Consider the following 72,089-nt stretch of genomic DNA (forward strand, 5'->3'; position numbering starts at 1 on the left):
CGGCTTCTGGCCTTCAGAACTGCAACTGCAACCTCCAGGACCCGACAACCTGCCTCCAAGAAGAAGACCTCTTCTACAACATTGTTTCCAGGGCTCCTGCCAGCAACTGCAACATGTCCACCGGCTATGCATCCACTGAGGGCAGCGTGTTTTCAGTTGCACAGGAACAAAAAAGGAATCTCCCTTGGAGTAAAGAAGTCACTCTCCTGCATCCGCAGGCACCTGTTGCAATGACAACCGGCTGCGTGGATCTCCTTTCCTCATGAGCTGCATGGATCCTGAATCACAGGTGGTGGTCCGGAGTAGTCCTCTTGGTCCTCTCTACTAGCTATCAACTTTGGTGGAGGTAAGTTCTTGCCTTCCCACGCAGGACAGTACTCCCTTTCAGTGAGTCTCTTACAGCTGCCACTGCTTCTTTGCATCTCCTCCAAGGGATCTTCAGGTGATATGTAGCTCTAGTCCCCAGCACTCCTTCCTGCTTCCCACAGCCCTCTGAGTGGTTCTCCTGCGGCGCAGCATCCCTTTCTGTAGTTCTGCGTGGGCTCCTTCTGCGACTTCTGTGTCCCCGTCCTGTGGGACTCCGGTGGGTGCTGCCTCTGCTCCTGTGGGCTCTCTCTGTCACTGAGGGCCCCCTCTGACTTCCCCTTCTGGGTTGAGTCCTCCTGGCCCTTGCTGTTCCGAGGGCAGCACCACTTTCCCACTAACCACAAATTTGCCTTCGCCAAAGCTTGTTGATGGAATTCCTCCACCGACATCTGTCTGCAATCTACACTACAGCGTGGGGTATCTTCTGCATCCATCAGTCTGGCCTGTCCTTCCTCACAGTTGACCAACTCCTGCAAGTACAGCTGGGTGGGTAGTAGCTCCTACTCCTCCTGGACTCCACTGTGACTTTTGGACTTGGTCCCCTTTCTCCACTGGTCTTCTTCTCCTGGAAACCACTGCTCGTTTCTTGCAGTCTTGTCTGGGTGACTTCTTTTCTTCTTTTCCTTCCTTTTGGGTGGTTTGGGGAAAATCCAGTGATTTACTCCTTCTTTCCTAGTCTCTTGGGGGTACTGTGTTACTTACCTCTGTGGTTTTATAGTACTCCCAGCTCCCCTCTACACATTCCACATACCTAGGTGGGCGTCCTGTGTTCACATTCCATTTTATTTGGTATATGGTTTGGGCTCCCCTTAGGGTCACTACTGGTTATCTACATTTGCACCGTTTTCTTACCTTTTCTATGCCTATTACTGTTTACTAGTGTATATAATTAGTGTATTACTTACCTCCTACTGGAGGGTTGCCCTTCTATTATTTTCCCCGATGGCCGTTTGTTAGCTAATATCTGCTCTGTTCTACGTTTTTTAACCCTGTCCAGCATGGACACCACGCCTCTCATTCCAGTGACGTACAAAGAAATGGTGAGGCATTCTGCGACAGTTAAGCGTTTGATTTGCTGGCGGCAGATCTTAGGTGTGGCGTGGCCACAGAACAAATATTTGCATATTTTCTCGCAGGGCCAACAACCTTTTTCCTTTGTTTCTATGTGTTAAATTGTCAATACTGTCTTTCGTTAGTACCCTCAGATCTCTGACTTCTTGCCATTCTACTAGAAGTGAATATGGTAAAAAAAATGGGGGCAAAAAACAAAAAAAAACAAGTCCTAATAGAAGTGGGTGTTACTTAACTACCCTTATGAATTTGAGCCCTTATATTCAAATCGCAGTTCTTTACTATTTGTCTAGAAGGTTTTTCTGAAAGAGAAGCCACCTATTTATATTTGAACAATAGTATTAAAGCATTTTTAAGGACCTATATTCTAGATTTTATTACTGCTGATCATAACGATTTTTTAATAGAAAGTGGGTTATAAATATGTTTTGTTGGTATTGTTATTGTTATCTATTGATATTATGCCAGCAGATGGTTTAGTAAAACACAATGGGGTACAGTGAAGCACATTCTTTGCTGAAGACTATACAATTTTGGCTTGGTTTGAAAGCCGAGAGGTTTTAGTCTAGGTTACTTTTATTCTAGATTTGCTGGCAACCAGTATTCTTTATGAGAAGTTGGCTTTCCAGGGATAAATACATGATTACAATGTGCTTAACATGTTCAGCAAAACAGACATGCATAGAGTGAGGTAGTGGACCCGAGACCCACATGCTAATGAAACAGACCACACATACGCAAGCAGTATGGACACTTAAGTGACCATGAACTCGCACACCCAGGGCCTTTTATTGACAGCGTCATCTGGCTGGTGACATCTGGGTTGGATGTTTGTTGAGTGGGTGTAGTCAATGCCCCTAGGAAGGGGCTGCTACATGACGAGTCCAGTAGGTTGGGCCCGACTGGAAACCCAAAGCAGTTCTGGCAGATTTTATCACACCAGTCCCCATATGCTGCATGTGAGCGAACCTCACCAATACAAGGGAAGACTAGGGAGGACCCTCCCTAAGAAAACTTGGAAAAATGGCATAAATGGTGCTTTCTACAACACTTTCTTCATAAAGATGAGTGCAAGTTTTTAAATTTTTACACAAAGCTCAAGGCAGCTTCTCCGTCTCATTAAGTGGTTTGATCTGGTCAAGTATGCAGAATGGTAAGTTGGCATTGAAGGAATAGCCAACAAATCCATGTTGGTTGTGGGAGTTGATGATATCATTAGCCTAAATCTTCCACCAAGGCAACAGAGCAAGCTTCTGATAAAAAATGCAAGGTTGAGATCTGCAGAGGAAGATCGAGAAGAGCTGGCCACAAAGGCTAATGCTGATTTGTGCATCTCTTTTGATCAGCCTCCTCCCAGTGACAGTGAAAGTACCTGTAGGAAAGTAGCCTCTTTCTAGCATGGTAACCCCCATTATTCTGCCTGTCATTAGTGTGTTTGACTGTGTTCATTGGGATCCTGCTAACCAGGATCCCAGTGATTATGCTCTCTCCCTTCTAACTTGGTAACTGTACATTTTTCCTCCCAAAGTTGGCATACTGGTCCCCCCATGTAAGTCTCTAGTATATGGTATAGGGCATTGGGGCAGCAGGGGATCACTATGGGCTACAGCAGTTATTCTGCCACCCACAGGGAACCCATGCAAAGGGTTCTGCAGGCCTGCCATTGCGGTCTGCTTGAAACAGGTGTATGCACCTGTTTTCACTACAGGTCAGTGCACCAGTTCGCTATAAGTCACCCCTATGGTAGGCCCTCTCAGCCCAGAGGGTAGAATGCAGGTACCTGTGTGTGACGCCACCCCTGCATTAGTAGAGATGCCCGCTCAACCTATAGGCCCATTTTCCTAGACTTTGGGAGTGCGGGGACGCCATTTTACGCATGTACTCGACATAGGTCACTACCTATGTCCAGCTACATAATAGTAACTCCAAACCTGGGCATGTTTGGTATCAAACATGTCAAAATCATACACCAATACTGTTGCAAGTATTGGAAGTATGATTCCATGCACTCTGGAGGCTCCTAAGAGGACCCCCCGAATTGCTACCACTAGTCTTACATGGTTTTCCGGGCAGTACAAGCTGCTGCTACCGCTCAGACTGGTTTCTGCTCTCCTGCTGCTTGATTTGGTCAAACCCAAGAAGGCAGAACAAAGGATTTCCTTTGGGAGAGGAAGGTAACACCCTCTCCATTTGTAAATAGGTTTTACTGGCTTGGGAGGGGTAGCCTCCCAAAGCCACTTGTATGCGTTTAAGGGCACATTTGGTGCCGTCTGTGCATAAACACGTGCCCACCAGTTCAGGGACCCCCAGTCCCTGCTCTGGCACTAATTTTTGGACGATGGAAAGAGGAGTGATCACTCCCCTGTCCATGCTCAGTTCTGCTCCAGAGGATCCCTGGGTTCTGCCATCTTGTTTCCAAGGTGGTCAGGGAACTCAGGAGCATCTGAGTGGCCAGGTCAGGCAGCTGACGTCAGAGCCCCCTACTGATAGGTGCTTACCTGGCTAGGTGACCAATCCCCCTTTCAGGGCTATGTAGGGTCTCTCTCTTGCGTGGGTCCTCAGCTTCGGCTTGCAAGATTCCAGTAGGACTCCTCTGCAACCTCCACTTCAGCTTCTGGCTTTCAGAACTGCAACTGCAACCTCCAGGACCCGACAACCTGCCTCCAAGAAGAAGGCCTCTTCTACAACATTGTTTCCAGGGCTCCTGCCAGCAACTGCAACATGTCCACCGGCTATGCATCCACTGAGGGCAGCGTGTTTTCAGTCTGCACTAGGACAAAAAAGGAATCTCCCTTGGAGTGAAGGAGTCACTCCCCTGCATCCGCAGGCACCTGTTGCAATGACAACCGGCTGCGTGGATCTCCTTTCCTCCTGAGCTGCATGGATCCTGCATCACAGGTGGTGGTCTGGAGTAGTCCTCTTGGTCCTCTCTACTAGCTATCCCACTTTGGTGGAGGTAAGTTCTTGCCTTCCCACGCAGGACAGTACTCCCTTTCACTGAGTCTCCTACAGCGGCCACTGCTTCTTTGCATCTCCTCCAAGGGATCTTCAGGTGATATGTAGCTCTAGTCCCCAGCACTCCTTCCTGCGATGCACAGCCCTCTGAGTGGTTCTCCTGCGGGGCGGAATCCCTTTCTGTAGTTCTGCGTGGGCTCCTTCTGCGACTTCTGTGTCCCCATCCTGTGGGATTCCGGTGGGTGCTGCCTCTGCTCCTGTGGGCTCTCTCTGTCACTGAGGGCCCCCTCTGACTTCCCCTTCTGGGTTGAGTCCTCCTGGCCCTTGCTGTTCCGAGGGCAGCACCACTTTCCACTAACCACAAATTTGCCTTCGCCAAAGCTTGTTGATGGAATTCCTCCACCGACATCTGTCTGCAATCTACGCTACAGCGTGGGGCATCTTCTGCATCCATCAGTCTGGCCTGTCCTTCCTCACAGTTGACCAACTCCTGCAAGTACAGCTGGGTGGGTAGTAGCTCCTACTCCTCCTGGACTCCACTGTGACTTTTGGACTTGGTCCCCTCTCTCCACAGGTCTTCTTCTCCTGGAAACCACCGCTGGTTTCTTGCAGTCTTGTCTGGGTGTCTTCTTTTCTTCTTTTCCTTCCTTTTGGGTGGTTTGGGGAAAATCCAGTGATTTACTCCTTCTTTCCTGGTCTCTTGGGGGTACTGTGTTACTTACCTCTGTGGTTTTCTAGTACTCCCAGCTCCCCTCTACACATTCCACATACCTAGTTGGGCGTCCTGTGTTCACATTCCATTTTATTTGGTATATGGTTTGGGCTCCCCTTAGGGTCACTACTGGTTATCTACATTTGCACCGTTTTCTTACCTTTTCTATGCCTATTACTGTTTACTAGTGTATATAATTAGTGTATTACTTACCTCCTACTGGAGGGTTGTCCTTCTATTATTTTCTGCGATGGCCGTTTGTTAGCTGATATCTGCTCTCTTCTACGTTTTTTAACCCTGTCAAGCATGGACACCACGCCTCTCATTCCAGTGACGTACAAAGACATGGTGAGGCATTCTGCGCCACTTAAGCGTTTGGTTTGCTGGCGGCAGATCTTAGGTGGGGCGTGGCCACAGAACAAATATTTGCATATTTTCTCGCTGGGTCAACAACCTTTTTCCTTTGTTTCTATGTGTTAAATTGTCAATACTGTCTTTCGTTAGTACCCTCATATCTCTGACTTTTTGCCATTCTACTAGAAGTGAATATGGTAAAGAAATAAAAAATTTAAAAAAAGAACAAGTCCTAATAGAAGTGGATGTTATTTAACTCTACCCTTATGAATTTGAGCCCTTATATACAAACCACAGTTCTTTACTATTTGTTTAGAAGGTTTTTCTGAAAGAGAAACCATCTATTTATGTATGAACAATAGTATTGAAGCATTTTTATGGACCTATATTCTAGTTTTTATTACTGCTGATCATAACTATTTTATAATAGAAAGTGGGTTATAAATATGTTTTGATGACATTGTTATTATTATCTATTGATAGTATGCCAGCAGATGGTTTAGTAAAACACAATGGGGTACAGTGAAGCACATTCTTTGCTGAAGACTATACAATTTTGGCTTGGTTTGAAAGCCGAGAGGTTTTAGTCTAGGTAACTTTTATTCTAGATTTGCTGGCAACCAGTATTCTTTATGAGAAGTTGGCTTTCCAGGGATAAATACATGATTACAATGTGCTTAACATGTTCAGCAAAACAGACATGCATAGAGTGAGGTTGTGGACCCGAGACCCACATGCTAATGAAACAGACCACACATACGCAAGCAGTATGGACACTTAAGTGACCATGAACTCGCACACCCAGGGCCTTTTATTGACAGGGTCATCTGCCTGGTGACATCTGGGTTGGATGTTTGTTGAGTGGATGTAGTCAATGCCCCTAGGAAGGGGCTGCTACATGATGAGTTCAGTAGGTTGGGCCCGACTGGAAACCCAAAGCAGTTCTGGCAGATTTTATCACACCAGTCCCCATATGCTGCATGTGAGCGAACCTCACCAATACAAGGGGAGACTAGGGAGGACCCTCCCTAAGAAAAGTTGGAAAAATGGCATAAATGGTGCTTTCTACAACACTTTCTTCATAAAGATGAGCCCAAGTTTTTACATTTTTACACAAAGCTCAAGGCAGCTTCTCCGTCTCATTAAGTGGTTTGATCTGGCCAAGTATGCAGAGTGGTAAGTTGGCATGGAAGGAATAGCCAACAAATCCATGTTGGTTGTGGGAGTTGATGATATCATTAGCCTAAAGTTTCCACCAAGGCAACAGAGCAAGCTGCTAATAAAAAATGCAAGGTTGAGATCTGCAGAGGAAGATCCAAACGAGCTGGCCACAAAGGCTCATGCTGATTTGTGCATCTCTTTTTATCAGCCTCCTCCCAGTGACAGGGAAAGTATCTGTAGGAAAGTAGCCTCTTTCTAGCATGGTAACCCCCATTATTCTGCCTGTTATTAGTGTGTTTGACTGTGTTCATTGGGATCCTGCTAACCAGGACCCCAGTGATTATGCTCTCTCCCTTCTAACTTGGTAACTATACATTTTTCCTCCCAAAGTTGGCATACTGGTCCCCCCATGTAAGTCTCTAGTATATGGTATAGGGCATTGGGGTGGCAGGGGATCACTATGGGCTACAGCAGTTATTCTGCCACCCACAGGGAACCCATGCAAAGGGTTCTGCAGGCCTGCCATTGCAGTCTGCTTGAAACAGGTGTATGCACCCATTTTCGCTACAGGTCAGTGCACCAGTTCGCTATCAGTCACCCCTATGGTAGGCCCTCTCAGCCCAGAGGGTAGAACGCAAGTACCTGTGTGTGACGGCACCCCTGAATTAGTAGAGATGCCCTCTCAACCTCCAGGCCCATTTCCCTGGACTTTGGGAGTGCGGGGACGCCATTTTACGAATGTACTCGACATAGGTCACTACCTATGTCCAGCTACATAATAGTAACTCCGAACCTGGGCATGTTTGGTATCAAACATGTCAAAATCATACACCAATACTGTTGCAAGTATTGGAAGTATGATTCCATGCACTCTGGAGGCTCCTAAGAGGACCCCCCGAATTGCTACCACTAGTCTTACATGGTTTTCCGGGCAGTACAAGCTGCTGCTACCGCTCAGACTGGTTCTGCTCTCCTGATGCTTGATTTGATCAAACCCAAGAAGGCAGAACAAAGGATTTCCTTTGGGAGAGGAAGGTAACACCCTCTACCTTTGTAAATAGGTTTTACTGGCTTGGGAGGGGTAGCCTCCCAAAGCCACTTGTATGCGTTGAAGGGCACATTTGGTGCCGTCCGTGCATAAACACGTGCCCACCAGTTCAGAGACCCCCAGTCCCTGGTCTGGCACGAAACTGGACAATGGAAAGAGGAGTGATCACTCCCCTATCCTTGCTCAGTGCTGCTCCAGAGGGTCCCTGGGTTCTGCCATCTTGTTTCCAAGGTTGTCAGGGAACTCGGGAGCATCTGAGTGGCCAGGTCCGGCAGCTGACGTCAGAGCCCCCTCCTGATAGGTGCTTACCTGGCTAGGTGACCAATCCCCCTTTCAGGGCTATGTAGGGTCTCTCTCTTGCGTGGGTCCTCAGCTTCGGCTTGCAAGATTCCAGTAGGACTCCTCTGCAACCTCCACTTCGGCTTCTGGCCTTCAGAACTGCAACTGCAACCTCCAGGACCCGACAACCTGCCTCCAAGAAGAAGACCTCTTCTACAACATTGTTTCCAGGGCTCCTGCCAGCAACTGCAACATGTCCACCGGCTATGCATCCACTGAGGGTAGCGTGTTTTCAGTTGCACAGGAACAATAAAGGAATCTCCCTTGGAGTAAAGGAGTCACTCCCCTGCATCCGCAGGCACCTGTTGCAATGACAACCGGCTGCGTGGATCTCCTTTCCTCCTGAGCTGCATGGATCCTGAATCACAGGTGGTGGTCCGGAGTAGTCCTCTTGGTCCTCTCTACTAGCTATCAACTTTGGTGGAGGTAAGTTCTTGCCTTCCCACGCAGGACAGTACTCCCTTTCAGTGAGTCTCTTACAGCTGCCACTGCTTCTTTGCATCTCCTCCAAGGGATCTTCAGGTGATATGTAGCTCTAGTCCCCAGCACTCCTTCCTGCGACGCACAGCCCTCTGAGTGGTTCTCCTGCGGCGCAGCATCCCTTTCTGTAGTTCTGCGTGGGCTCCTTCTGCGACTTCTGTGTCCCCGTCCTGTGGGACTCCGGTGGGTGCTGCCTCTGCTCCTGTGGGCTCTCTCTGTCACTGAGTGCCCCCTCTGACTTCCCCTTCTGGGTTGAGTCCTCCTGGCCCTTGCTGTTCCGAGGGCAGCACCACTTTCCCACTAACCACAAATTTGCCTTCGCCAAAGCTTGTTGATGGAATTCCTCCACCGACATCTGTCTGCAATCTACACTACAGCGTGGGGCATCTTCTGCATCCATCAGTCTGGCCTGTCCTTCCTCACAGTTGACCAACTCCTGCAAGTACAGCTGGGTGGGTAGTAGCTCCTACTCCTCCTGGACTCCACTGTGACTTTTGGACTTGGTCCTCTCTCTCCACAGGTCTTCTTCTCCTGGAAACCACTGCTGGGTTCTTGCAGTCTTGTCTGGGTGACTTCTTTTCTTCTTTTCCTTCCTTTTGGGTGGTTTGGAGAAAATCCAGTGATTTACTCCTTCTTTCCTAGTCTCTTGGGGGTACTGTGTTACTTACCTCTGTGGTTTTATAGTACTCCCAGCTCCCCTCTACACATTCCACATACCTAGGTGGGCGTCCTGTGTTCACATTCCATTTTATTTGGTATATGGTTTGGGCCCCCCTTAGGGTCACTACTGGTTATCTACATTTGCACCGTTTTCTTACCTTTTCTATGTCTATTACTGTTTACTAGTGTATATAATTAGTGTATTACTTACCTCCTACTGGAGGGTTGCCCTTCTATTATTTTCCGCGATGGCCGTTTGTTAGCTAATATCTGCTCTCTTCTACGTTTTTTAACCCTGTCCAGCATGGACACCACGCCTCTCATTCCAGTGACGTACAAAGAAATGGTGAGGCATTCTGCGACAGTTAAACGTTTGGTTTTCTGGCGGCAGATCTTAGGTGTGGCGTGGCCACCGAACAAATATTTGCATATTTTCTCGCAGGGCCAACAACCTTTTTCCTTTGTTTCTATGTGTTAAATTGTCAATACTGTCTTTCGTTAGTACCCTCAGATCTCTGACTTCTTGCCATTCTACTAGAAGTGAATATGGTAAATAAATTGGAGAAAAAAAACAAAAAAAAACAAGTCCTAATAGAAGTGGGTGTTACTTAACTCTACCCTTATGAATTTGAGCCCTTATATTCAAATCACAGTTCTTTACTATTTGTCTAGAAGGTTTTTTCTGAAAGAGAAGCCACCTAATTATGTATGAACAATAGTATTAAAGCATTTTTAAGGACCTATATTCTAGATTTTATTACTGCTCATCATAAAGATTTTTTAATAGAAAGTGGGTTATAAATATGTTTTGTTGGTATTGTTATTGTTAACTATTGATATTATGCTAGCAGATGGTTTAGTAAAACACAATGGGGTACAGTGAAGCACATTCTTTGCTGAAGACTATACAATTTTGGCTTGGTTTGAAAGCCCAGAGGTTTTAGTCTAGGTTACTTTTATTCTAGATTTGCTGGCAACCAGTATTCTTTATGAGAAGTTGGCTTTCCAGGGATAAATACATGATTACAATGTGCTTAACATGTTCAGCAAAACAGACATGCATAGAGTGAGGCAGTGGACCCGAGACCCACATGCTAATGAAACAGACCACACATACGCAAGCAGTATGGACACTTAAGTGACCATGAACTCGCACACCCAGGGCCTTTTATTGACAGCGTCATCTGGCTGGTGACATCTGGGTTGGAAGTTTGATGAGTGGGTGTAGTCAATGCCCCTAGGAAGGGGCTGCTACATGACGAGTCCAGTAGGTTGGGCCCGACTGGAAACCCAAAGCAGTCCTGGCAGATTTTATCACACCAGTCCCCATATGCTGCATGTGAGCGAACCTCACCAATACAAGGGGAGACTAGGGAGGACCCTCCCTAAGAAAACTTGGAAAAATGGCATAAATGGTGCTTTCTACAACACTTTCTTCATAAAGATGAGCCCAAGTTTTTACATTTTTACACAAAGCTCAAGGCAGCTTCTCCGTCTCATTAAGTGGTTTGAGCTGGTCAAGTATGCAGAATGGTAAGTTGGCATTGAAGGAATAGCCAACAAATCCATGTTGGTTGTGGGAGTTGATGATATCATTAGCCTAAATCTTCCACCAAGGCAACAGAGCAAGCTGCTAATAAAAAATGCAAGGTTGAGATCTGCAGAGGAAGAGCGACACGAGCTGGCCACAAAGGCTCAAGCTGATTTGTGCATCTCTTTTGATCAGCCTCCTCCCAGTGACAGTGAAAGTACCTGTAGGAAAGTAGCCTCTTTCTAGCATGGTAACCCACATTATTCTGCCTGTTATTAGTGTGTTTGACGGTGTTCATTGGGATCCTGCTAACGAGGACCCCAGTGATTATGCTCTCTCCCTTCTAACTTGGTAACTGTACATTTGTCCTCCCAAAGTTGGCATACTGGTCCCCCCATGTAAGTCTCTAGTATATGGTATAGGGCATTGGGGTAGCAGGGGATCACTATGGGCTACAGCAGTTATTCTGCCACCCACAGGGAACCCATGCAAAGGGTTCTGCAGGCCTGCCATTGCAGTCTGCTTGAAACAGATGTATGCACCCGTTTTCGCTACAGGTCAGTGCACCAGTTCGCTATAAGTCACCCCTATGGTAGGCCCTCTCAGCCCAGAGGGTAGAATGCAGGTACCTGTGTGTGACGGCACCCCGCATTAGTAGAGATGCCCCCTCAACCTCCAGGCCCATTTTGATGGACTTTGGGAGTGCGGGGACGCCATTTTACGCATGGACTCTACATAGGTCACTACCTATGTCCAGCTACATAATAGTAACTCCGAACCTGGGCATGTTTGGTATCAAACATGTCAAAATCATACACCAATACTGTTGCAAGTATTGGAAGTATGATTCCATGCACTCTGGAGGCTCCTAAGAGGACCCCCCGAAATGCTACCACTAGTCTTACATGGTTTTCCGGGCAGTACAAGCTGCTGCTACCGCTCAGACTGGTATCTGCTCTCCTGCTGCTTGATTTGATCAAACCCAAGAAGGCAGAACAAAGGATTTCCTTTGGGAGAGGAAGGTAACACCCTCTCCCTTTGTAAATAGGTTTTACTGGCTTTGGAGGGCTAGCCTTACCAAAGCCACTTGTATGCGTTGAAGGGCACATTTGGTGCCGTCCGGGCATAAACACGTGCCCACCAGTTCAGGGACCCCCAGTCCCTGGTCTGGCACGAAACTGGACAATGGAAAGAGGAGTGATCACTTCCCTGTCCATGCTCAGTTCTGCTCCAGAGGGTCCCTGGGTTCTGCCATCTTGTTTCCAAGGTGGTCAGGGAACTCGGGAGCATCTGAGTGGCCAGGTCAGGCAGCTGACGTCAGAGCCCCCTCCTGATAGGTGCTTACCTAGCTAGGTGACCAATCCCCCTTTCAGGGCTATGTAGGGTCTTTCTCTTGCATGGGTCCTCAGCTTCGGCTTGCAAGATTCCAGTAGGACTCCTCGCAACCTCCACTTCGGCTTCTGGCCTTCAGAACTGCAACTGCAACCTCCAGCACCCGACAACCTGCCTCCAAGAAGAAGACCTCTCCTACAACATTGTTTCCAGGGCTCTTGCCAGCAACTGCAACATGTCCACCGGCTATGCATCCACTGAGGGCAGTGTGTTTTCAGTCTGCACTAGGACAAAAAAGGAATCTCCCTTGGAGTGAAGGAGCAACTCCCCTGCATCCGCAGGCACCTGTTGCAATGACAACCGGCTGCGAGGATCTCCTTTCCTCCTGAGCTGCATGGATCCTGCATCACAGGTGGTGGTCCGGAGTAGTCCTCTTGGTCCTCTCTACTAGCTATCCAACTTTGGTGGAGGTAAGTTCTTGCCTTCCCACGCAGGACAGTACTCCCTTTCACTGAGTCTCTTACAGCTGCCACTGCTTCTTTGCATCTCCTCCAAGGGATCTTCAGGTGATATGTAGCTCTAGTCCCCTTCTGCGTGGGCTCCTTCTGCGACTTCTGTGTCAGGTGGGTGCTGTCTCTGCTCCTGTGGGCTCTCTCTGTCACTGAGGGCCCCCTCTGACTTCCCCTTCTGGGTTGAGTCCTCCTGGCCCTTGCTGTTCCGAGGGCAGCACCACTTTCCCACTAACCACAAATTTGCCTTCGCCAAAGCTTGTTGATGGAATTCCGCCACCGACATCTGTCTGCAATCTGCACTACAGCGTGGGGCATCTTCTTCATCCATCAGTCTGGCCTGTCCTTCCTCACAGTTGACCAACTCCTGCAAGTACAGCTGGGTGGGTAGTAGCTCCTACTCCTCCTGGCCTCCACTGTGAGTTTTGGACTTGGTCCCCTCTCTCCACAGGTCTTCTTCTCCTGGAAACCACCGCTGGTTTCTTGCAGTCTTGTCTGAGTGTCTTCTTTTCTTCTTTTCCTTCCTTTTGGGTGGTTTGGGTAAAATCCAGTGATTTACTCCTTCTTTCCTAGTCTCTTGGGGGTACTGTGTTACTTACCTCTGTGGTTTTCTAGTACTCCCAGCTCCCCTCTACACATTCCACATAACTATGTGGGCGTCCTGTGTTCACATTCCATTTTATTTGGTATATGGTTTGGGCTCCCCTTAGGGTCACTACTGGTTATCTACATTTGCACCGTTTTCTTACCTTTTCTATGCCTATTACTGTTTACTAGTGTATATAATTAGTGTATTACTTACCTCCTACTGGAGGGTTGCCCTTCCATTATTTTCCGCGATGGCCGTTTCATAGCTAATATCTGCTCTGTTCTAAGTTTTTTAACCCTGTCCAGCATGGACACCACGCTCTCATTCCAGTGACGTACAAAGAAATGGTGAGGCATTCTGCGCCAGTTAAGCGTTTGGTTTGCTGGCGGCAGATCTTAGGTGGGGCGTGGCCACAGAACAAATATTTGCATATTTTCTCGCAGGGCCCACAACCTATTTCCTTTGTTTCTATATGTTAAATTGTCAATACTGTCTTTCGTTAGTACCCTCAGATCTCGGACTTCTTGCCATTTTACTAGAAGTGAATATGGTAAAAAAAAAAAAAAAAGAACAAGTCCTAATAGAAGTGGGTGTTACTTAACTCTACCCTTATGAATTTGAGGCTTTATATTCAAATCACAGTTCATTATTATTTCTTTAGAAGGTTTTTTGGAAAGAGAAGCCTCCTATTTATGTACCATCAATAGTATTAAAGCATTTTTAAGGACCTATATTCTAGATTTTATTACTGCTGCTCATAACGATTTTATAATAGAAAGTGGGTTATAAATATGTTTTGTTGGTATTGTTATTATTCTCTATTGATTTTCTGCCAGCAGATGGTTTAGTAAAACACAATGGGGTACAGTGAAGCACATTCTTTGCTGAAGACTATACAATTTTAGCTTGGTTTGAAAGCCGAGAGGTTTTAGTCTAGGTTACTTTTATTCTAGATTTTCTGGCAACCAGTATTCTTTATGAGAAGTTGGCTTTCCAGGGATAAATACATGATTACAATGTGCTTAACATGTTCAGCAAAACAGACATGCATAGAGTGAGGTAGTGGACCCGAGACCCACATGCTAATGAAACAGACCACCCATACGCAAGCATTATGGGCACTTAAGTGACCATGAACTCGCACACCCAGGGCCTTTTATTGACAGGGTCATCTGGCTGGTGACATCTGGGTTGGATGTTTGTTGAGTGGGTGTAGTCAATGCCCCTAGGAAGGGGCTGCTACATGACGAGTCCAGTAGGTTGGGCCCGACTGGAAACCCAAAGCAGTCCTGGCAGATTTTATCACACCAGTCCCCATCTGCTGCATGTGAGCGAACCTCACCAATACAAGGGGAGACTAGGGAGGACCCTCCCTAAGAAAAGTTGGAAAAATGGCATAAATGGTGCTTTCTACAACGCTTTCTTCATAAAGATGAGCCCAAGTTTTAAAATGTTTACACAAAGCTCAAGGCAGCTTCTCCGTCTCATTAAGTGGTTTGATCTGGTCAAGTATGCAGAATGGTAAGTTGGCATGGAAGGAATAGCCAACAAATCCATGTTGGTTGTGGGAGTTGATGATATCATTAGCCTAAATCTTCCACCAAGGCAACAGAGTAAGCTGCTAATAAAAAATGCAAGGTTGAGATCTGCAGAGGAAGATCGACACGAGCTGGCCACAAAGGCTCATGCTGATTTGTGCATCTCTTTTTATCAGCCTCCTCCCATTGACAGTGAAAGTACCTGTAGGAAATTAGCCTCTTTCTAGCATGGTAAACCCCATTATTCTGCCTGTTATTAGTGTGTTTGACTGTGTTCATTGGGATCCTGCTAACCAGGACCCCAGTGATTATGCTCTCTCCCTTCTAACTTAGTAACTGTACATTTTTCCTCCCAAAGTTGGCATACTGGTCCCCCCATGTAAGTCTCTAGTATATGGTATAGGGCATTGGGGTAGCAGGGGATCACTATGGGCTACAGCAGTTATTCTGCCACCCATAGGGAACCCATGCAAAGGGTTCTGCAGGCCTGCCATTGCAGTCTGCTTGAAATAGGTGTATGCACCCGTTTTCGCTACAGGTCACTGCACCAGTTCACTATAAGTCACCCCTATGGTAGGCCCTCTCAGCCCAGAGGGTAGAGTGCAGGCACCTGTGTGTGACGGCACCCCTGCATTAATAGAGATGCCCCCTCAACCTCCAGGCCCATTTTCCTGGACTTTGGGAGTGCGGGGACGCATCTCCTCCATGGGATCTTCAGGTGATATGTAGCTCTAGTCCCCAGCACTCCTTCCTGCGATGCACAGCCCTCTGAGTGGTTCTCCCGCGCTGCGGGATCCCTTTCTGTAGTTCTGCGTGGGCTCCTTCTGCGACTTCTGTGTCCCCGTCCTGTGTGACTCTGGTGGGTGCTGCCTCTGCTCCTGTGGGCTCTCTCTGTCACTGAGGGCCCCCTCTGACTTCCCCTTCTGGGTTGAGTCCTCCTGGCCCTTGCTGTTCCAATGGCAGCACCACTTTCCCACTAACCACAAATTTGCCTTCGCCAAAGCTTGTTGATGGAATTCCTCCACCGACATCTGTCTGCAATCTACACTACAGCGTGAGGCATCTTCTGCATCCATCAGTCTGGCCTGTCCTTCCTCACAGTTGACCAACTCCTGCAAGTACAGCTGGGTGGGTAGTAGCTCCTACTCCTCCTGGACTCCACTGTGACTTTTGGACTTGGTCCCCTCTCTCCACAGGTCTTCTTCTCCTGGAAACCACCGCTGGTTTCTTGCAGTCTTGTCTGGGTGTCTTCTTTTCCTTCCTTTTGGGTGGTTTGGGGAAAATGCAGTGATTTACTCCTTCTTTCCTAGTCTCTTGGGGGTACTGTGGGCCATATTTATACTTTTTGACGCAAAACTGCGCTAACGCAGTTTTGCGCCAAAAAAATTAGCGCCGGCTAACGCCATTCTGAAGCACCATGCGGGCGCCGTATTTATTCAATGACGTTAGCCGGAGTTAGCCGCCGGCGCTGCCTGGTGTGCGTAAAAAAAAATGACGTACACCAGGCAGCGCCGGCGTAGGGGAATATGGAGCTTGGGCGCCAAAAAATGGGGCAAGTCAGGCTGAGGCAAAAATATCGCCTCAACCCGATTTGCGCCATTTTTTTCGACTCCCAACCCCCATTGAAATGACTCCTGTCTTAGCAAAGACAGGAGTCATGCCCCCTTGCCCAATGGCCATGCCCAGGGGACTTCTGTCTCCTGGGAATGGTCATTGGGCATAGTGGCATGTAGGGGGGCACAAATCAGGCCCCCCTATGCCACAAAAAAATAAAAATAAAAATACTTACCTGAACTTACCTTAAGTTCCCTGGGATGGGTTCCTCCATCCTTGGGTGTCCTCCTGGGGTGGGCAAGGGTGGCAGGGGGTGTCCCTGGGGGCAAGGGAGGGCACCTCTGGGCTCCTTCCGAGACCACAGGTCCCTTAACGCCTGCCTTGTCCAGGCGCTAAAAAACGGCGCAAAAGCGGCTGGACGTCATTTTTTTTGACCCGCCCACTCCCGGGCGTGAATTTTGCCCGGGAGTGTAAATACGGCGCACATGCCTCGGAGTCACTTTTTTAGACGGGAACGCCTACCTTGCATATCATTAACGCAAAGTAGGTGTCCACGCTAAAAAATTACGCAAACTCCATGGACTTTGGCGCTAGACGCGTCTAACGCCAAAGTATAAATATGGAGTTAGTTTTGCGTCGGAATTGCGTAAAAAAATACGACGCAATTCCGGCACAAACAGAGTATAAATATGCCCCAGTGTTACTTACCTCTGTGGTTTTCTAGTACTCCGAGCTCTCCTCTACACATTCCACATACCTAGGTGGGCGTCCTGTGTTCACATTCCATTTTATTTGGTACATGGTTTGGGCTCCCCTTAGGGTCACTACTGGTTATCTACTTTTGCACCGTTTTCTTACCTTTTCTATGCCTATTACTGTTTACTAGTGTATATAATTAGTGTATTACTTACCTCCTCCTGGAGGGTTGCCCTTCTATTATTTTCCGCGATGGCCGTTTGTTAGCTAATATCTGCTCTGTTCTACGTTTTTTAACCCTGTCCAGCATGGACACCACGCTCTCATTCCAGTGATGTACAAAAAAATGGTGAGGCATTCTGCGCCAGTTTAGCGTTTGGTTTGCTGGCGGCAGATCTTAGGTGGGGCGTGGCCACAGAACAAATATTTGCATATTTTCTCGCAGGGCCAACAACCTTTTTCCTTTGTTTCTATGTGTTAAATTGTCAATACTGTCTTTCGTTAGTACCGTCAGATCTCGGACTTTTTGCCATTCTACTAGAAGTGAATATGGTAAACAAAACAAACAAAAAACGAACAAGTCCTAATAGAAGTGGGTGTTACTTAACTCTACCCTTATGAATTTGAGCCCTTATATTCAAATCACAGTTCTTTAATATTTGTCAGAAGGTTTTTCTGAAAGAGAAGCCACCTATTTATGTATGAACAAAACTATTAAAGCATTTTTAAGTTCTATATTTTATTACTGCTGATCATAATGATTTTATAATAGAAAGTGGGTTAAAAATATGTTTTATTGTTATTTATTGATATTATGCTAGCAGATGGTTTAGTAAAACACAATGGGGTACAGTGAAGCACATTCTTTGCTGAAGACTATACAATTTTGGCTTGGTTTGAAAGCCCAGAGGTTTTAGTCTAGGTTACTTTTATTCTAGATTTGCTGGCAACCAGTATTCTTAATGAGAAGTTGGCTTTCCAGGGATAAATACATGATTACAATGTGCTTAACATGTTCAGCAAAACAGACATGCATAGAGTGAGGTAGTGGACCCGAGACCCACATGCTAATGAAACCGACCACACCTACGCAAGCAGTATGGCCACTTAAGTGACCATGAACTCGCACACCCAGGGCCTTTTATTGACAGGGTCATCTGGCTGGTGACATCTGGGTTGGAAGTTTGATGAGTGGGTGTAGTCAATGCCCCTAGGAAGGGGCTGCTACATGACGAGTCCAGTAGTTTGGGCCCGACTGGAAACCCAAAGCAGTCCTGGCAGATTTTATCACACCAGTCCCCATATGCTGCATGTGAGCGAACCTCACCAATACAAGGGGAGACTAGGGAGGACCCTCCCTAAGAAAACTTGGAAAAATGGCATAAATGATGCTTTCTACAACACTTTCTTCATAAAGATGAGCCCAAGTTTTTACATTTTTACACAAAGCTCAAGGCAGCTTCTCCGTCTCATTAAGTGGTTTGATCTGGTCAAGTATGCAGAATGGTAAGTTGGCATGGAAGGAATAGCCAACAAATCCATGTTGGTTGTGGGAGTTGATGATATCATTAGCCTAAATCTTCCACCAAGGCAACAGAGCAAGCTGCTAATAAAAAATGCAAGGTTGAGATCTGCAGAGGAAGATCGACACGAGCTGGCCACAAAGGCTCAAGCTGATTTGTGCATCTCTTTTTATCAGCCTCCTCCCAGTGACAGTGAAAGCACCTGTAGGAAAGTAGTCTCTTTCTAGCATGGTAACCCACATTATTCTGCCTGTTATTAGTGTGTTTGACTGTGTTCATTGGGATCCTGCTAACCAGGACCCCAGTGATTATGCTCTCTCCCTTCTAACTTGGTAACTGTACATTTTTCCTCCCAAAGTTGGCATACTGGTCCCCCCATGTAAGTCTCTAGTATATGGTATAGGGCATTGGGGTAGCAGGGGATCACTATGGGCTACAGCAGTTATTCTGCCACCCACAGGGAACCCATGCAAAGGGTTCTGCAGGCCTGCCATTGCAGTCTGCTTGAAACAGGTGTATGCACCCGTTTTCGCTACAGGTCAGTGCACCAGTTCGCTATAAGTCACCCCTATGGTAGGCCCTCTCAGCCCAGAGGGTAGAATGCAGGTACCTGTGTGTGACGGCACCCCGCATTAGTAGAGATGCCCCCTCAACCTCCAGGCCCATTTTCATGGACTTTGGGAGTGCGGGGACGCCATTTTACGCATGTACTCTTCATAGGTCACTACCTATGTCCAGCTACATAATAGTAACTCCGAACCTGGGCATGTTTGGTATCAAACATGTCAAAATCATACACCAATACTGTTGCAAGTATTGGAAGTATGATTCCATGCACTCTGGAGGCTCCTAAGAGGACCCCCCGAAATGCTACCACTAGTCTTACATGGTTTTCCGGGCAGTACAAGCTGCTGCTACCGCTCAGACTGGTATCTGCTCTCCTGCTGCTTGATTTGATCAAACCCAAGAAGGCAGAACAAAGGATTTCCTTTGGGAGAGGAAGGTAACACCCTCTCCCTTTGTAAATAGGTTTTACTGGCTTTGGAGGGCTAGACTTACCAAAGCCACTTGTATGTGTTGAAGGGCACATTTGGTGCCGTCCGGGCATAAACACGTGCCCACCAGTTCAGGGACCTCCAGTCCCTGGTCTGGCACGAAACTGGACAATGGAAAGAGGAGTGATCACTTCCCTGTCCATGCTCAGTTCTGCTCCAGAGGGTCCCTGGGTTCTGCCATCTTGTTTCCAAGGTGGTCAGGGAACTCGGGAGCATCTGAGTGGCCAGGTCAGGCAGCTGACGTCAGAGCCCCCTCCTGATAGGTGCTTACCTAGCTAGGTGACAAATCCCCCTTTCAGGGCTATGTAGGGTCTCTCTCTTGCATGGGTCCTCAGCTTCGGCTTGCAAGATTCCAGTAGGGCTCCTCGCAACCTCCACTTCGGCTTCTGGCCTTCAGAACTGCAACTGCAACCTCCAGCACCCGACAACCTGCCTCCAAGAAGAAGACCTCTTCTACAACATTGTTTCCAGGGCTCTTGCCAGCAACTGCAACATGTCCACCGGCTATGCATCCACTGAGGGCAGCGTGTTTTCAGTCTGCACTAGGACAAAAAAGGAATCTCCCTTGGAGTGAAGGAGCAACTCCCCTGCATCCGCAGGCACCTGTTGCAATGACAACCGGCTGCGTGGATCTCCTTTCCTCCTGAGCTGCATGGATCCTGCATCACAGGTGGTGGTCCGGAGTAGTCCTCTTGGTCCTCTCTACTAGCTATCCAACTTTGGTGGAGGTAAGTTCTTGCCTTCCCACGCAGGACAGTACTCCCTTTCACTGAGTCTCTTACAGCTGCCACTGCTTCTTTGCATCTCCTCCAAGGGATCTTCAGGTGATATGTAGCTCTAGTCCCCTTCTGCGTGGGCTCCTTCTGCGACTTCTGTGTCAGGTGGGTGCTGCCTCTGCTCCTGTGGGCTCTCTCTGTCACTGAGGGCCCCCTCTGACTTCCCCTTCTGGGTTGAGTCCTCCTGGCCCTTGCTGTTCCGAGGGCAGCACCACTTTCCCACTAACCACAAATTTGCCTTCGCCAAAGCTTGTTGATGGAATTCCGCCACCGACATCTGTCTGCAATCTGCACTACAGCGTGGGGCATCTTCTTCATCCATCAGTCTGGCCTGTCCTTCCTCACAGTTGACCAACTCCTGCAAGTACAGCTGGGTGGGTAGTAGCTCCTACTCCTCCTGGCCTCCACTGTGAGTTTTGGACTTGGTCCCCTCTCTCCACAGCTCTTCTTCTCCTGGAAACCACCGCTGGTTTCTTGCAGTCTTGTCTGGGTGTCTTCTTTTCTTCTTTTCCTTCCTTTTGGGTGGTTTGGGTAAAATCCAGTGATTTACTCCTTCTTTCCTAGTCTCTTGGGGGTACTGTGTTACTTACCTCTGTGGTTTTCTAGTACTCCCAGCTCCCCTCTACACATTCCACATAACTATGTGGGCGTCCTGTGTTCACATTCCGTTTTATTTGGTATATGGTTTGGGCTCCCCTTAGGGTCACTACTGGTTATCTACATTTGCACCGTTTTCTTACCTTTTCTATGCCTATTACTGTTTACTAGTGTATATAATTAGTGTATTACTTACCTCCTACTGGAGGGTTGCCCTTCCATTATTTTCCGCGATGGCCGTTTGTTAGCTAATATCTGCTCTGTTCTAAGTTTTTTAACCCTGTCCAGCATGGACACCACGCTCTCATTCCAGTGACGTACAAAGAAATGGTGAGGCATTCTGCGCCAGTTAAGCGTTTGGTTTGCTGGCGGCAGATCTTAGGTGGGGCGTGGCCACAGAACAAATATTTGCATATTTTCTCGCAGGGCCCACAACCTATTTCCTTTGTTTCTATATGTTAAATTGTCAATACTGTCTTTCGTTAGTACCCTCAGATCTCGGACTTCTTGCCATTTTACTAGAAGTGAATATGGTTAAAAAAAAAAAAAAAAAAGAACAAGTCCTAATAGAAGTGGGTGTTACTTAACTCTACCCTTATGAATTTGAGGCCTTATATTCAAATCACAGTTCTTTATTATTTGTTTAGAAGGATTTTTGGAAAGAGAAGCCTCTTATTTATGTACCAACAATAGTATTAAAGCATTTTTAAGGACCTATATTCTAGATTTTATTACTGCTGATCATAACGATTTTATAATAGAAAGTGGGTTATAAATATGTTTTGTTGGTATTGTTATTATTCTCTATTGATTTTATGCCAGCAGATGGTTTAGTAAAACGCAATGGGGTACAGTGAAGCACATTCTTTGCTGAAGACTATACAATTTTTGCTTGGTTTGAAAGCCGAGAGGTTTTAGTCTAGGTTACTTTTATTCTAGATTTGCTGGCAACCAGTATTCTTTATGAGAAGTTGGCTTTCCAGGGATAAATACATGATTACAATGTGCTTAACATGTTCAGCAAAACAGACATGCATAGAGTGAGGTAGTGGACCCGAGACCCACATGCTAATGAAACAGACCACACATAAGCAAGCATTATGGGCACTTAAGTGACCATGAACTCGCACACCCAGGGCCTTTTATTGACAGGGTCATCTGGCTGGTGACATCTGGGTTGGATGTTTGTTGAGTGGGTGTAGTCAATGCCCCTAGGAAGGGGCTGCTACATGACGAGTCCAGTAGGTTGGGCCCGACTGGAAACCCAAAGCAGTCCTGGCAGATTTTATCACACCAGTCCCCATCTGCTGCATGTGAGCAAACCTCACCAATACAAGGGGAGACTAGTGAGGACCCTCCCTAAGAAAAGTTGGAAAAATGGCATAAATGGTGCTTTCTACAACACTTTCTTCATAAATATGAGCCCAAGTTTTAAAATTTTTACACAAAGCTCAAGGCAGCTTCTCCGTCTCATTAAGTGGTTTGATCTGGTCAAGTATGCAGAATGGTAAGTTGGCATGGAAGGAATAGCCAACAAATCCATGTTGGTTGTGGGAGTTGATGATATCATTAGCCTAAATCTTCCACCAAGGCAACAGAGCAAGCTGCTAATAAAAAATGCAAGGTTGAGATCTGCAGAGGAAGATCGACACGAGCTGGCCACAAAGGCTCATGCTGATTTGTTCATCTCTTTTTATCAGCCTCCTCCCAGTGACAGTGAAAGTACCTGTAGGAAATTAGCCTCTTTCTAGCATGGTAAACCCCATTATTCTGCCTGTTATTAGTGTGTTTGACTGTGTTCATTGGGATCCTGCTAACCAGGACCCCAGTGATTATGCTCTCTCCCTTCTAACTTAGTAACTGTACATTTTTCCTCCCAAAGTTGGCATACTGGTCCCCCCATGTAAGTCTCTAGTATATGGTATAGGGCATTGGGGTAGCAGGGGATCACTATGGGCTACAGCAGTTATTCTGCCACCCACAGGGAACCCATGCAAAGGGTTCTGCAGGCCTGCCATTGCAGTCTGCTTGAAATAGGTGTATGCACCCGTTTTCGCTACAGGTCACTGCACCAGTTCACTATAAGTCACCCCTATGGTAGGCCCTCTCAGCCCAGAGGGTAGAGTGCAGGCACCTGTGTGTGACGGCACCCCTGCATTAATAGAGATGCCCCCTCAACCTCCAGGCCCATTTTCCTGGACTTTGGGAGTGCGGGGACGCATCTCCTCCATGGGATCTTCAGGTGATATGTAGCTCTAGTCCCCAGCACTCCTTCCTGCGATGCACAGCCCTCTGAGTGGTTCTCCCGCGCTGCGGGATCCCTTTCTGTAGTTCTGCGTGGGCTCCTTCTGCGACTTCTGTGTCCCCGTCCTGTGTGACTCTGGTGGGTGCTGCCTCTGCTCCTGTGGGCTCTCTCTGTCACTGAGGGCCCCCTCTGACGTACCCTTCTGGGTTGAGTCCTCCTGGCCCTTGCTGTTCCAATGGCTTTCCCACTAACCAATTGGTTTACCCAATTTCCCACTAACCACAAATTTGCCTTCGCCAAAGCTTGTTGATGGAATTCCTCCACCGACATCTGTCTGCAATCTACACTACAGCGTGGGGCATCTTCTGCATCCATCAGTCTGGCCTGTCCTTCCTCACAGTTGACCAACTCCTGCAAGTACAGCTGGGTGGGTAGTAGCTCCTACTCCTCCCGGACTCCACTGTGACTTTTGGACTTGGTCCCCTCTCTCCACAGGTCTTCTTCTCCTGGAAACCACCGCTGGTTTCTTGCAGTCTTGTCTGGGTGTCTTCTTTTCCTTCCTTTTGGGTGGTTTGGGGAAAATGCAGTGATTTACTCCTTCTTTCCTAGTCTCTTTGGGGTACTGTGGGCCATATTTATACTTTTTGACGCAAAACTGCGCTAACGCAGTTTTGCGTCAAAAAAATTAGCGCCGGCTAACGCCATTCTGAAGCACCAGGCGGGCGCCGTATTTATTCAATGACGTTAGCCGGAGTTAGCCGCCGGCGCTGCCTGGTGTGCGTAAAAAAAAATGACGTACACCAGGCAGCGCCGGCGTAGGGGAATATGGAGCTTGGGCGCCAAAAAATGGGGCAAGTCAGGCTGAGGCAAAAATATCGCCTCAACCCGATTTGCGCCATTTTTTTCGACTCCCAACCCCCATTGAAATGACTCCTGTCTTAGCAAAGACAGGAGTCATGCCCCCTTGCCCAATGGCCATGCCCAGGGGACTTCTGTCTCCTGGGCATGGTCATTGGGCATAGTGGCATGTAGGGGGGCACAAATCAGGCCCCCCTATGCCACAAAAAATAAAAATAAAAATACTTACCTGAACTTACCTTAAGTTCCCTGGGATGGGTTCCTCCATCCTTGGGTGTCCTCCTGGGGTGGGCAAGGGTGGCAGGGGGTGTCCCTGGGGGCAAGGGAGGGCACCTCTGGGCTCCTTCCGAGACCACAGGTCCCTTAACGCCTGCCTTGTCCAGGCGCTAAAAAACGGCGCAAAAGCGGCTGGACGTCATTTTTTTTGACCCGCCCACTCCCGGGCGTGAATTTTGCCCGGGAGTGTAAATACGGCGCACATGCCTCGGAGTCACTTTTTTAGACGGGAACGCCTACCTTGCATATCATTAACGCAAAGTAGGTGTCCACGCTAAAAAATTACGCAAACTCCATGGACTTTGGCGCTAGACGCGTCTAACGCCAAAGTATAAATATGGAGTTAGTTTTGCGTCGGAATTGCGTAAAAAAATACGACGCAATTCCGGCACAAACAGAGTATAAATATGCCCCAGTGTTACTTACCTCTGTGGTTTTCTAGTACTCCCAGCTCCCCTCTACACATTCCACATACCTAGGTTGGCGTCCTGTGTTCACATTCCATTTTATTTGGTACATGGTTTGGGCTCCCCTTAGGGTCACTACTGGTTATCTACTTTTGCACCGTTTTCTTACCTTTTCTATGCCTATTACTGTTTACTAGTGTATATAATTAGTGTATTACTTACCTCCTCCTGGAGGGTTGCCCTTCTATTATTTTCCGCGATGGCCGTTTGTTAGCTAATATCTGCTCTGTTCTACGTTTTTTAACCCTGTCCAGCATGGACACCACGCTCTCATTCCAGTGATGTACAAAAAAATGGTGAGGCATTCTGCGCCAGTTAAGCGTTTTGTTTGCTGGCGGCAGATCTTAGGTGGGGCGTGGCCACAGAACAAATATTTGCATATTTTCTCGCAGGGCCAACAACCTTTTTCCTTTGTTTCTATGTGTTAAATTGTCAATACTGTCTTTCGTTAGTACCCTCAGATCTCGGACTTCTTGCCATTCTACTAGAAGTGAATATGGTAAACAAAACAAACAAAAAACGAACAAGTCCTAATAGAAGTGGGTGTTACTTAACTCTACCCTTATGAATTTGAGCCCTTATATTCAAATCACAGTTCTTTAATATTTGTCCAGAAGGTTTTTCTGAAAGAGAAGCCATCTATTTATGTATGAACAAAACTATTAAAGCATTTTTAAGTTCTTTATTTTATTACTGCTGATCATAATGATTTTATAATAGAAAGTGGGTTATAAATATGTTTTATTGTTATTTATAGATATTATGCCAGCAGATGGTTTAGTAAAACACAATGTGGTACAGTGAAGCACATTCTTTGCTGAAGACTATACAATTTTGGCTTGGTTTGAAAGCCCAGAGGTTTTAGTCTAGGTTACTTTTATTCTAGATTTGCTGGCAACCAGTATTCTTAATGAGGAGTTGGCTTTCCAGGGATAAATACATGATTACAATGTGCTTAACATGTTCAGCAAAACAGACATGCATAGAGTGAGGTAGTGGACCCGAGACCCACATGCTAATGAAACCGACCACACCTGCGCAAGCAGTATGGCCACTTAAGTGACCATGAACTCGCACACCCAGGGCCTTTTATTGACAGGGTCATCTGGCTGGTGACATCTGGGTTGGAAGTTTGATGAGTGGGTGTAGTCAATGCCCCTAGGAAGGGGCTGCTACATGACGAGTCCAGTAGTTTGGGCCCGACTGGAAACCCAAAGCAGTCCTGGCAGATTTTATCACACCAGTCCCCATATGCTGCATGTGAGCGAACGTCACCAATACAAGGGGAGACTAGGGAGGACCCTCCCTAAGAAAACTTGGAAAAATGGCATAAATGATGCTTTCTACAACACTTTCTTCATAAAGATGAGCCCAAGTTTTTAAATTTTTACACAAAGCTCAAGGCAGCTTCTCCGTCTCATTAAGTGGTTTGATCTGGTCAAGTATGCAGAATGGTAAGTTGGCATGGAAGGAATAGCCAACAAATCCATGTTGGTTGTGGGAGTTGATGATATCATTAGCCTAAATCTTCCACCAAGGCAACAGAGCAAGCTGCTAATAAAAAATGCAAGGTTGAGATCTGCAGAGGAAGATCGACACAAGCTGGCCACAAAGGCTCAAGCTGATTTGTGCATCTCTTTTTATCAGCCTCCTCCCAGTGACAGTGAAAGTACCTGTAGGAAAGTAGCCTCTTTCTAGCATGGTAACCCACATTATTCTGCCTGTTATTAGTGTGTTTGACTGTGTTCATTGGGATCCTGCTAACCAGGACCCCAGTGATTATGCTCTCTCCCTTCTAACTTGGTAACTGTACATTTTTCCTCCCAAAGTTGGCATACTGGTCCCCCCATGTAAGTCTCTAGTATATGGTATAGGGCATTGGGGTAGCAGGGGATCACTATGGGCTACAGCAGTTATTCTGCCACCCACAGGGAACCCATGCAAAGGGTTCTGCAGGCCTGCCATTGCAGTCTGCTTGAAACAGGTGTATGCACCCGTTTTCGCTACAGGTCAGTGCACCAGTTCGCTATAAGTCACCCCTATGGTAGGCCCTCTCAGCCCAGAGGGTAGAATGCAGGTACCTGTGTGTGACGGCACCCCGCATTAGTAGAGATGCCCCCTCAACCTCCAGGCCCATTTTCATGGACTTTGGGAGTGCGGGGACGCCATTTTACGCATGTACTCTACATAGGTCACTACCTATGTCCAGCCACATAATAGTAACTCCGAACCTCGGCATGTTTGGTATCAAACATGTCAAAATCATACACCAATACTGTTGCAAGTATTGGAAGTATGATTCCGTGCACTCTGGAGGCTCCTAAGAGGACCCCCCGAATTGCTACCACTAGTCTTACATGGTTTTCCGGGCAGTACAAGCTGCTGCTACCGCTCAGACTGGTTTCTGCTCTCCTGCTGCTTGATTTGATCAAACCCAAGAAGGCAGAACAAAGGATTTCCTTTGGGAGAGGAAGGTAACACCCTCTCCCTTTGTAAATAGGTTTTACTGGCTTTGGAGGGCTAGCCTTCCCAAAGCCACTAGTATGCGTTGAAGGGCACATTTGGTGCCGTCCGTGCATAAACACGTGCCCACCAGTTCAGGGACCCCCAGTCCCTGCTCTGGCACGAAACTGGACAATGGAAAGAGGAGTGATCACTTCCCTGTCCATGCTCAGTTCTGCTCCAGAGGGTCCCTGGGTTCTGCCATCTTGTTTCCAAGGTGGTCAGGGAACTCGGGAGCATCTGAGTGGCCAGGTCAGGCAGCTGACGTCAGAGCCCCCTCCTGATAGGTGCTTACCTAGCTAGGTGACCAATCCCCCTTTCAGGGCTATGTAGGGTCTCTCTCTTGCATGGGTCCTCAGCTTCGGCTTGCAAGATTCCAGTAGGACTCCTCGCAACCTCCACTTCGGCTTCTGGCCTTCAGAACTGCAACTGCAACCTCCAGCACCCGACAACCTGCCTCCAAGAAGAAGACCTCTTCTACAACATTGTTTCCAGGGCTCTTGCCAGCAACTGCAACATGTCCACCGGCTATGCATCCACTGAGGGCAGCGTGTTTTCAGTCTGCACTAGGACAAAAAAGGAATCTCCCTTGGAGTGAAGGAGCAACTCCCCTGCATCCGCAGGCACCTGTTGCATTGACAACCGGCTGCGAGGATCTCCTTTCCTCCTGAGCTGCATGGATCCTGCATCACAGGTGGTGGTCCGGAGTAGTCCTCTTGGTCCTCTCTACTAGCTATCCAACTTTGGTGGAGGTAAGTTCTTGCCTTCCCACGCAGGACAGTACTCCCTTTCACTGAGTCTCTTACAGCTGCCACTGCTTCTTTGCATCTCCTCCAAGGGATCTTCAGGTGATATGTAGCTCTAGTCCCCTTCTGCGTGGGCTCCTTCTGCGACTTCTGTGTCAGGTGGGTGCTGCCTCTGCTCCTGTGGGCTCTCTCTGTCACTGAGGGCCCCCTCTGACTTCCCCTTCTGGGTTGAGTCCTCCTGGCCCTTGCTGTTCCGAGGGCAGCACCACTTTCCCACTAACCACAAATTTGCCTTCGCCAAAGCTTGTTGATGGAATTCCGCCACCGACATCTGTCTGCAATCTACACTACAGCGTGGGGCATCTTCTTCATCCATCAGTCTGGCCTGTCCTTCCTCACAGTTGACCAACTCCTGCAAGTACAGCTGGGTGGGTAGTAGCTCCTACTCCTCCTGGCCTCCACTGTGAGTTTTGGACTTGGTCCCCTCTCTCCACAGGTCTTCTTCTCCTGGAAACCACCGCTGGTTTCTTGCAGTCTTGTCTGGGTGTCTTCTTTTCTTCTTTCCCTTCCTTTTGGGTGGTTTGGGGAAAATCCAGTGATTTACTCCTTCTTTCCTAGTCTCTTGGGGGTACTGTGTTACTTACCTCTGTGGTTTTCTAGTACTCCCAGCTCCCCTCTACACATTCCACATAACTATGTGGGCGTCCTGTGTTCACATTCCGTTTTATTTGGTATATGGTTTGGGCTCCCCTTAGGGTCACTACTGGTTATCTACATTTGCACTGTTTTCTTACCTTTTCTATGCCTATTACTGTTTACTAGTGTATATAATTAGTGTATTACTTACCTCCTACTGGAGGGTTGCCCTTCTATTATTTTCCGCGATGGCCGTTTGTTAGCTAATATCTGCTCTGTTCTAAGTTTTTTAACCCTGTCCAGCATGGACACCACGCTCTCATTCCAGTGACGTACAAAGAAATGGTGAGGCATTCTGCGCCAGTTAAGCGTTTGGTTTGCTGGCGGCAGATCTTAGGTGGGGCGTGGCCACAGAACAAATATTTGCATATTTTCTCGCAGGGCCAACAACCTTTTTCCTTTGTTTCTATGTGTTAAATTGTCAATACTGTCTTTCGTTAGTACCCTCAGATCTCGGACTTCTTGACATTATACTAGAAGTGAATATGGTTAAAAAAAAAAAAAAAACCAACAACTCCTAATAGAAGAGGGTGTTACTTAACTCTACCCTTTTGAATTTGAGGCCTTATATTCAAATCACAGTTCTTTATTATTTGTTTAGAAGGTTTTTTGGAAAGAGAAGCCACCTATTTATGTACCAACAATAGTACTAAAGCATTTTTAAGGACCTATATTCTAGATTTTATTACTGCTGATCATAACGATTTTATAATAGAAAGTGGGTTATAAATATGTTTTGTTGGTATTGTTATTATTATCTATTGATTTTATGCCAGCAGATGGTTTAGTAAAACACAATGGGGTACAGTGAAGCACATTCTTTGCTGAAGACTATACAATTTTGGCTTGGTTTGAAAGCCCGGAGGTTTTAGTCTAGGTTACTTTTATTCTAGATTTGCTGGCAACCAGTATTCTTAATGAGAAGTTGGCTTTCCAGGGATAAATACATGATTACAATGTGCTTAACATGTTCAGCAAAACAGACATGCATAGAGTGAGGTAGTGGACCCGAGACCCACATGCTAATGAAACCGACCACACCTACGCAAGCAGTATGGCCACTTAAGTGACCATGAACTCGCACACCCAGGGCCTTTTATTGACAGGGTCATCTGGCTGGTGACATCTAGGTTGGAAATTTGATGAGTGGGTGTAGTCAATGCCCCTAGGAAGGGGCTGCTACATGACGAGTCCAGTAGTTTGGGCCCGACTGGAAACCCAAAGCAGTCCTGGCAGATTTTATCACACCAGTCCCCATATGCTGCATGTGAGCGAACGTCACCAATACAAGGGGAGACTAGGGAGGACCCTCCCTAAGAAAACTTGGAAAAATGGCATAAATGATGCTTTCTACAACACTTTCTTCATAAAGATGAGCCGAAGTTTTTACATTTTTACACAAAGCTCAAGGCAGCTTCTCCGTCTCATTAAGTGGTTTGATCTGGTCAAGTATGCAGAATGGTAAGTTGGCATGGAAGGAATAGCCAACAAATCCATGTTGGTTGTGGGAGTTGATGATATCATTAGCCTAAATCTTCCACCAAGGCAACAGAGCAAGCTGCTAATAAAAAATGCAAGGTTGAGATCTGCAGAGGAAGATCGACACGAGCTGGCCACAAAGGCTCAAGCTGATTTGTGCATCTCTTTTTATCAGCCTCCTCCCAGTGACAGTGAAAGTACCTGTAGGAAAGTAGCCTCTTTCTAGCATGGTAACCCACATTATTCTGCCTGTTATTAGTGTGTTTGACTGTGTTCATTGGGATCCTGCTAACCAGGACCCCAGTGATTATGCTCTCTCCCTTCTAACTTGGTAACTGTACATTTTTCCTCCCAAAGTTGGCATACTGGTCCCCCCATGTAAGTCTCTAGTATATGGTATAGGGCATTGGGGTAGCAGGGGATCACTATGGGCTACAGCAGTTATTCTGCCACCCACAGGGAACCCATGCAAAGGGTTCTGCAGGCCTGCCATTGCAGTCTGCTTGAAACAGGTGTATGCACCCGTTTTCGCTACAGGTCAGTGCACCAGTTCGCTATAAGTCACCCCTATGGTAGGCCCTCTCAGCCCAGAGGGTAGAATGCAGGTACCTGTGTGTGACGGCACCCCGCATTAGTAGAGATGCCCCCTCAACCTCCAGGCCCATTTTCATGGACTTTGGGAGTGCGGGGACGCCATTTTACGCATGTACTCTACATAGGTCACTACCTATGTCCAGCTACATAATAGTAACTCCGAACCTGGGCATGTTTGGTATCAAACATGTCAAAATCATACACCAATACTGTTGCAAGTATTGGAAGTATGATTCCATGCACTCTGGAGGCTCCTAAGAGGACCCCCCGAATTGCTACCACTAGTCTTACATGGTTTTCCGGGCAGTACAAGCTGCTGCTACCGCTCAGACTGGTTTCTGCTCTCCTGCTGCTTGATTTGATCAAACCCAAGAAGGCAGAACAAAGGATTTCCTTTGGGAGAGGAAGGTAACACCCTCTCCCTTTGTAAATAGGTTTTACTGGCTTTGGAGGGCTAGCCTTCCCAAAGCCACTTGTATGCGTTGAAGGGCACATTTGGTGCCGTCCCTGCATAAACACGTGCCCACCAGTTCAGGGACCCCCAGTCCCTGGTCTGGCACGAAACTGGACAATGGAAAGAGGAGTGATCACTTCCCTGTCCATGCTCAGTTCTGCTCCAGAGGGTCCCTGGGTTCTGCCATCTTGTTTCCAAGGTGGTCAGGGAACTCGGGAGCATCTGAGTGGCCAGGTCAGGCAGCTGACGTCAGAGCCCCCTCCTGATAGGTGCTTACCTAGCTAGGTGACCAATCCCCCTTTCAGGGCTATGTAGGGTCTTTCTCTTGCATGGGTCCTCAGCTTCGGCTTGCAAGATTCCAGTAGGACTCCTCGCAACCTCCACTTCGGCTTCTGGCCTTCAGAACTGCAACTGCAACCTCCAGCACCCGACAACCTGCCTCCAAGAAGAAGACCTCTTCTACAACAATGTTTCCAGGGCTCTTGCCAGCAACTGCAACATGTCTACCGGCTATGCATCCACTGAGGGCAGCGTGTTTTCAGTCTGCACTAGGACAAAAAAGGAATCTCCCTTGGAGTGAAGGAGCAACTCCCCTGCATCCGCAGGCACCTGTTGCAATGACAACCGGCTGCGTGGATCTCCTTTCCTCCTGAGCTGTATGGATCCTGCATCACAGGTGGTGGTCCGGAGTAGTCCTCTTGGTCCTCTCTACTAGCTATCCAACTTTGGTGGAGGTAAGTTCTTGCCTTCCCACCCAGGACAGTACTCCCTTTCACTGAGTCTCTTACAGCTGCCACTGCTTCTTTGCATCTCCTCCAAGGGATCTTCAGGTGATATGTAGCTCTAGTCCCCTTCTGCGTGGGCTCCTTCTGCGACTTCTTTGTCAGGTGGGTGCTGCCTCTGCTCCTGTGGGCTCTCTCTGTCACTGAGGGCCCCCTCTGACTTCCCCTTCTGGGTTGAGTCCTCCTTGCCCTTGCTGTTCCGAGGGCAGCACCACTTTCCCACTAACCACAAATTTGCCTTCGCCAAAGCTTGTTGATGGAATTCCGCCACCGACATCTGTCTGCAATCTACACTACAGCGTGGGGCATCTTCTTCATCCATCAGTCTGGCCTGTCCTTCCTCACAGTTGACCAACTCCTGCAAGTACAGCTGGGTGGGTAGTAGCTCCTACTCTTCCTGGCCTCCACTGTGAGTTTTGGACTTGGTCCCCTCTCTCCACAGGTCTTCTTCTCCTGGAAACCACCGCTGGTTTCTTGCAGTCTTGTCTGGGTGTCTTCTTTTCTTCTTTTCCCTCCTTTTGGGTGGTTTGGGGAAAATCCAGTGATTTACTCCTTCTTTCCTAGTCTCTTGGGGGTACTGTGTTACTTACCTCTGTGGTTTTCTAGTACTCCCAGCTCCCCTCTACACATTCCACATAACTATGTGGGCGTCCTGTGTTCACATTCCATTTTATTTGGTACATGGTTTGGGCTCCCCTTAGGGTCACTACTGGTTATCTACTTTTGCACCGTTTTCTTACCTTTTCTATGCCTATTACTGTTTACTAGTGTATATAATTAGTGTATTACTTACCTCCTACTGGAGGGTTGCCCTTCTATTATTTTCCGCGATGGCCGTTTGTTAGCTAATATCTGCTCTGTTCTACGTTTTTTAACCCTGTCCAGCATGGACACCACGCTCTCATTCCAGTGATGTACAAAAAAATGGTGAGGCATTCTGCGCCAGTTAAGCGTTTGGTTTGCTGGCGGCAGATCTTAGGTGGGGCGTGGCCACAGAACAAATATTTGCATATTTTCACGCAGGGCCAACAACCTTTTTCCTTTGTTTGTATGTGTTAAATTGTCAATACTGTCTTTCGTTAGTACCCTCAGATCTCGGACTTCTTGCCATTCTACTAGAAGTGAATATGGTAAACAAAACAAACAAAAAACGAACAAGTCCTAATAGAAGTGGGTGTTACTTAACTCTACCCTTTTGAATTTGAGCCCTTATATTCAAATCACAGTTCTTTACTATTTGTTGAGAAGGTTTTTCTGAAAGAGAAGTCACCTATTTATGTATGAACAAAAGTATTAAAGCATTTTTAAGTTCTATGTTTTATTACTACTGATCATAATGATTTTATCATAGAAAGTGGGTTATAAATATGTTTTATTGTTATTTATTGATATTATGCCAGCAGATGGTTTAGTAAAACACAATGGGGTACAGTGAAGCACATTCTTTGCTGAAGACTATACAATTTTGGCTTGGTTTGAAAGCCCAGAGGTTTTAGTCTAGGTTACTTTTATTCTAGATTTGCTGGCAACCAGTATTCTTAATGAGAAGTTGGCTTTCCAGGGATAAATACATGATTACAATGTGCTTAACATGTTCAGCAAAACATACATGCATAGAGTGAGGTAGTGGACCCGAGACCCACATGCTAATGAAACCGACCACACCTACGCAAGCAGTATGGCCACTTAAGTGACCATGAACTCGCACACCCAGGGCCTTTTATTGACAGGGTCATCTGGCTGGTGACATCTGGGTTGGAAGTTTGATGAGTGGGTGTAGTCAATGCCCCTAGGAAGGGGCTGCTACATGACGAGTCCAGTAGTTTGGGCCCGACTGGAAACCCAAAGCAGTCCTGGCAGATTTTATCACACCAGTCCCCATATGCTGCATGTGAGCGAACCTCACCAATACAAGGGGAGACTAGGGAGGACCCTCCCTAAGAAAACTTGGAAAAATGGCATAAATGATGCTTTCTACAACACTTTCTTCATAAAGATGAGCCCAAGTTTTTACATTTTTACACAAAGCTCAAGGCAGCTTCTCCGTCTCATTAAGTGGTTTGATCTGGTCAAGTATGCAGAATGGTAAATTGGCATGGAAGGAATAGCCAACAAATCCATGTTGGTTGTGGGGGTTGATGATATCATTAGCCTAAATCTTCCACCAAGGCAACAGAGCAAGCTGCTAATAAAAAATGCAAGGTTGAGATCAGCAGAGGAAGATCAACACGAGCTGGCCACAAAGGCTCATGCTGATTTGTGCATCTCTTTTTATCAGCCTCCTCCCAGTGACAGTGAAAGTACCTGTAGGAAAGTAGCCTCTTTCTAGCATGGTAACCCCCATTATTCTGTCTGTTATTAGTGTGTTTGACTGTGTTCATTGGGATCCTGCTAACCAGGACCCCAGTGATTATGCTCTCTCCCTTCTAACTTGGTAACTGTACATTTTTCCTCCCAAAGTTGGCATACTGGTCCCCCCATGTAAGTCTCTAGTATATGGTATAGGGCATTGGGGTAGCAGGGGATCACTATGGGCTACAGCAGTTATTCTGCCACCCACAGGGAACCCATGCAAAGGGTTCTGCAGGCCTGCCATTGCAGTCTGCTTGAAACAGGTGTATGCACCCGTTTTCGCTACAGGTCACTGCACCAGTTCGCTATAAGTCACCCCTATGGTAGGCCCTCTCAGCCCAGAGGGTAGAATGCAGGTACCTGTGTGTGACGCACCCCTGCATTAGTAGAGATGCCCCCTCAACCTCCAGGCCCATTTTCCTGGACTTTGGGTGTGCGGGGACGCCATTTTACGCATGTACTCGACATAGGTCACTACCTATGTCCAGCTACATAATAGTAACTCCGAACCTGGGCATGTTTGGTATCAAACATGTCAAAATCATACACCAATACTGTTGCAAGTATTGGAAGTATGATTCCATGCACTCTGGAGGCTCCTAAGAGGACCCCCCGAATTGCTACCACTAGTCTTACATGGTTTTCCGGGCAGTACAAGCTGCTGCTACCGCTCAGACTGGTTTCTGCTCTCCTGCTGCTTGATTTGATCAAACCCAAGAAGGCAGAACAAAGGATTTCCTTTGGGAGAGGAAGGTAACACCCTCTCCCTTTGTAATTAGGTTTTACTGCTTGGGAGGGGTAGCCTCCCAAAGCCACTTGTATGCGTTGAAGGGCACATTTGGTGCCGACCGTGCATAAACACGTGCCCACCAGTTCAGGTATCCCCACTCCCTGGTCTGGCACGAAACTGGACAATGGAAAGAGGAGTGATCACTCCCCTGTCAATGCCTAGTTCTGCTCCTAAGGGTCCCTGGGTTCTGCAATCTTGTTTCCAAGGTTGTCAGGGAACTCAGGAGCATCTGAGTGGCCAGGTCAGGCAGCTGACGTCAGAGCCCCCTCCTGATAGGTGCTTACCTGGCTAGGTGACCAATCCCCCTTTCAGGGCTATGTAGGGTCTCTCTCTTGCGTGGGTCCTCAGCTTCGGCTTGCAAGATTCCAGTAGGACTCCTCTGCAACCTCCACTTCGGCTTCTGGCCTTCAGAACTGCAACTGCAACCTCCAGGACCCGACAACCTGCCTCCAAGAAGAAGACCTCTTCTACAACATTGTTTCCAGGACTCTTGCCAGCAACTGCAACATGTCCACAAGCAATGCATCCACTGAGGCAGCGTGTTTTCAGTCTGCAGTAGGACAAAAAAGGAATCTCCCTTGGAGTGAAGGAGTCACTCCCCTGCATCCGCAGGCACCTGTTGCAATGACAACCGGCTGCGTAGATCTCCTTTCCTCCTGAGATGCGTGGATCCTGCATCACAGGTGGTGGTCCGGAGTAGTCCTCTTGGTCCTCTCTACTAGCTATCCAACTTTGGAGGAGGTAAGTTCTTGCCTTCCCATGCAGGACAGTACTCCCTTTCACTGAGTCTCTTACAGCTGCCACTGCTTCTTTGCATCTCCTCCAAGGGATCTTCAGGTGATATGTAGCTCTAGTCCAAAGCACTCCTTCCTGCGAACGCACAGCCCTCTGAGTGGTTCTCCTGCGGCGTGGGATCCCTTTCTGTAGTTCTGCGTGGGCTCCTTCTGCGACTTCTGTGTCAGGTGGGTCCTGCCTCTGCTCCTGTGGGCTCTCTCTGTCACTGAGGGCCCCCTCTGACTTCCCCTTCTGGGTTGAGTCCTCCTGGCCCTTGCTGTTCCGAGGGCAGCACCACTTTCCCACTAACCACAAATTTGCCTTCGCCAAAGCTTGTTGATGGAATTCCTCCACCGACATCTGTCTGCAATCTACACTACAGCGTGGGGTATCTTCTGCATCCATCAGTCTGACCTGTCCTTCCTCACAGTTGACCAACTCCTGCAAGTACAGCTGGGTGGGTAGTAGCTCCTACTCCTCCTGGACTCCACTGTGACTTTTGGACTTGGTCCCCTCTCTCCACAGGTCTTCTTCTCCTGGAAACCACCGCTGGTTTCTTGCAGTCTTGTCTGGGTGTCTTCTTTTCTTCTTTTCCTTCCTTTTGGGTGGTTTGGGAAAAATCCAGTGATTTACTCCTTCTTTCCTAGTCTCTTAGAGGTACTGTGTTACTTACCTCTGTGGTTTTCTAGTACTCCTAGCTCCCCTCTACACATTCCACATACCTAGGTGGGCGTCCTGTGTTCACATTCCATTTTATTTGGAATATGGTTTGTGCTCCCCTTAGGGTCACTACAGGTTATCTACATTTGCACCGTTTTCTTACATTTTCTATGCCTATTACTGTTTACTAGTGTATATAATTAGTGTATTACTTACCTCCTACTGGAGGGTTGCCCTTCTATTATTTTCCGCGATGGCCGTTTGTTAGCTAATATCTGCTCTGTTCTACGTTTTTTAACCCTGTCCACCATGGACACCACGCCTCTCATTCCAGTGACGTACAAGGAAATGGAGAGGCATTCTGCGCCAGTGAAGCGTTTGGTTTGCTGGCAGCAGATCTTAGGTGGGGCGTGGCCACAGAAAAAATATTTGCATATTTTCTAGCAGGGCCAACAACCTTTTTCCTTTGTTTCTATGTGTTAAATTGTCAATACTGTCTTTCGTTAGTACTCTCAGATCTCTGACTTCTTGCCATTCTACTAGAAGTAAATATGGTAAAAAAAAACTTTTAAAAAAACCGAACAAGTCCTAATACAAGTGGGTGTTACTTAACTCTACCCTTATGAATTTGAGGCCTTATATTCAAATCACAGTTCTTTTCTATTTGTCTAGAAGGTTTTTCTGCAAGAGAAGCCACCTATTTATGTAAGAACAACAGTATTAAAGCATTTTTAAGGATCTACATTCTAGATTTTGTTACTGCTGATCATAACGATTTTCTAATAGAAAGTGGACTATAAATATGTTTTGTTGATATTGTTATTGTTATCTATTGATATTATGCCAGCAGATGGTTTAGTAAAACACAATGGGGTACAGTGAAGCACATTCTTTGCTGGAGACTATACAATTTTGGCTTGGCTTGAAAGCCGAGAGGTTTTAGTCTAGGTTACTTTTATTCTAGATTTGCTGGCAACCAGTATTCTTTATGAGAAATTGGCTTTCCAGGGATAAATACATGATTACAATGTGCTTAACATGTTCAGCAAAACAGACATGCATGGAGTGAGGTAGTGGACCCGAGACCCACATGCTAATGAAACAGACCACACATACGCAAGCAGTATGGGCACTTAAGTGACCATGAACTCGCACACCCAGGGCCTTTTATTGACAGGGTCATCTGGCTGGTGACATCTGGGTTGGATGTTTGTTGGGTGGGTGTAGTCAATGCCCCTAGGAAGGGGCTGCTAGATGACGAGTCCAGTAGGTTGGGCCCGACTGGAAACCCAAAGCAGTCCTGGCAGATGTTTTCACACCAGTCCCCATATGCTGCATGTGAGCGAACCTCACCAATACAAGGGGAGACTAGGGAGGACCCTCGCTAAGAAAACTTGGAAAAATTGCATAAATGGTGCTTTCTACAACACTTTCTTCATAAAGATGAGCCCAAGTTTTTAAATTTTTACACAAAGCTCAAGGCAGCTTCTCCGTCTCATTAAGTGGTTTGATCTGGTCAAGTATGCAGAATGGTAAGTTGGCATGGAAGGAATAGACAGCAAATACATGTTCGTTGTGGGAGTTGATTATATCATTAGCCTAAATCTTCCACCAAGGCAACAGAGCAAGCTGCTAATCAAAAATGCAAGGTTGAGATCTGCAGAGGAAGATCGACACGAGCTGGCCACAAAGGCTCATGGTGATTTGTGCATCTCTTTTTATCAGCCTCCTCCCAGTGACAGTGAAAGTAGCTGTAGGAAAGTAGCCTCTTTCTAGCATGGTAACCCCCATTATTCTGCCTGTTATTAGTGTGTTTGACTGTGTTCATTGGGATCCTGCTAACCAGGACCCCAGTGATTATGTTCTCTCCCTTCTAACTTGGTAACTGTACATTTTTCCTCCCAAAGTTGGCATACTGGTCCCCCCATGTAAGTATCTAGTATGTGGTATAGGGCATTGGGGTAGCAGGGGATCACTATGGGCTACAGCAGTTATTCTGCCTCCCACAGGGAACCCATGCAAAGGGTTCTGCAGGCCTGCCATTGCAGTCTGCTTGAAACAGGTGTATGCACCCGTTTTCGCTACAAGTCACTGCACCAGTTCGCTATAAGTCACCCCTATGGTAGGCCCTCTCAGCCCAGAGGGTAGAATCCAGTTCCTGTGTGTGACGGCACCCCTGCATTAGTAGAGATGCCCCCTCAACCTCCAGGCCCATTTTCCTGGACTTTGGGAGTGCGGGGGCGCCATTTTACGCATGTACTCGACATAGGTCACTACCTATGTCCACCTACATAATAGTAACTCTGAACCTGGGCATGTTTGGTATCAAACATGTCAAAATCATACACCAATACTGTTTCAAGTATTGGAAGTATGATTCCATGCACTCTGGAGGCTCCTAAGAGGACCCCCCGAATTGCTACCACTAGTTTTACATGGTTTTCCGGGCAGTACAAGCTGCTGCTACCGCTCAGACTGGTTTCTGCTCTCCTGTTGCTTGATTTGATCAAACCCAAGAAGGCAGAACAAAGGATTTCCTTTGGGAGAGTAAGGTAACACCCTCTCCCTTTGTAAATAGGTTTTACTGGCTTGGGAGGGGTAGCCTCCCAAAGCCACTTGTATGCGTTGAAGGGCACATTTGGTGCCGTCCGTACATAAACACGTGCCCACCAGTTCAGGGAACCGCAGTCCCTGGTCTGGCACGAAACTGGACAATGGAAAGAGGAGTGATCACTCCCCTGTCCATGCTCAGTTCTGCTCCAGAGGGTCCCTGGGTTCTGCCATCTTGTTTCCAAGGTTGTCAGGGAATTCAGGAGCATCTGAGTGGCCAGGTCAGGCAGCTGACGTCAGAGCCCCCTCCTGATAGGTGCTTATCTGGCTAGGTGACCAATCCCCCTTTCAGGGCTATGTAGGGTCTCTCTCTTGCGTGGGTCCACTGCTTCGACTTGCAAGATTCCAGTAGGACTCCTCTGCAATCTCCACTTCGGCTTCTGGCCTTCAGAACTGTAACTGCAACCTCCAGGACCTGACAACCTGCCTCCAAGAAGAAGACCTCTTCTACAACATTGTTTCCAGGGCTCCTGCCAGCAACTGCAACATGTCCACCGGCTATGCATCCACTGAGAGCAGCGTGTTTTCAGTCTGCACTAGGACAAAAAAGGAATCTCCCTTCAATCAATCAATCAATCATTAAATTTATAAAGAGCGCTATGTACCCGTCAGGGTTTCAAGGCGCTGGGGGTGGGGGGTGGTAGCTGCTATCGGTCGAAAAGCCATGTCTTAAGGAGTCTCCTGAAGGTGAGGAGGTCCTGGGTCTGGCACAGGGAGGTCGGGAGTGAGTTCCAGGTCTTGGCGGCGAGGTAGGAGAAGGATCTGCCGCCGGAGGTCTTGCGCTGGATACGGGGGACGATGGCGAGGGATAGGTTGGCGGAGCGGAGTTGGCGGGAGGGAACGTAGAAGTTGAGTCTGTTGTTCAGGTAGGCGGGTCCGGCGTCGTGTAGTGCTTTGTGCGTGTGGGTGAGAAGTTTAAAGGTGATCCTCTTGTCCACGGGGAGCCAGTGGAGGTCCTTTAGGTGGTGGGAGATGTGGCATCGGCGGGGTATGTCGAGGATCAAGCGGGCGGATGCGTTCTGGATGCATTGGAGTGGTTGGATGTCTTTTGCTGGGATGCCTGTATAGAGTGCGTTGCCGTAGTCGAGTCTGCTACTGACGAGGGCTTGGGTCACAGTTTTTCTGGTTTCCGTCGGGATCCACTTGTAGATTCTACGGAGCATGCGGAGGGTGTTGAAGCAGGCGGAGGAGACTGCGTTGACCTGTTTGGACATGGTGAGAGCGGAGTCGAGAATGAAGCTGAGGTTGCGTGCGTGGTTGGCCGGAGTAGGTGGGGGACCCAGTGCGGTGGGCCACCAGGAGTAGTCCCAGGCTGAGGGGGAGCGTCCGAGGATGAGGACTTCTGTCTTATCGGAGTTTAGTTTCAGGCGGCTGTTTCTCATCCATTCGGCGATGGATTTCAGTCCCTCGTGGAGGTTGGCTTTGGCGGTGTGTGGATCTTTGGTAAGGGAGAGGATGAGCTGGGTGTCGTCGGCGTAGGAGAGGATGCCGAGGTTGTGCTGACGGGCCAGTTGTGCGAGGGGTGCCATGTAGACGTTGAACAGCGTCGGGCTTAGCGAGGAGCCTTGGGGGACGCCGCAGATGAGGTTGGTGGCTTCGGAGCGGAAGGGTGAGAGTCGGACTCTTTGTGTTCTGCCGGAGAGGAATGAGGAGATCCAGTTGAGGGCTTTGTCTTGTATTCCGGCTTTGTGGAGACGAGTTAGTAGGGTGCGGTGGCAGACCGTATCGAAGGCAGCGGAGAGGTCTAGAAGGATGAGGGCAGACGTCTCGCTGTTGTCCATTTGCTGTCTGATGTCATCTGTGGCGGCGAGGAGTGCAGTCTCGGTGCTGTGATTGCGTCTGAATCCGGATTGGGAGGGGTCTAGGATGGAGTTGTCTTCGAGGTAGTGGGTGAGCTGTGCATTGACGATCTTCTCGGTGACCTTCGCTGGGAAGGGGAGGAGGGAGATCGGTCAGAAGTTTTTTAGGTCATTGAGGTCAGCCTTGGGTTTCTTGAGGAGGGCTTGGATATCGGCGTGCTTCCAGCTGTCCGAGAAGGTTGCGGTATCGAAGGATAGGTTGATGATCTTGCGAAGTTGGTGATGGTGGAGCCGGCTTTGTTGTAGACGTGGTAAGCCAGGGGTCAGAGGGGGATCCTGAGTGGATGGAGTTCATGGTCTTGAGGGTTTTGGCGTCGTCTACATGGGTCCAGGTGGTGAGGCGGTCGGCATGGGAGGAGTTGTCGGGGGTGTGGTCTGGCGGAGGTGCGGTGTTGAGGCTGTCGTGGATGGTGGCGATTTTCTGGTAGAAAAAGGTGGAGAGTGCGTCGCAGATTTTCTGGGATGGTGGGATGTCGTTGACGTTGGCGTTGGGGTTGGAGAGCTCCTTTACGATGCAGAAGAGTTCTTCGCTGTCGTGTGCGTTGTTGTTAAGGCGTTCTGTGAAGTGGGAGCGTTTGGCGAGTCGGATAAGTTGGTGTTGCTTGCGGTTGGCTTCCTTGTGGGTTGCTAGGCTGTCGGGTGTGCGCTCGAGAAGCCATTTTTTCTTGAGTTTCTGGCAGGTGCGTTTGGAGGTGATCAGTTTGTCTGTGAACCAGGCTGCTTTTTTCTTTTCTTGGTTGGCGGTGGGCCTCTTGAGTGGTGCGAGGATGTTGGCGCAGTTGAGGATCCATTGTTGGAGGTTGGTGGCGGTGGAGTCCGGTTCTGTGGGGTTGGGCGGTGGGTTCTTGGCGAGGGTGCTGGTTAGTTGGTCTTCGGTGACTTTTCCCCAGCGGCGGTGTGGCGGTAGTGGGGTGCGGTGGTGTTCGGTGTTTTTCTTGAATGTGAAGTGGACGCAGTGGTGGTCGGTCCAGTGGAGTTCAGAGGTGTGACTGAAAGCGATGTGGTTGCTTGCAGTGAAGAGTGGGTCTAGGGTGTGACCGGCGATGTGGGTGGGTGTGTTGACCAGTTGTCTGATTCCGAGGTTGGAGAAGTTGGTGGTTAGTGAAGCGGTGTTGGCGTCATTGTTGTTCTCCAGGTGGAAGTTGAGGTCTCGCAGGAGGATGTAGTCCGTTGAGGCGAGGGCGTGGGTGCTTGCGAGGTCGGCAATGGTGTCGCTGAAGGGGGCTCTTGGTCCTGGAGGTCGGTATATGAGGGTTACTCTGAGGGTAGTATTGGGGTCCGTGTGGATCTGGAAGTGAAGGTGTTCAGCTGTCTTGAGGGTGTCGTCCGTGTGGGTGTGGATCTTGAGGGTGTATTTGTGGACGATGGCTATTCCTCCACCGATTCCGTTGGTGCGATCTCTTCTGGTGATCTTGTAGCTGTCAGGGATGGCGATGGAGATGTCTGGGCCCGAGGAGTCGTTCCACCAGGTTTCGATCAGGAAGTCTACGTCTGGGGTGGTGGTGTCGAGCAGGTCCAGGAGCTCGATGGCGTGCTTTCGTGCGGAGCGTGTGTTGAGGAGGATGCAGTGCAGGTGGTTGGTGTTGATTGGTGCAGGCTTAGTTGTTCTGTTGCAGGTGAAGTTGCAGGAGCGGCAGGAGAAGGGTCCTTTGGTGTGCTTCGGGGTGGCCTGGAAGCAGGCTGTGGAGGAGCCAGGGTTAAGGTCGAGGAGTTCGCTGGCCGAGTAGCGGAGTCTGGTGGTGAGGGGGGCGTGCGGGCCAAGTGGGGTGGCGCTGGGTGCTGTCCAGGCGCAGACGGGCTTGCCTCTGGTGCGCCTCCGGCGCGCCAGCGGCGCGGACGTGCAGCGCCAGCCATTAAGAAGGGAGGGGGGAGGGAGGAGCAGCTGGGAGGCGGGAGGAGGGAGGGAGCGGCGAATCGGGGTGTGAGGGGGCGGGCCGCGGGGAGGCAGCGGCAGGGAGAGAACGGCAAGGGGGGAGCGCACAAGGGGCGAAAAAAACAGGAAACAAGGCACAATAACAAGAGTAAGGCACAATTCAAAACAGTCACAAAAAAACGCTAAATGGCACAAAATACAATTGGAATACAGCAATCAGAGGGGCACAAATGGGGGCTAGAGCGCAAGGAGGCAGGCGCTGAAAAAGTGGAAAAACACTTACAGGAACGGCGAAAAAGCAGCAGAAGCCTCGGGCCTCGAACACGCTAGCAGCAGCGTGGGCGGGGGTCAGGGGCACAAGACAGCACGGTGGTGCTGCGGACGTGGGGGGCGAGCTCTGGACCAAAAACAGGTCAGAGGTCGCTCACTCGCGACGCACAGCGCCAGCCATTAAGAAGGGAGGGGGAGGGAGGAGCAGCTGGGAGGCGGGAGGGAGCGGCGAATGGGGGCACGAGGGGGGCGGGCCGCGGGGAGGCAGCGGCAGGGAGAGAACGGCAAGGGGGAGCGCACAAGGGGCGAAAAAACCAGGAAACAAGGCACAATAACAAGAGTAAGGCACAATTCAAAACAGTCACAAAAATACGCTAAATGGCACAAAATACAATTGGAATATGGCAATCAGAGGGGCACAAATGGGGGCTAGAGAGCAAGGAGGCAGGTGCTGAAAAAAGTGGAAAAACACTTACAGGAACGGCGAAAAAGCGGCAGAAGCCTCGGGCCTCGAACACGCTAGCAGCAGCGTGGGCGGGGTTCAGGGGCACGAGACAGCAGGGTGGTGCTGCGGACGTGGGGAGCGAGCTCTGGACCAAAAACAGGTCAGAGGTCGCTCACTCGCGATGCGCAGCGCCAGCCATTAAGAATGGAGGGGGGAGGAAGGAGCAGCTGGGAGGCGGGAGGCGGGAGGGAGTGGCGAATGGGGGCGCGAGGGGGCCGGGGCCGCGGGGAGGCAGCGGCAGTGAGAGAACTGCAAGAGGGGAGCGCACAAGGGGCGAAAAAACCAGGAAACAAGGCACAATAACAAGAGTAAGGCACAATTCAAAACAGTCACAAAAATACGCTAAATGGAACAAAATAGAATTGGAATACGGCAATCAGAGGGGCACAAATGGGGGCTAGAGCGCAAGTAGGCAGGCGCTGAAAAAGTAGAAAAACACTTACAGGAACGGCGAAAAAGCGGCAGAAGCCTCGGGCCTCGAACACGCTAGCAGCAGCGTGGGCGGGGGTCAGGGGCACGAGACAGCAGGGTGGTGCTGCGGACGTGGTGGGCGAGTTCTGGACCAAAAACAGGTCAGAGGTCGCTCACTCGCGACGCGCAGCGCCAGCCATTAAGAAGGGAGGGGGGGAGGGAGGGAGGAGCAGGCGGGAGACAGGAGGAAGCGGCGAATGGGGGCACGAGGGGGGCGGGGCCACGGGGAGGCAGCTGCAAGGAGAGAATGGCAAGGGGGAGCGCACATGGGGCGAAAAAACCAGGAAACAAGGCACAATAACAAGAGTAAGGCACAATTCAAAACAGTCACAAAAATACGCTAAATGGCACAAAATACAATTGGAATACGCAATCAGAGGGGCACAAATGGGGGCTAGAGCGCAAGGAGGCAGGCGCTGAAAAAGTGGAAAAACACTTACAGGAACGGCGAAAAAGCGGCAGAAGCCTCGAACCTCGAACACGCTAGCAGCAGCGTGGGCGGGGGTCAGGGGCACGAGACAGCAGGGTGGTGCTGCGGACATGGGGGGCGAGCTCTGGACCAAAAACAGGTCAGATGTCGCTCACTCGCGATGCGCAGCGCCAGCCATTAAGAAGGGAGGGGGGAGGGAGGAGCAGCTGGGAGGCGGGAGGCAGGAGGGAGCGGCGACTGAGGGCTCGAGGGGGGCGGGGCCGCGGGGAGGCAGCGGCAGGGAGAGAATGGCAAGGGGGGAGCGCACATGGGGCGAAAAAACCAGGAAACAAGGCACAATAACAAGAGTAAGGCACAATTCAAAACAGTCACAAAAATACGCTAAATGGCACAAAATACAATTGGAATACGGCAATCAGAGGGGCCCAAATGGGGGCTAGAGCGCAAGGAGGCAGGCGCTGAAAAAGTGGAAAAACACTTACAGGAACGGCGAAAAAGCGGCAGAAGCCTCGGGCCTCGAACACGCTAGCAGCAGCGTGGGCGGGGGTCAGGGGCACGAGACAGCAGGGTGGTGCTGCGGACGTGGGGGGCGAGCTCTGGACCAAAAACAGGTCAGAGGTCGTTCACTCGCGACACACAGCGCCAGCCATTAAGAAGGGAGGGGGGAGGGAGGAGCAGCTGGGAGGCGGAAGGGAGCGGCGAATGGGGACGCGAGGGGGGCGGGGCCGCGGGGAGGCAGCGGCAGGGAGAGAACGGCAAGGGTGGAGCGCACAAGGGGTGAAAAAAACAGGAAACAAGGCACAATAACAAGAGTAAGGCACACTTCAAAACAATCACAAAAATACGCTAAATGGCACAAAATACAATTGGAATACGGCAATCAGAGGGGCACAAATGGGGGCTTGAGCGCAAGGAGGCAGGCGCTGAAAAAGTGGAAAAACACTTACAGGAACGGCGAAAAAGCGGCAGAAGCCTCGGGCCTTGAACACGCTAGCAGCAGCGTGGGTGGGGGTCAGGGGCACGAGACAGCAGGGTGGTGCTGCGGACGTGGGGGGCGAGCTCTGGACCAAAAACAGGTCAGAGGTCGCTCACTCGCGATGCGCAGTGCCAGCCATTAAGAAGGGAGGGGGGAGGGAGGGGCAGCTGGGAGGCGGGAGGCGGGAGGGAGCGGCGAATGGGTGCGCGAGGGGTGCGGGGACGCGGGGAGGCAGAGGCAGGGAGAGAACGGCAAAGGGGGAGCGCACAAGGGGCGATAAAAACCAGGAAACAAGGCACAATAACAAGAGTAAGGCACAATTCAAAACAGTCACAAAAATACGCTAAATGGCACAAAATACAATTGGAATACGGCAATAAGAGGGGCACAAATGGGGGCTTGAGGCAGGCGCAGAAAAAGTGGAAAAACACTTACAGGAACGGCGAGAAAGAGACAGAAGTCTCGGGCCTCGAACACGCTAGCCTCAGCCTGAGTTGCCCCGTTTTTTGGCGCCCAAGCTCCATATTCCCCTACGCCGGCGCTGCCTGGTGTACTTCATTTTTTTTCACGCACACCAGGCAGCTCCGCCGGCTAACGTCATTGAATAAATACGGCGCCCGCATGGCGCTTCAGAATGGCGTTAGCCGGCGTTAGATTTTTTGACGTACAACTGCGTTGGCGCAGTTGTGCGTCGAAAAGTATAAATATGGCCCAAAATACCTTTATTGTTGTACAACTGAGGCCCGTATTTATACTCCGTTTGCGCCGAATTAGCGTCGTTTTTGCAAAACTAACGCCATATTTATACTTTGGCGTTAGACGCGTCTAGCGCCAAAGTATGGGCAAATAGCGTCATTTTTTTGCGTGAACGCCTTCCTTGCGTTAATGAGATGCAAGGAAGGCGTTCCCGTCTAAAAAAATGACGGCGACGCAAATGCGTCGTATTTATACTCCCGGGCAAAAATCACGCCCGGGAGTGGGCGGGTCAAAAAACCCCGCATTTGCGCCACTATTTAACGCCTGGGTCAGGGTAGGCGTTAAGGGGCCTGTGGGCTCAAAATGAGCCCACAGGTGCCCTCCCCTGCCCCCAGGGACCCCCCCTGCCACCCCTGCCCACCCCAGGAGGACACCCAAGGATGGAGGGACCCACCCCAGGGACATTCAGGTAAGTTCAGGTAAGTATAATTTTTTATATTTTTTAATTTTTCTTGGGTGGCATAGGGGGGCCTTATTTGTGCCCCCCTACATGCCACTATGCCCAATGACCATGCCCAGGGGACAGAAGTCCCCTGGGCATGGCCATTGGGCAAGGGGGCATGACTCCTGTCTTTACTAAGACAGGAGTCATTTAAATGGCGTCTGGGCGTCGAAAATAATGGCGCAAATCGGGTTGAGGCGATTTTTTTGCCTCAACCTGACTTGCCCCATTTTAAGACGCCCTAACGCCATTTTCCCCCTACGCCGGCGCTGCCTGGTCTACGTGTTTTTTTTCCACGCACACCAGGCAGCGCCGGTCTGCTAGCGCCGGCTAACGCCATTCCATAAATACGGCGCCCGCATGGCGCTTCAGAATGGCGTTAGACGGCGCTAAATTTTTTGACGCTAAACTGCGTTAGCGCAGTTTAGCGTCAAAAAGTATAAATATGGGCCTGAGTGTTTTCTTTCATGTGCTTAAGTCCTGTGTGACTACAGTGATTTTGCATGAACTTTCCATTTCTCCTAGATTAGCCTTTGCTTCTCATCCAGAGCTACCTCTACAGAGCCTGGCTTCTAGACACTGCCTACACTTCACTAAGAGGGGATACCTGGATCTGGTATAAGGTGTAAGTACCTTGGGTACCCACCACACACCAGACCAGCTTCCTACAGTGCCGCATATATATAATTAGAGGGACTTTAAAATGACATTCACCCATACTGGAGAGAAAAACTCTGGAAGGCACTATAGACAAAAACATGGCTTACATAGCCATATTTTAGAACAATTTCATCCTAAGATGTATTTGGAAAATGCAACACCCAACACCATGTGATTACACTTTCTTCTTCCATCGACATATACAATTGTTTTCTGAATCAAAAATAGTGGCCACAATTGTATTAAATGTGTGGGCACAATGAACACAGTACTGTGGGGGAAGAGAACAAGTCACATCTGGAGACTGAAAAGGAAATAAAACAAGAAGACACCCACAAAGAGAACAAACTTACAAAAGCACCTATTAAGTAACCACGAAGACTCAGCCCATATCCTTCTGATGGGGCTAAAACCAGAGAGAGAGAGAGATGGGTTAAAATAATAAACTTTGATACAGAAGCTACAAAGGAAGCCCTGCATAAATGAGCCTGCTTTGAGGTTGGGAAAATCTTGGCCATGCGTTGTAGCCAGAGAGAGGTGCAGAATAACATTAAAAAAAATTAAAGATCCATACTTCGAAATTACTGAAACAAATCAAGAAAAAATAGTATCAGTAAGTGTCAGGTTCCTTTTTTGTGCTGGGGCAGGTCACTTTGAAGTGTAGTCAGGGTAGCACACCACTCCTCCCCAGCTGTTCTGACACGAAGACCTATTGCCCTCCACACCCAAGCCTTTTTGCTCACTATTGGGCCCCAGTACACATTTCCCAGTGGAAGAGCAAGCACCAGCCCAAGAGGAATAGCCACTCATAGAAAGGCCCTGGAAACGTTAGGCAGGGAAATGCCACCTGGGGAATACAGTCTGGTGACCCTGGACACAGGCACATTTGGCCTAGGTAGGAAAATGACAACTTTCTGAAAGTGGCATTCCTAAAATAATAATTTAAAATCTGACGTTACCATGAAAGAGGATTTTAAATTACAATTAAAATGAGAGAAATACATATTTTGTAGCTGTTTCCTAACTGAATTTAGAACCTATTAACTGTAATAAGGTAAACAGTGTTAGTCTATGGGAGTCTAACCTTGTGACAGTGACAAACTACTATGGGAGGTTTTCCCTGCCAGGAAATGTAAAACATTCAATATACATGTCCCATTTTTTAACTACTATGTACCTGCCCCAGGAGCCTCCAGGGCGTACCTTAGGGGTAACTTATACGTTTTAAAAAGGGAAGGTTGAGGCACGGCAAAAGATATATTTCTGCCTGGTTGAAAGGGCCGTTTAAAACTGCACGACAGGCTGCAATGTCAGGCCTGAGACATGTTTTTTTTATCCAAATTCACTCCTTATGAGAAAGCGGAATGAGAAAGTGAAATGCCGTCACTCACAGGGAATTTAGCTAATGGCTGAAGTGGGTTGAACCTCTGTCCCATGCAACAGACCAATGAACAAAGAGGGCTGGCCCAGCCCCTACAAGTACAGTATATTACACATAGGGCCATATTTATACTTTTTGACGCAAAACTGCGCTAACGCAGTTTTGCGTCAAAAGAATTAGCGCCGGCTAACGCCATTTCGATGCGCCGTGCGGGCGTAAATTTTATACTTTGACGCACGGCGGCGCAACAAACAGGTGGGAGTCATTATTTCGTGACGCACACAGCGGCGTCAGGTCGTAAAGGAAACCAACGTTAACGCGACGCAAATGACTGTGGGTCGATTTACGACAGCGCAACCCGGAAAGCGCTGTTTATTTTGACGCAATTGCGTCAAATTTACCCGCGGAAACTGCCCTTTCAGCAGAGGAGAGCCAAAATGGATCCCAGATGCCACAACAGACCCCAGGAAGATGACAGCAGACCAGGAACCAGCCAGGATGATCCATACAGGAACCAGGACATGTTCAGAAAAAAAAGAAAGTGTCGCTTCAGTGCAGAGGAGCAGGAAATCCTGGTTAAAGAGGTGACGGAACACCAGCACCAATTGTTCATCACCTCTAAATTGCCTATCAGTAGGAGAGAGGCCATATGGAAACAAATTGTGGACAAGATCAACAGTGTGGCTGAAGAACGCAGAACAGTCACCGAGTGTAAGAAACGCTGGCATGACTGCAAACGTAGGACAAAAGAAAAAATGGCCAGGAACAGGAAGGCAGCACTGCAGACTGGAGGGGGGAGTCCAGCACACCAGGAGGCCCTGGACCACATGGAGGAGATGGTCGCAGCCGTCATCCCTGAGGAGATCGTCACAGGGATTCAAGGACAGGACAGCGCAGACTACCACGACACAACGCAAATGCAGGGTAAGTCGTATGGGGAATCATAATACAATAATGATAACTGCAACCGGGGGGGGGAATACCTACTACACAATGCATGTAACTCAGCATATATACGAAGTGGCATGGGTAAAGGGGCACGGCAGGGGGGCATGGCCAGCACAGACTGAAGGTGGGGCACGACAAAATACAGCACCAACAACAGTCCCATGGGGCCATCCTATAATCACAACAATGGACCCAAGGGAAGGCAGCAACAGGTGGGAAGGCCACTACGTCAAACTTAGATCCAGGCACTTGTCAGTCAAAATGTATCCTACATAAACTAGGTCCCCATCTGTAATCCAGTAGCCAAAACAACAACTGCAATGTAACTGCGACAACAGTTGACAATAACACCTCTGATCTCTGTGCAGCTATAGTAGCAAATGGCAGGAACCTCCCCATGGAACATACATACCTAAATTAGGGGGTGAGGATGACATCTGCAACTATTTATAGAAATAAGACAAAGGCACCAGTACACTCAAATGCCAATGTCCATACTTGACACATACATCAGCCAAATTAAATAGCAATAGGAGCCACACAGCACTAAGGACACACACATGCTGCATACGTCAGGGTCCCTCACGTGCCTGGCTAACAAGGCAACATCACTAATGTCATACTGCTCAGACAACAACATTGAGGAGGGGACACATGCAACTGGTCACTGAAACACACCTGCACAGTCTGAGAACCAAATAGGACCTTGATACGATAAACAGGGCAATCCAATTAAACACACATTACCCAACATCATCTCGAAACATCAACAATGTTTACATCCATACCACATCCTAACATTGCCATGCATAGGATATGCCACATAACATGTACATTTAGGTCAATGTGAATAAAAAGTGTTTGGGGCAGGTCCTGAGAGGCAAGTGTGCAGCCAGGGCATTCACAACACCCACAGCCAGTCAAAGTGTAGTGTGGTAAGTTTTACGTATACTTTGCGCATTAGCTTCAGGCTTTAGGCCTTTGTGCACCTTGCCCTGAATGTACTTTTACTCATTTGTTAACAGCTTAGAGCCTCTGTGCACTTTGCACTAAATGCTATTTATTAGGCTTCGTATCAGTAATTTTGTAAATAGCCAGTTCTACGGTGTTGTTTTTTAGTCATATCAGACTGTTTTTCCTACTTCAGCACTGCAGTTCTCCAGAACATATTCACTCTGTGCTCCAGTCAAGGATACAGTATGGTACATTGCCGATAGACGTGGTAGGAGTTCAGATTTGGCGTTCCTGCGTAGGGACACTTTGTCATCACGATGACATGTTAGTTATAAAATCACTTCCTTGTCCCAATACACGCAAGAGGGAGTTTCCGAACAGTGAACCACAACTAGACGCTGCCCGCCTTGCTGCAGATGCTGAACCAGATCACAGGCCATTGCTCAGATATGAGGGCTGATGTCTCCCCAGTGATTCAGACAGGCAAGCTCCAAGCTAAACATGCTGTGCTCTAAATAGAACAAGCAGAGGGAGAGTAGAAACAGTTAGGCACCATGATAGCTTTGTTCAAATGTTTTACACTCCTGGTGACTATTTCAATTCTACCATGTTGTATTGTTTGGGTTATTGTGGCTCACACCGAATTATCTAAAAGTCAGTTGTTTTATGAAATCATCATATAAAACCAATATGGTCTTTGTCATTTGTATATGAGATCATACTGGAAAAGAGAGAATTGGTTTGGATCTGAGTGACCACAACTTCCCAGAGAAGTTCCAAAGATGTCATGCGCTCGGCTGTCTAATCATTTCTTTGCCGTGGGAGACATGAGGCACTGCTAGTTAGCCAGAGCAAAAAGAAAGAATTAGGGTGACAGAGTTATTTACAAGTGGGTCAGACTCAGTCCCCCACACCATTAGCTATCCTGCTGCCTAGAAATCCAGTAATCTCATGTAGGATAATGAGAGCCCACGCGACAAAATGTCTCACCATAAGAATAGATATACACGGAGGGACGAGTAGGACAAAAAGATGGCTATTCCCAAATTTGGTCAAAGCAACACCTAGAGGCAATTAGGCAGACAAGTCTGATAACTCAATATCATACATGTGACACACAGGTGGGCCATAGGCCTATAACAATGCCCATATGAAGGACAGCAGATACCAATACCAAACCAGAGCACAAAGTTAAGTCATCCAAAGGCCTGCATCTTATGGCAAAATTGTCACAACACAGACACACTAAGGGGCATATTTATACTCTGTTTGCGCCGGAATTGCGTCGTTTTTTTTAACGCAATTCCGATGCAAAACTAACTCCATATTTATACTTTGGCGTTAGACGCGTCTAGCGCCAAAGTCCATGGAGTTTGCGTCATTTTTTAGCGTGGACACCTACTTTGCGTTAATGAGATGCAAGTTAGGCGTTCCCGTCTAAAAAATTGACTCCGAGGCATGTGCGCCGTATTTACACTCCTGGGCAAAATTCACACCCGGGAGTGGGCGGGTCCAAAAAAATGACGTACGGCCGCTTTTGCGCCGTTTTTTAGCGCCTGGACAAGGCAGGTGTTAAGGGACCTGTGGGCTCGGAAGGAGCCCAGAGGTGCCCTCCCATGCCCCCAGGGACACCCCCTGTCACCCTTGCCCACCCCAGGAGGACACCCAAGGCTGGAGGGACCCATCCCAGGGACATTAAGGTAAGTTCAGGTAAGTATTTTTTTTTTTTTTTTTTGTGGCTTAGGGGGGCCTGATTTGTGCCCCCCTACATGCCACTATGCCCAATGACCATGCCCAGGGGACAGAAGTCCCCTGGGCATGGCCATTGGGCAAGGGGGCATGACTCCTGTTTTTGCTAAGACAGGAGTCATTTCTATGGGGGTTGGAAGTCGAAAAAAATGGCGCAAATCGGGTTGAGGCGACAAATTTGCCTCAGCCTGACTTGCCCCATTTTTTGACGCCCAAGCTCCATATCCCCCTACGCCGGCGCTGCCTGGTGTACGTCGTTTTTTTCCACGCACACCAGGCAGCGCCGGCGGCTAACGCCGGCTAACGTCATTGATTAAATACGGCGCCCGCATGGCGCTTCAGAATGGCGTTAGCCGGCGCTAATTGTTTTGACGCAAAACTGCATTAGCGCAGTTTTGCGTCAAAAAGTATAAATATGGCCCTAATTGTACCCTCTTTCATTGCAGAGGAACATGGATCTCCTGCAGATATGCCTGTCCCTGATTTCCCTGATGACATGGATGATGAGCCCATAAATATTTCCCAGGAGACCATCCAAAAGGTCCTTGAAAGCCTCCAGACCCCACCTTCAGTCACAAGGAGGAGCACAGAAGAAGCAGCCATCACAGAAGAACCACCCACCACCCCAATTGTGAGACCTGCCAGCTCCAACACAGCTGAGGACTCTGACGACACTGGCACCAGCTTTGAAAGAACTGTAGTTGGTGTCCAGCGGGAGCTGGCCAAGGAGGTGCGGTGGGGATGCAAAACATGGCAGCCAGCCTTGAGGGGGTGCGTTCGTGCATGACGTCATTTGCAGATCAGGCAGCTGCTACGGAAGCCCGAACATCTCTCTTGCAGGAACTTGCCAAAACACTGAAGGAAATCAGCACAGCTGTCATCCAGTTGACACAACACCTACAACTGCAATCCAGTCAACGTGTGCACGAATGCAACATTGAACCCCTCAGGGCCGACCTGGCTGCCTACCATCGTGATGTGGCTGCCATTCTCAAAAACCAGCAGGCCCTCCTTGCTGCAGTACTGCCCTTAATAACTCCACAGGGAGCAGCCCCCGGGATGTCTGCCTCCACGTCTTCTAACACTGAGGTGTGTGTTGCCCCTTCACAACCAACAACAACAAGGACAAACCAGGCAACACACACATCAGAAGAAGAAGACATGGAACAGATCACATTCACACGGAAGAGTACCCGGAAGCACTAGTCCCTGCACCATGGCCTACTTTGACCAAGGTCCTACGTTTTGACAAATGCCAGTCTCACTACAACTACACTCAATGACTGTTCTGCAATCCACTGTATGACTTGTCAGCATTGCCTGTGAATGTCTCTCTCCTACTATTTGCCAATTCCTGTCCCTCTGCACTGTCTGTGACATCACCCCAGCATGTCAGGAGCATCATCCACACCCCTTCTGTAGGATCACTATGTAAGAATGCACCAGAACGGACCCAGCAATCATGGACAATGGACATTTTGCACTACAGCACCTATAAATAAATAGCACTTGCACACCTAATATGTCTCTGTGTTATTTCACACTTCAACTGTGCAGTACATAACTCTAAAGTGCCTGTGTGGCAACCATGTAGCTTGTCAATACAACTGTCCTGACATCATGTAGTCTGATACATCTGTGCAGTGGCCAGGATTGCATCATAGCCTTACCATACTGAGGAGAATAACTGATGAAGGGACTAACCACACACAATCATGGTGTTTTGGACAGAATGATGCACCATCTATAGCAATTCTAGTCAACTAATGGTGGCTGAGATATGTAGGCACCATGCAATACTAAAACATGAAATTATGCTGCAAAATGTAAGCAAACATAAACAAATAACACTGCATCAATCACCCTTTCTGAGTATACTTCCATGAAGGAAAGTCATGCAGAATTAGCACACACATGATGTAGGTCAGCAATGAAGGCAACAAGACAAGAGTGTTAACAACACCTCATCTACAATGATCTCCCTGAACATCACACTGCAGTCCGACCTATGAAATTACCCACAATAACAAGTCTGGAAGCACACTTTGTGAAGTAGAATACATACTCACCAACACAAAACCTTGGTGATCAATGCAAACTACCAATGGTGGGTCTCCCAAATGGTGGATACTTACCAAGTGATCACAGGGGTAGCTGGCATGTTAAACCTCCATTTTCTGGGGATGGCTTGCATAGGACACTAATGTCATACAAAAACATTCACCTACACTGATGTCAAGGCCATGATAAAGTAGCACCTAACGCATCATGTAAAGGGTTAACTATATATTTATTACTATTTATTCACACAAGAGGCAACTAAGGGAAAAGTAATACCTACACTAATCTAACCTGACTACTACTAACCCACAACTGTCCCTAACTAACCTAAGCTAAACTTACTCTACACATAAAACGAAACGATCTAAACATCAACCCCCACCCACCATTATGAGACAGGACACATGCAGGACAACACTTACTAACCTACACACATACAATACTATCCTAAACAAGTATATATATATATATATATATATATATATATATATATATTTTTTTTTTTATTTGGGTTTTTGTATTTTTTTTTTTAAAGAAACAGGAATCCCAACATTGACCCCCAACCACCCACCCACCCAAAAAATAAAGATAGAAAGAATAAGGACCCCCCACCCTCTTCCCTAACACTAACTAAGCTAATTACCTATACTAACCTAATACTAATCCCCAAAACCCAACTATCAGTACAAAATAGGAAAGAGGAGAGAGGGGAGGGGTAAAAGTAAAACAAGGCAAATGTCCTAGAGGTTGGCCCTCCGTAGGGTCCGCCTGATGGAGCGAACCCTTTTTTTTATATACGCCACATCCTGGCTCAGCTTGTCCACCTTATTAAACACCTTGTCCAATTTACGGCTCAATGCCAGGAATGCGGCTGGGTCCTCAGGAGGGGCTGATGCTGTCTGTGTGCCGGCCGAGGTGAACCTTGTGCCAGCAGTTGAATGCCCACTGGACTGTCCTGGTTGTTGAACATGGCTGGGTCCAGGTCTGGATGAGGAGCCAGGGTCAACTGTGCCCGACGTTGCTGGGGCCACTTGGGGAGACCTGGTGGATGTGGTGTTGGTGGCTGTTGTGGGCAATGTAGGCCCACCCTGTGGTGAGGCCCACCATGCCCCGGAGGCCCGATCTGATTGATATTTTCGGGCCATCCTCCGGTACCCCGACTGCACCTGCAGGATGTGCCTGTATCGCATGGCACGCCTCTCAATTTGGTGTCTATCTGCGGCACTCATGTTTGCAGCTGTGAAGAGAAATGGCAAATATTTACCTTTGGAATTGCATTGGGTGGAGTAGCACAATGGGTTATTTGTACATTACTTGTAATGTATTTGTTGCAGCAATTGTCACAACATAGTTCACTTAAAGTCTCAGAGGAAGTACATGTGAAGCCTGCATACATAAGGGCATCTCACACCTAGCATATCCATGTCTCTACATGATGGATGACATCAGCCTAAACTACTCATCCAAATAATGCCTAATGCATCTGACATTATGGCTGAACCTCTTCCGCATACTGACTTCACTACATATGTCACTCTATGTGATAACTATCACAACCCTCACTCAATGCCATTTGTAATTTGTGGTTTGCTAATATTGAACCCATGGGCCATAACCGAATGTGTACACTAGGGGCCAGATGTAGGAAGACAGAAAATTGCGACTTTCAATTTGCTATGCAGAACGGTGTCTCCGACACCCTCTGCGAGTCGCTATGGGGTCGCAAAGACCCACCTCATTAATATCAATGAGGTGGGTCCCAATTTGCGCCCCCTTAGCGACTATGGGCACTCACGGGGATGGAGGCCTGCTGGGAACAGCAGACCTCCATGTCTGTGACTGCTTTTAAATAAAGCAGGTGTTTTTGTCCCCAAGTGTAGCCCGTTTTCCTTAAAGGAAAACGAGCTGCACTTAGAAAAATAAACCAAAACCTTTATTTTTGGATTTTTTCAGGGCAGGTAGTGGTCCCTTGGACCACTGCCTGCTCTGCCAAAATATTTTTGGGTCCACTCACAAAGGGGACGGGGTCCTATCGGGGCCCCTTCCAGTTTGCGAGTGGGTTACCATCCACTTCAAGTGGATGGTAACTGCCACTCCCTTTGCGACCACGTACTCGGTCGCAAATGGAATTGCATACAACTGCGAGTCGCAATTAGGAAGGGAACACCCCTTCCTATTTGCGAGTCGGAAATGCATTTTGCGAGTCGGTTCCGACTCACAAAATGCATTTCTGCATAGCAAACAGACGTTTGCCACTCGCAAAGGGCGATATTTGCCATTTGCAACTTGAAAACTGTTTGCTACATCTGGCCCTAGGTTCCAAACAAAGTTGCAAAAGGTCACAAGTACGTGTAACATACTGGTTGCTACAGTCCTAGGTACCCTATCCCCAATCACATGGCAGTCTTTGAGGGTGGGGTGGGAAGAACAACCAACAATCCCAGGTTCAATGCACACCCAGGAGTGTATAGAAAGGTCAACAAGTATGTGCCTTCACACACAACACCAATGAAGGGCTAGCAACACGTTGGAGTCAGCCAAACATTGTCATATCCAAGGTCCACACATGTCAAAATGCTCTGACTCAGGCCAACATCACATACTATCATTGAGGCATGTTTTACAACACACACAGAGGAGCAAGAACAGCCATGATCATGAGTCGACTGAACGCCTAGGCCATTGCACTCTAGTCACACACACTTCTAGTTCAACTAGTGGAAGTACATGCCCCCGGAAGATCCAACCGACAGTGTACGCAGTGCATCCTCAACTAGGAAACTGCACATTTCATACAAGCCATTTGCCAAAGCTATCTGGGAGAATGTCAGTCTGATATGCAGACTCAGTTCAAGCCAAGTCCCCGAGCAACTCTTACATTAACCAGTGTATTCCACATGACTCACCCCATTCCCCATAGCGGCCCAACTGGAATGACCTACAGCCCCTAAATCTGAGAGATGGCTAAGTATTGGTCTACAGAAACAGAAGTGATATTTGAAATCCCACTAGAGCAACAATGCCAATGAACGGCCAGCGCATCAAATCATGAATTCTGTTGAACACACAGTAGTCCATCATGCATCACTAGCAAACAATAAATATAGCACTCAGGCCACACTCACTGTAGGTATCGGGGTCCTCAAAATGTGCCACCTCTCCCACGGTGTACAGTGCTGGTCCACCTGTAAAGCATGAAAGGAAGAATATACTCAGACTCGGTGCACTGACAAATAATTGCAGTTACTATGACACTGTGTGAATATGACATGGTAATGATACACTTTCCCACATGCTCATACTGCATGGATGAATTTTTATTCAACATTAACATTGGATGAGTCTCCTGCCACAGTTACACACCCTACTACACACATGCAGTGGCCAGGACAGTCAGGTGTTGTCAAAGATACCCCTCCATTAGTATGCCCCAACAATAATGGCTTGCATACATCTCATCATGTGCATCCCAGAGAGACATCCAAAAGCTGGTTACTTGAGGACTGCATGACCCCTCACAATCAAACAGGCTAGGTGGACATTTTCAAAACACAGCAACCAGACACACATGTGACATATGTGTGGACAACATAGCTAACTTCATGTGACGTGAAGGCACCACACATTTATAGCATCATCATGGGTTTACAATTTTCTGTCTAGCTATGGCGTCAACATATGTCGGTATGTTGTTTCTACATGACTTTCTCACTGGCCAATATGACCTGTAGAGTTCAAATAGAGGCATTAACGTGTCGCTTGTCTGACACAAAGGCAACACTACATTACATACAGCTACAGGCATCCGGTATTTGTTGAAAACATGAGCCATCTGACTGCTAGCATTGGTCTTCCTACACATTGTGCAACAAATACACATTAGGGCCCATATTTATACTTTTTTAGAGCCGCATTTGCGTAATTTTTTGACGCAGAAACGGCGCAAACTTGCAAAATACAATTGTATTTCGTAAGTTTGCGCCGTTTTTGCGTCAAAAAGCGGCGCAAATTCAGTGCTAAAAAAGTATAAATATGGGCCTAGGTTTCCCTAGCATTACACACAGTCAGCTACTTATCTAGCAGATTGGCTAACAATCATCACATGTCCCCACACAGATTTCTTTTATTCACATGTAATTGATTTGTACTCACCAACATGGCCACCAATCCTGATTCCCAGGTGGTCCAGCAGGTCCTGCTCCCTGGATATGAGATCAGCCCAGCGGTGCTTTAGTTGATGCTCATTCCTCATGCTCCCGTACACCCGGACCAGGTGATGGCGCACCTTCCCCCACCGGACTTTACGTGCCTCCGTGTGATACCCCTGTATCACACGGCCCCCAGCCTCCAGCATGAGTGGGAGGAAATGGCAAACGAGCCAAATGAATCCCCCCAATTCCTCCTCACCCATCCTGGCAAGCCGAGGCCTACCTGACATATTAACTAATTTAAAGGAGAAAAATGAGATAAACAAGTAAAAGTGGGAAATGGGGAAAGGTAGAGTAGTGAAGGGAAAAGAAAACTTAAGAAAAATAGCCCAACTAACCCCAAAGTTAAACTACCCAGAACAGACTCCCACAGACAATACAAACAAATACAGGATTGGACAAAAGTACACTAAACAGACTGAGACAATATTAGACAACAAGACTAGGATCACAAAAAGACAAAATACAAGGTACACAGGACACAAAAGCAGTTAAACACAGGACTACACTTTTCACACAACCACACAGTCTAGATAAATCTGAGACTGCAAAGTGAAAGTGAAAGTTAACTCCCAGTACAGATTTTGTAAACAGGATATCCTATTACATCACTTCCTGCATAAAATGGCCGCCGTTTTTATTTTCCCGTTATGCGTCATATTCTCACGCATACACACTGTGCGTCATATTTTTTGACGCATAACATTGCACATAATGCAGAGTCAAAATTAATTTCTTCATTGTTCCCTTACATTATTGTGAGGCTGAGTTTACAGTTCTAGTGTAGAATTAATAAATTAATAAGGTACATGACATGTCCAACATATTGTCCATGTTGCGTCAAATTTCCACGCATACAGCATGGGCGTCATCATTTTTTCACGTACAGGAGTGCACAGAATGCAGAGTCAAAAAATATGATATGAAAATTAATAAATTAATAAGGTACATGACATGTCCACCATATTGTCCATGTTGCGTCAAATTTCCACGCATACAGCATGGGCGTCATCATTTTTTCACGTACAGGAGTGCACAGAATGCAGAGTCAAAAAATATGATATGAAAATTAATAATTTGATAAGGTACATGACATGTCCACCATATTGTCCATGTTGCGTCAAATTTCCACGTATACAGCATGGCCGTCATAATTTTTTCACGTACAGGAATGACTTCAATGGTGAGTTCAGAAACATGGCTAGTGATGTCAGGACCTCAGTGTGTTCCTTGCTAGGTGTTGCTATTGTGGTGTATGTGTTGTGTGTCCTAGAGGGTTGCTGTGCAGTGTGTATATAAGTTGGATTTTTGTACTTACCAACAAGTAGTCCATTGCCATACCGTCCATCCTGGAAGTGTTGGTTGATGGTAGAGTGACGGAAGATGAATGCGTCATGTACACTCCCAGGATATTTAGCCACAATGTTGCTGATCAATCCTTGGTGATCGACTATGGCCTGCACATTGATTGAATGTGTGTGTTTCCTGTTGCGGTAGAGGTGTTCTGTTGCAGCAGGTGGCACAAGGCGTACGTGTGTGCAGTCGATTGCACCAAGGACGTGTGGGAAGCCACTGATGGCGTAGAACCCCTGTTTTGTTTCCTGCTGCTTCTGCAGTGTGTTAGGGAAGCAGATGTGGAGGGGTGTCAGGCAAATGATGGCATCCAGTACTTTTGGCAGGAATGCGGAGAATGATGGTTGTGATATTCCACCAACCAGGGCACCAGTTGTCTGAAACGAGCCACTTGCCAGCAGGTGAAGTACGGCAAGCAGCTTTGTTTCTGTTGGGATGGTGTGGGATGTCACCAAAGTGGGGGCCAACTGCTGTTCAATATTTCTCAGCAGCTGCTGAATGGCCTGCCAGTTCAACCGGTATCTCTGGATGATGTTGTGTTCCCTGAGGCCATGCAGGGTTGTTCTTGGGCGGAATATCCTCTCCTGCCTTCTGCGCTGCCTTTGGGGTCCCTGCTGTTGTTGTTGTAGCTGCTGTTGTTGCTGCAGGGCTCTGCGTCGACGTGCACGCTGAATGAAAATCACCTCCATGTCTCCCTGTTGCTGCTCTGCTGCTCTGTTGTTTGTTCTGTGTGTTCTGATTAAATACAGGTGTGTTTGCCCCATTTTAACGCCTGCCCTGAGCCAGGCGTTAAATTTTGACGCAAATCGGGCTTTGCGTCATTTTTTTGCTCCGCCTCCCAGCCGAGAGTCCTTTTTGCCCGGAAGCATAAATACGGCGCACAGCTGTGTGCGTCGTTTTTTGGACGGAAACGCCTACCCTGCATATCATTAACGCAGGGCGGGTTGCCGCATCCAGAAAATGTCGCACATTGCGGATTTTTCCCTTGCTCGGACTCGGGCTTCATGGTTTAAATATGGGGCAACGTTTGCGCTGATTGTGCGTCAAAATTTTTGACGCACATTCGGCGCAAACGTAGTATAAATATGCCCCATAGAGTTTTAATTACATTGCAACATCTTGGATAGAGCTAGACCTAAAAAACACACAGTTGCTTCTATCTAAACAGGTTGTTTTTTCAATTCATTTTCACATCAATTACAAAAGGGCGCAATTCAACTCAATTGAATGGAGTTTCGTAAAATGTTGTGAAGCAGCCCTGCTGTGATAATGCTGGTGTTTTTAAACGTTTCAGCATGAATCAGTGGGTCTCATCATGACCTGGCGCAAGTTACAGAGGCAATAAACCTTACTTCAGAATACGGAGAAATGACATCCTTTCTTTTAAATAGTAATTGGTGTGGAAATATTCAAGGATAAACCACAGTTAACGTTTAATGACAGGGCCGTAGGGTCAAGGCCACCTTATAGCTGCCCTGAACACTCCTGGAAATAACAGAATAGTTTTGTCCAGAATAGACACTGGACAATCTGATAAGAGCAGCTGGTAGTAATGCGGAAAAAGACCTACTCCAAAAAGACCTGGGCGTGAGACGACTCTATACACCTTCATTTTGTCAGGCCTTACAATTGATCCCAAACCGTGATAGCCATTTGTTAGCTAATATCTGCTCTGTTCTACGTTTTTTAACCCTGTCCAAAGTACAAACGTACAAAGAAATGGCGAGGCATTCTGCGCCAGTTAAGCGTTTGGTTTGCTGGCGGCAGATACTAGGTGGGGCGTGGCCACAGAACAAATATTTGCATATTTTCTCGCAGGGCCAACAACCTTTTTCCTTTGTTTCTATGTGTTAAATTGTCAATATTGTCATTCGTTAGTACCCTCAGATCTCTGACTTCTTGCCATTCTACTAGAAGTGAATATGGTAAAAATAAAAAATAAAAAAAAAAACGAACAAGTCCTAATAGAAGTGGGTGTTACTTAACTCTACCCTTATGAATTTGAGCACTTGTATTCAAATCACTGTTCTTTACTATTTGTTTAGAAGGTTTTTCTGAAACAGGAGCCACCTATTTATGTATGAACAATAGTATTAAAGCATTTTTAAGGATCTATGTTTTATATTTGGTTACTGCTGATCATAATGATTTTATAATAGAAAGTGGGTTATAAATATGTTTTGTTGGAATTGTTATTAATATCTTATGATATTATGCCAGCCGATGGTTTAGTAAAACATAATGGGATACAGTGAAGCACATTCTTTGCTGAAGCCTATAAAATTGTGGCTTGGTTTGAAAGCCGAGAGGTTTTAGTCTAGGTTACTTTTATTCTAGATTTGCTGGCAACCTGTATTCTTTATGAGAAGTTGGCTTTCCAGGGATAAATACATGATTACAATGTGCTTAACATGTTCAGCAAAACAGACATGCATAGAGTGAGGTAGTGGACCCGAGACCCACATGCTAATGAAACAGACCACACATACGCAAGCAGTATGGGCACTCAAGTGACCATGAACTCCCACACCCAGGGCCTTTTATTGACAGGATCACCTGGCTGGTGACATCTGGGTTGGATGTTTGTTGAGTGGGTGTAGGCAATGCCCCTAGGAAGGGGCTGCTACATGACGAGTCCAGTAGGTTGGGCCCGACTGGAAACCCCAAGCAGTCCTGGCAGATTTTATCACACCAGTCCCCATATGCTGCATGTGAGCGAACCTCACCAATGCAAGGGGAGACTAGGGAGGACGCTCCCTAAGAAAACTTGGAAAAATGGCATAAATGGTGCTTTCTACAACACTTTCTTCATAAAGATGAGCCCAAGTTTTTAAATTTTTACACAAAGCTCAAGGCAGCTTCTCCGTCTCATTAAGTGGTTTGATCTGGTCAAGTATGCAGAATGGTAAGTTGGCATGGAAGGAATAGCCAACAAATCCATGTTGGTTGTGGGAGTTGATGATATCATTAGCCTAAATCTTCCACCAAGGCAAGAGGGCAAGCTGATAATAAAAAATGCAAGGTTGAGATCTGCAGAGGAAGATCGAGACGAGCTGGCCACAAAGGCTCATGCTGATTTGGGCATCTCTTTTTATCAGCCTCTTCCCAGTGACAGTGAAAGTACCTGTAGGAAAGTAGCCTCTTTCTAGCATGGTAACCCCCATTATTCTGCCTGTTATTAGTGTGTTTGACTGTGTTCATTGGGATCCTGCTAACCAGGACCCCAGTGATTATGCTCTCTCCCTTCTAACTTGGTAACTGTAAATTTTTCCTCCCAAAGTTGGCATACTGGTCCCCCCATGTAAGTCTTTAGTATATGGTATAGGGCATTGGGGTAGCAGGGGATCACTATGGGCTACAGCAGTTATTCTGCCACCCACAGGGAACCCATGCAAAGGGTTCTGCAGGCCTGCCAATGCAGTCTGCTTGAAACAGGTGTATGCACCCGTTTTCGCTACAGGTCAGTGCACCAGTTCGCTATAAGTCACCCCTATGGTAGGCCCTCTCAGCCCAGAGGGTAGAATGCAGGTACCTGTGTGTGACGGCAACCCTGCATTAGTAGAGATGCCCCCTCAACCTCTAGGCCCATTTTCATGGACTTTGGGAGTGTGGGGACGCCATTTTACACATGTACACGACATAGGTCACTACCCATGTCCAGCTACATAATAGTAACTCCGAACCTGGGCATGTTTGGTATCAAACATGTCAAAATCATACACCAATACTGTTGCAAGTATTGGAAGTATGATTCCATGCACTCTGGAGGCTCCTAAGAGGACCCCCCAAATTGCTACCACTAGTTTTACATGGTTTTCCGGGCAGTACAAGCTGCTGCTGCTGCTACCGCTCAGACTGGTTTCTGCTCTCCAGCTGCTTTATTTGATCAAACCCAAGAAGGCAGAACGAAGGATTTCCTTTGGGAGAGGAAGGTAACACCCTCTCCCTTTGTAAATAGGTTTTACTGGCTTGGGAGGGGTAGCCTCCCAAAGCCACTTGTATGCGTTGAAGGGCACATTTGGTGCCGTCCGTGCATAAACACGTACCCACCAGTTCAGGGACCCCCAGTCCCTGGTCTGGCACGAAACTGGACAATGGAAAGAGGAGTAATCACTCCCCTGCCCATGCTCAGTTCTGCTCCAGAGGGTCCCTGGGTTCTGCCATCTTGTTTCCAAGGTTGTCAGGGAACTCGGGAGCACCTGAGTGGCCAGGTCAGGCAGCTGACGTCAGAGCCCCCTTCTGATAGGTGCTTATCTGGCTAGGTGACCAATCCCCCTTTCAGGGCTATGTAGGGTCTCTCTCTTGCGTGGGTCCTCAGCTTCAGCTTGCAAGATTCCAGTAGGACTCCTCTGCAACCTCCACTTCGGCTTCTGGCCTTCAGAACTGCATCTGCAACCTCCAGCACCCGACAACCTGCCTCCAAGAAGAAGACCTCTTCTACAACATTGTTTCCAGGGCTCCTGCCAGCAACTGCAACATGTCCACAGGCTCTGCATCCACTGAGTGCAGCGTGTTTTCAGTCTGCACTAGGACAAAAAAGGAATCTCCCTTGGAGTGAACGAGTCACTCCCCTGCATCCGCAGGCACCTGTTGCAATGACAACCGGCTGCGTGGATCTCCTTTCCTCCTGAGCTGCGTGGATCCTGCATCACAGGTGGTGGTCCGGAGTAGTGCTCTTGGTCCTCTCTACTAGCTATCCAACTTTAGTGGAGGTAAGTTTTTGCCTTCCCACGCAGGACAGGACTCCCTTTCACTGAGTCTCTTACAGCTGCCACTGCTTCTTCGCATCTCCTCCAAGGGATCTTCAGGTGAAGTGTAGCTCCTGTCCCCAGCACTCCTTCCTGAGACGCACAGCCCTCTGAGTGGTTCTCCTGCGGCGCAGGATCCCTTTCTGAAGTGCTGCGTGGGCTCCTTCTGCGACTTCTGTGTCCCCCTCCTGTGGGACTCCTGTGGGTGTTGCCTCTGCTCCTGTGGGCTCTCTCTGTCACTGAGGGCCCCCTCTGACTTCCCCTTCTGGGTTGAGTCCTCCTGGCCCTTGCTGGTCCAAGAGCAGCCCCGCTTTCCCACTAACCGCAAATTTGACTTCGCCAAGGTTTGTTGGTGGAATTCCTCCACCGTCACCTGTCTGCAATCTTCACTACATTGTGGGGAATCTTCTGCATCCATCAGTCTGACCTATCCTTCCTCACAGTTGACCAACTCCTGCAAGTACAGCTGGGTGGGTAGTAGCTCCTACTCCTCCTGGACTCCACTGTGACTTTTGGACTTGGTCCCCTCTCTCCACAGGTCTTCTTCTCCTGGAAACCACCGCTGGTTTCTTGCAGTCTTGTCTGGGTGTCTTCTTTTCTTCTTTTCCTTCCTTTTGGGTGGTTTGGGAAAAAAATCCAGTGATTTACTCCTTCTTTCCTGGTCTCTTGGGGGTACTGTGTTACTTACCTCTGTGGTTTTCTAGTACTCCCAGCTCCCCTCTATGCATTCCACATACCTAGGTGGGCGTCCTGTGTTCACATTCCATTTCTTTAGTCTATGGTTTGGGCTCCCCCTAGGGTCACTACTGGATATCTACATTTGCACTGTTTTCTTACCTTTTCTATGCCTATTACTGTTTACTAGTGTATATAATTAGTGTATTACTTACCGCCTACTGGAGGGTTGCCCTTCTATTATTTTGTGGCATTCTGTAACCAAAAATAAAGTAACCTTATTTTTGTACAACTGAGGGGCATATTTATACTCCATTTGCGCCGATTGTGCGTCAAAAAATTTGACGCACAATCAGCGCAAACGTTGCCCCATATTTAAACCCTGACGCCCGAGCCCGCGGACGACAGAAATCCGCCACGTGCGTCATTTTCTGGATGCGGCAACCCGCCCTGCGTTAATCATATGCAGGGTAGGCGTTCCCGTCCAAAAAAACGACGCACACGGCCGTGCGAAGTATTTCTGCTTCCGTGCAAAAATGACTCTCGGCCTGGAGGCGGAGCAAAAAAATGACGCAAAGCCCGATGTGCGTCAAAATTTAACGCCTGGGTCAGGGCAGGCATTAAAATGGGGCAAACACACCTGTATTTAATCAGAACACACAGAACAAACAACAGAGCAGCAGAGCAGCAGAGCAGCAGAGCAGCAACAGGGAGACATGGAGGTGATTTTTATCCAGCGTGCACGTAGACGCAGAGCCCTGCAGCAACAACAGCAGCTACAACAACAACAGCAGGGACCCCAAAGGCAGCGCAGAAGGCAGGAGAGCATATTCCGCCCAAGAACAACCCTGCATGGCCTCAGGGAACACGACATCATACAGAGGTACCGGTTGAACTGGCAGGCCATTCAGCAGCTGCTGCGAAACATTGAACAGCAGTTGGCCCACACTTTGGTGACACCCCGCACTATCCCAACAGAAACAAAGCTGCTTGCTGTACTTCACCTGCTGGCAAGTGGCTCCTTTCAAACAACTGGTGCCCTGGTTGGCGAAATATCACAACCATCATTCTCCGCATTTCTGCCAAAAGTACTGGATGCCATCATTCGCCTGACACCCCTCCACATCTGCTTCCCTAACACACTGCAGAAGAAGCAGGAAACTAAACAGGGGTTCTACGCCATCAGTGGCTTCCCACACGTCCTTGGTGCAATCGACTGCACACACGTACGCCTTGTGCCACCTGCTGCAACTGAACACCTCTACCGCAACAGGAAGCACACACATTCAATCAACGTGCAGGCCATAGTCGATCACCAGGGATTGATCACCAACATCGTGGCTAAATATCCTGGGAGTGTACATGACTCATTCATCTTCCGTCACAGCACCATCAACCAACACTTCCAGGATGGACGGTATGGCAATGGACTACTTGTTGGTAAGTACAGAAACCTTCTTATATACACACTGCACAGCAACCCTCTAGGACACACAACACATACACCACAACAGCAACACCTAGCCAGGAACACACTGAGGTCCTCACATCACTAGCCATGTTTCTTAACTCACCATTGAACCTGTCACACATTGGAATTTATGGTACAGCTTAATGTGACGACATTAATGAGTGTGGTTGCCTAAATGTCACCTTGCAAATTGTAAGTGTCACAATAACCTTTACATTAATACATAGCATAAGTTTCAAGGGATGGGATGTCCAGGGTACTTTGATATGAACGTGTTAACAACACTTTCAATTTTAACTCTGCATTGAACTATCATCTCACCCCCAGTGAAGACACACGGACACCTGTATCACAAGTCACAATGCTAGGGAGGACACACTCTATTGCAATTCCCAAAACATACTGCTGACAAACGGTTAGCAGACAAACACTTGCTCAGCCAAGGAAAAAACACAATGCAGAAGGTATAGCCTACAAGTATAGGTTGTCACATTAGTACACAAAAGAGTCACAGACAACACAAGACAACTACTGCCATTAAAGGTCTTTTCAATAGTGCCAGCTACATCTACATGATCCCATTCTGTGTTTTTCTTTCAGCTGATCAGGGGTATGGCATCCAGCCGTGGCTAATGACACCATTTGGGAACCCGACTACTGCTGCAGAGCGGGCATACAATGACGCCCATAAGAGGACACTCAGCATTGTCGAGCGCACCTTTGGGATCCTAAAGTCAAGGTTCCGCTGCCTTGACATCACTGGCGGTAGCCTACTATATTCCCCAGAGATGGTCTGTAGGATCATACTCACTTGTGCCATATTGCACAACATTTGTGTAAAAAGGAACATTCCCCTCCTCGAACCAGACCCATACATGCCTGAAGACGACGAAGAGGAGGATGCTGGCCTGCAACAGGAGGGGGAACAACCAAACACGGCTGCTGGAGTGCATAGGCGCCAACACATTGTAAATAATGTATTTTCTTAATTTTTACTATCACCACTTAATGCACAATTGTAAATAAACACAGATAACAAACACCACATCATGGTTTGGCCTATTCATTTCTGCCCACCTTTAGTTTGAAATTGCTGAAGAAGAATGTCGTCTCATTGAGCAATAATGACATAACAATCATCACACAAAAAATATACACCACAAATGTAATGGCCACCATACAATGGTCAAATACACACACCATGTAAATGACAGACATCCTGTACAGTTCACCTTTGAAGGGCAATAGCTGAGGACCACACATATGACTCACATACATGTAGGAAACAAGGATCATCACAGCAGATGGCACACAACTAAAACACCATCACTCAACTAGGGGAAAACAGGCCTCATACACCAGGCAGTTCACATGCTAATGCTTCAGGAACAGGAATGTAGTACTAGACTCTTGCCAACAGTAATTCCAACTACTTACTATCATTGCAATGACTATCTGTCACTAGAGTTACACATAAGCAGAACATACACAGCACAAGTGCTACACCTATGACAAGCATCCAGCACATCACATCCCATCTACATGTCAGCCCTTTTCTAAAAACAATACACACACTTGCAGCTGCTCACACCCCACCTGTCTGAAGAGGTCCCTGGAATGCCGATTTGTGTACACTGAGATTCCCACCATCTACACACACACACTCACAAGAGTCATCCAGTGTGCCACACCCTTTACTATGCCTACCATTGTCATACTACCATCTCACTGCATGGAACTCAGCTCATATAATACACTGGCTTGGAGTTTATAAGGCCTGGTATCACCTGTAGATTGATTCTTCTGTGAAAGGTACTGTAGGCTATTTATCAGCTAATCCCATCTGACAGGACTAGTGAGACACAGATGGAGGCCACACCTGTGATCCCCTCCATGCACACCACCCAAATGTACATGCCCTGTCCCTGCAGATGCCTCCTACTGCATACATGTTTGAAAGTGAGCCATTACATCATTAAGCTTTGACACTAATGTTGCCGTGTAACACTTTATCAGGGTTCATGTGTCACCTTCAAAGCAACACAGGACATACACAGTGTAACATCTCAACTGTCTAATGCTCCCTCTGACCAGTCCTAGTCAGAACACGTGATCATGTGATTACTGAAAGAGCCTGCACCTGATTGACCCAGGATCCTGTCAGCCTGACTGGCACCTGTCCGTGGGTCACTCTACAGATACCTGGGGTCCACCTATGGACCACACATGCTGTCCAATACCTTTTGTACCTCAGACAATAATTTGTCATTACCCTCATCAATGTATACTCAAATACATAGTAGTGCATCATCTGACTGTCATTTGCATCAGATATGTGACAGTGCCCATGAATAGCCAAATCTTGGCCCTTCCGTTGTCTGACCTTCATTAATGCCTAAACTTTAAAGTGTGACAGTGGACCAGGACCATAGTGTATGATGGTGTAAATGGCCTCCATCAAAACCAGCAACCTCAGATAATGTCCATGAAAAGTCAACACATATGAGGACCCTGACTGTTCTAAACGCTGAGTAACACTTTTTCAAATGATAAAGATGAGTTGTGTGTTGAATACCAGCCATTTACTTCTGCACAGAGGCTATGATGTTTCATGATACATTACCATCCACAGAGGCCAACTGGAGTAGAAATGTGGCAATGACACATGCCAGATCCAGACACCTGAGACATTCTCTCACTCAGCACAAAAAGGTTGCCCATTCGAAAGTCTCATTACACGTGTTCAGTGACAGGGTGGGACCATCCATGTGTAGGTGACCATGTCCTCAATGGCTTCTCTCCATTTTTGCTACAAACAGTGCCCAATTGGAACAAGATTAGCTGCCACTAACTCATGAGGAGACCTGGAAGTTACAGTGACAACATACACTCTGACAGTTGATAGTGGATCTACATTGGACCACACATATAAACATGTGCCATCCAATCAACAAAATATTTGCAAGCAGCCGATCACAGTAGTGTCCCAGTTGGAACCTAGCTGGAAGAATGAAACATGCCACTAAACCAGGTAATGCATAAAGGGCCACATACATCAACAACCTATTTGTCATCAGCACATGAGGAACATCGAGATTTAGGAAAAAATATTAATGCAAAATGGTATGTCAGATTGCTCCAAAGAATCAATAGGGCAAACGTCAAATGGGCAAATGGGATTTTTGAATGGCAAACAGTGAATCATACCCTATGGGCTTCCATGAGCCTGCTGCTGCAGGTTTAGCATTACTGAATAAATGAAACCCTTGGATAAATTCGCAAATCTGGAAGGGCAAACCCTAGGGTGCTGGGGGCCTAAGTCCACCTCTACCGCCCTCCAAATATACATGAAATATGCACATGTGAAGTACACACATGCATAAGGCGCATGTGTGGCCTACATGTCAAAAGTCTAACACATATGAGATACACAAATTCATAATTAGGACATGGTTACCCCCATAAAAAGTGTAGGTGACAATTGCACTACCTATTTGGCCTATAGATAATTTGGATTACTTTGATAAATGTGGACACATTTTTGCTGAGGAATACATCCTCGTATCAAATTCATCATTTGAAATTAGCCATCAGCAATTATCCAAAATATGTGTACAATTATGGGTAATAACCATTTGGAGCAATCATTACTATTACACTGTGAATGCCTTCTATACATCCTATAAGGGACATGTGCCATAGCTAAGCCCAAATGTGTATCACTTAGCACCGTTTGGTCATGACTAAATTCTCTTCACAAATTGACAAAATAAAGACATATTTGTCAAAATGCGTCATATTTCCACGCATACAGCTTGTGCGTCATAAATTTTGACGCATTGGAGTGCACATTATGCTGAGTCAAAAAATATCATTTTAAAATAAATATATTAATAACCAGCATTACATGGCCGCCATATTTTCCATAATGCGTCATATTTCCACGCATACAGCTTGGGCGTCATACATTTTTGACGTACAGGAGTGCACATAATGCTGAGTCAAAAAATATAATTTTAAAATACATATATTAATAACCAGCATTACATGGCCACCATAATTTCTATAATGCGTCATATTTCCACGCATACAGCTTGGGCGTCATACATTTTTGACGCACAGGAGTGCATATAATGCCGAGTCAAAATTATTTTTCATATTTGGTCATCATATTTGCCAGCGGCTTAAATTTCAACTCTAGAACTGTAAAATAAGCCTCACACAAATATAAGGGAACAATGATGAATTTTTTTTTGACTCTGCATTATGTGCACTCTTATGCGTCAAAAAATATGACGCACAATCTGTATGCGTGAAAATATGACGCATAACGGAAAAATAAAAACGGCGGCCATTTTATGCAGGATGTGATGTAATAGGATATCCTGTTTACAGATTCTGTACTGTGGGTGTACTTTCACTTTCACTTTGCAGTCTCAGATTATTCTAGACTGTGTGGCTGTGTGGAAAGTGTTGTCCTGTGTTTTAGTGCTTTTGTGTCCAGTGTACTTCTCTATGGTGCTTTTGTCATCATTGTCTTGTTGTTGAATACTGTCTGAGTCTCAATTGTATTTTTTTGTCAAGTCCAGTGTTTATTTTATTGTCTGTGGGAGTCTGTTCTGGGTAGTGTAATTTTGGGGTTAGTTGGGCTCTTATTCTTAAGTTTTCTTTGTTTTTCAGTACTCTACCTTTCCCCATTTCCCCCTTTTCCTTCTTGTCCAACTTTTTCCACTTTTTTGTGCAGATATGTCAGGTAGGCCACGGCTTGCCAGGATGGGTGAGGAGGAAATGGGGGGATTTATATGGCTTGTTTGCCATTTCCTCCCACTCATGCTGGAGGCCGGGTGATACAGGGGTATCACACGGAGGCACGTAAAGTCCGGTGGGGGGAAGGTGCGCCATCACTTGGTCTGTGTCTTCGGTAGCCTGAGGAATGACCATCAACTCAAACACCGCTGGGCTGATCTGATATCCAGGGAGCAGGATCTGCTGGACCACTTGGGAATCAGGATTGGTGGACATGTTGGTGAGTACAAATCAATTGCATGTGAACAATTGAAAGCTGTGTGGGGACATGTGATGATTGTTACCCAATCTGCTAGATAAGTAGCTGACTGTGTGTAATGCTAGGGAAACCTACTGGGTAATTGTTGCACAATGTGTAGGAA

General features: G+C 47.7%; 1 non-coding gene and 3 pseudogenes across 1 annotated transcript; all 4 read left to right on the forward strand.

The window, feature by feature from the left end:
* The first annotated feature begins 1,701 nt into the window (after positions 1–1,701).
* Positions 1,702–1,756, forward strand: LOC138294340 (U7 small nuclear RNA; annotated as a pseudogene).
* An 8,033-nt stretch (positions 1,757–9,789) lies between these two features.
* Positions 9,790–9,845, forward strand: LOC138294318 (U7 small nuclear RNA). The gene has a single exon (XR_011203347.1). It is a non-coding gene; the product is annotated as a U7 small nuclear RNA (small nuclear RNA).
* A 15,432-nt stretch (positions 9,846–25,277) lies between these two features.
* Positions 25,278–25,332, forward strand: LOC138294307 (U7 small nuclear RNA; annotated as a pseudogene).
* Positions 25,333–37,164: 11,832 nt separating this feature from the next.
* LOC138294306 (U7 small nuclear RNA) lies at positions 37,165–37,219 on the forward strand (annotated as a pseudogene).
* The last annotated feature ends 34,870 nt before the right edge of the window (positions 37,220–72,089 follow it).

The sequence above is a fragment of the Pleurodeles waltl genome, chromosome 4_2 (genome assembly GCF_031143425.1).
Source record: "Pleurodeles waltl isolate 20211129_DDA chromosome 4_2, aPleWal1.hap1.20221129, whole genome shotgun sequence".
NCBI classification, from domain to species: domain Eukaryota; kingdom Metazoa; phylum Chordata; class Amphibia; order Caudata; family Salamandridae; genus Pleurodeles; species Pleurodeles waltl.